The sequence below is a fragment of the Haemaphysalis longicornis genome, unplaced genomic scaffold (assembly GCF_048455015.1).
Source record: "Haemaphysalis longicornis isolate Haplotype H1 unplaced genomic scaffold, Haemaphysalis longicornis Haplotype H1 scaffold_3, whole genome shotgun sequence".
In the NCBI taxonomy this organism is placed as follows: Eukaryota; Metazoa; Arthropoda; class Arachnida; order Ixodida; family Ixodidae; genus Haemaphysalis; species Haemaphysalis longicornis.
In genome coordinates this window covers 74,225,209-74,296,772 of record NW_027526335.1, presented here as the reverse complement: position 1 = coordinate 74,296,772, position 71,564 = coordinate 74,225,209, and the positions used below count along the sequence as shown (strand labels likewise).

Below are 71,564 nucleotides of genomic sequence, written 5' to 3'. Positions count from 1 at the left end.
GGCGCCGGAACTAGAATAATTAACTTCCCCGAGTGCTTATTACGAACCATCCTTTCGAGTTGCACTCTGGTGCTATACAATCCCCCATGTTTCACAACGTCCGTGGAGTGGCCCAAGAAGCGGTAATGATCACCGTCGTTCACTATCATGCACCATCACATTGCCTGGAGCGGTTCCCCTGGCTTTCCCTACCACATTACGCTTTCTCCTCCATTCCGCATGGTAGTCTTACGAATACTGAAAATGTGCACAAAGGTTGTGGCCTGCTGGAGAGGCCGGCGATGAATAATTCTCGTAATATGAGTTTGATACGGAAATTCCACAGACAAAAAAGGTGGATTCGGCTGACGGAGGATGGGAGCGGTCGAAAGCCTATGGATGTGGCCTTTGGCTCAAAATGGGGACGAACTGGCTAATAATAATTAGGACGGCTGCTATGATGATGATGATGATGAGGATGATGAAGAGCAACGCGTGCAGTGGAAATGACGGTTGAAAGAGGGAAAGCCGCATAGACTTTGCGCCTAGCTTAATCGCGCAAAACGACGGTTTTGAGTGCGGTGATCGCGATCACGGGCGGCGCTGCGAAGCGCGTCTCCGTGACGTTGGCTTTGGGGTACTCACATTTGTCGTCTGCTTAACTCGGGCTCGCTCTCCCTGCTGTTTTTTTTTTTTTTGAGCTCGGTTGACTGATGTTTGTCTGCACCAGATTTTGTCTGTGCGTACCAATATAACAAACTTAAAACTGCATACGCTATCTCAGGGCGTGATTTCAAGTATATTTTTTGATACCACTCCGGAAGAAATATTGCCGGCGTCACCCCACTCCTTGCGAAGCCGGTAATATACGGTGCGCCAAGAGTCGGAGCTATGCGTCAGCTCCTGTATCCAGCAATCTTCCGAACAAAGGGAACAGTCAGCTGCTAATAACCGACAACAGCGAAAATGCAAGACGAAAACAAATTCCCAAGCCTTCGGGGCTGTCGGCTTTGGCAGAAGGCAGTACGATTCCCGGTAATCGTATACATAGATGGTAAAACAGTTTTTGCAACCTTGCCGAACGCTCGAAAGTATTGCATCACATAACTTTACGTGGTCGGGGCATGAAGGTATGCTGACATGCACTATGTGGTGCAAAAAATGCAGGTTGAGTTTCAAATAGCATACTATGGCTATAGGCGCGTACTGGTTCTATAACGGGTTTCTAACCAGTACTCAGTACGAAGCCTTATTGAGCAAAACGAGTCACGTGTACGGTAAAAATACAGTAACACAATGGTTGTTCAGACCTAGAGGCATAGTTCGGTACATTTCTCACAGCCATATCTTTACATATTCAGATTTGCGTTACAGTAGAAATGCACACAAGCGGGGGAGTAGAAGAAGGAGAAAACTTTATTGAACAGTGAAATCGAGCTGGTTAGTGGGCGAGGTCCTGAGTACAGGATAAAAGAGTAAGAGTAATTTTCTTCAATTTACAGAACGCCACCCGGGTAGGCGATTATTTGTTTTTACGCCCAAAAGGATTGAACAACAATAAATAGCTGCTTGTACACATTCATCGGTTTCGATTCTTGTTGTACTGGAAAGCGGCAGGTAAAGTTTTTATTGCGTTCGTTCGCGAGTATATCAAGCGTTCAACACCATTATCATGTAATAGCTGTGCAGGCTGAGAGTAAGTTCGTTATGATAACGATGGCTACGAGAGAAATTCGGTGCACAAAAGCCACCTTCGAGTGCTGTGAACAACGTCGTCTGCGCCGTTTCGCAGTGGCGTAGAAGAAACCGTTTCTTTGCATTAGCATGTGTATAAACAGCCCACGCTGCCGATATGCACCTACTTGCAGGCAGCTATAACGAAAGCCAATTTCTTTTTTTTTTTATTGCGATAGTATGCCCGTTGGCACAAATACAACGTCACAAGTATAGATTAACTCCCGTTTTGCGAAGAAACGCAAAGAGGGAGCGATGAGGGGTTCCCCAAATCCACCGATGAAGGTCAGGTGGTCTGCCAGGGTGGAAGCCTGTGCCTCGAAGGTGTCTTGTTCTCGCCGCTTCCAATGAAGGGCAAGTCCACAGCAAATATTCAGGGTCCACATCTTCGGCAGGAGCCGTGAAAAAGGGGCAGTTCTCTGCGAACGGGGCATGGCAACATGGTGGCCGCTCCCGGGTTACAGCGGTAGGGAGAGCTACACCAACACGAAGTCTTCGTACCAAGACCTCATCCCAGCGAGCGAGACTGCTAGGGAGGTCCGTTCCACACGGTGGAATTAGAGCTCGTGTGGCGCGACGAAGATCTTTTTTCATTTGGAGAAACTGTTCTGGGGTGTCTAGTGTCACCAAAGGCAATGGTCGTGGAACAAAGCCAATTTCTGAAGAAGAATGCCTTACCGCCGGAAGGAAACATGCACTTTGTGTCCTCTCAAAGACTGTCAAACTTCCTAGTAGGACGTTTGTTACGGTGCAGAAAAATTAATGCGGTGGCACAGAAAAAAAAAAAACATTCATGTGATACAAGTCAACAACAAGAAAAGAAATAGAAGACAGCCGTTTTATTTCCCGCTGTGCGATGAGCGTGTAAGGGCCCGCTGCTTCGTGCGTAGCATTAGACTGTTCAATCTTCATAAAGGCATCTCAAAAATACTTTTGGAAAGCCAATGCGTTTAAATACTTATCGAGGAGCTCTGAGTACTGAACCTTGCAAATAAGCTAGAAAGGACAAGTTAGATGCGATCATATGAATAAAGTTGTACTCTCTTTCCTTGTGTGTTGGGAACTTGTGCGGGGTACCGCTTGAAATTATTCAGAGGTGTCATAAGCTGGCAAAATAACTTAATTACTAAAAATACGCCTTGTAATGCACTAAAGCATCAAAGTTGGCGATTCCTAAGGCATGCACTGCTGCTTCTCACAAGCGGAGTGCAACAGACGACAGCGGCGCGAGTCCCTAAGCCGACGCCCGAGCCAGAGGGCGCCACTCAAACATCTCACTGTAAATATCTGGATATATCTTTTCAGGCAGCTTTCCATGTAGCCATAACTTTATTAATCGAAAGGGTGCAGAAACGCCCTGGGTTCGGTGGGGTGAAATGAAGGGTGCAGGGGAAGGTAGAACACCCCATACATTCACAAGTCCACATAAGTCCACATAAGTGCACAAGTTCACATGTTCAAGTTCACTCAGCTCTGGCAGGTTTCGCGTGGCTTCTTGTAGATGAGATGCAGCAATCATGAGCGAGGTCGGTTCAGATCATCATTACTCAAGTTTGTATAGGTCGTTGGTTAATAAGGCCTATTGGGTATCTGTTCAAGAAATCAAGGTTTTGTTCTTGAGCGTAGACCTTGCAGCTGTGTACGTGAGTCACTAAACATACGTTCACGGCACGCGCGTTGCCAGGGCGATGTGGTCGGTGGAGCACGGCCTGCTCGAGAGCTACGTGCGGGAGGTCCTGTCGGGAGGCGAGGACTGCTTTCTGCGCATGAGCGACAAGTCGGACATGGAGCATCGCACGCTGGTCTTCGAGGACCTGCGGCCTATGTTCCTGTTGGCGTTGCTTCTCCTGCAGCTCGCTACCATTGTATTCATCGCTGAGATCCTCATTGGCACCCTGACGCAGATGCCCCGCCGACACCGCCGTTACCTCTAGGCTACCGCAGGGTGGCCCAGCTCCGACCCAGAGGCAGATTTAGATGAAGCTACGCTCCTGACCTCATGGCTTGTAGTTCGCACACGGCCTGATCTCAGCCGATTCGTCGCTCGGCGTAACCTCTCCACATTTGCGCAATGTAGTTCAATAAAAAGGATGTACCATTCATTGTAGCGGAGCTGTTGAGGCGAAAAAAGGTGGGTTTATTTTGCATTTCACTAACTCGGTGGAACGCTGCTGCAGCTGCGAGCTACGCACAAAGACAACGTATGCTGAAAACGCCGTATCCTTCGCACTTTTACAGGAATTTTCCACTTAGGTAAGTGTCCTGAACGGATGCATCCAAAATAAAACTGGGCGTTTCTCCGAGAAAATGGCAGAATGCATGAAATCCGAAAATGAACGTTTCGACTGAGCAAGCAAACGAGTAAGCAGATGAGCAACGAGCCAGAAAGAGAACGGGGGATCTAGTGCATGTTCGAGGGTGCGCTTAAAGTTTCCCTGAAACACCCTTTTCAACGTTTTTCGAAACATTAAATGCATGCATAATGTAGTAAACCAACACATCCAGGACTTAGATTAGGGGGTCGCAGAGTACTTCAGCAAAAATTATTTCTCCATGCCCACCAGACACCTTACAAACTCGCTCATAAGATTTGTCTTTCTTTCCCGGTCTTGGCGTTCTTCGACCCCCGCAGTTACGTCATTACAGCGGTGTAGCGGCTATTAGCCGGCTCTTCTGCAGTTGAAGTAGTGAACGCATTCGATTGGAACTTTAAAAAATTGGCTCCAATCCACGTTGTGAAGCTGGTTGTACTGCAAAGCTTTAAGTGACACCGACAACAATTGCCCAAGTGACGTCATTTGAATTCACAGACATAGCTCTACAAAAGTGAAACCAGAGATTCCGCCAGCCGTTACCTGAAATTCGCGGGGTTGGCGTGCCGAACGCCGCAGCAGCGTCGGCCACGGCCGGGCTAGAGGGGTGGACGCCGCCGCTGTAGACCGGCCATGAGTCTGGAGAGAAAACGGAGAGGAGCGTCTTTCGAAGGGGGAGACAGCGGAACCTAGCCAGCCTGATGCGCTAGCTCGGGGCTACACCACCGCGCGACACAAGCGCAGACAGCGAAACAATTTGGCATGTGAGCTTAGTGATTCCCATTTATACCGATTTAAAGTAGTTAGTACAGTAAGGTTGAGAATTGCGAGAAAGTTGAGGGAACTTTTATAACCGCTTTTTATCAGATCCAGTTGTTCCTTCCGTCAACGTAATACATCTTAAAAGAGAACCAAGTTAACATTCATCAATTTAGAAAACGGAGTCCCGTTCGTGGCAAGCAGTGCGTAAAAAATCAAAACATCCCCCTCGCGAGGGGCACGATCAAATGCAGAGCATTTCCGCGGGGGACGTGCCTGCAAGTCTTATGGATTACGTATTGGTTGTTGTTGTTGTAATTGTTGTCTCCAGCGTAGACATTGTCGATGAAGTCGATGGTGAAACGTGCCGTGAACCCCCTGCCGCGGCTATTACGCAACGTGGAGAGGCTACGACGCAACGTGGCGCGGCTATGACGCAACACAATCCAACACAATCCACTTTAATCCAAGCCAAGCCAAGCCAATCCAATCCAATCCAATCCAATCCAATGCCCTTCGCGAGAGAGTGTTATAGCGCCGAAATCGCGCCACCACATGAACGCGAACCGAACGCGGCGAGAGAGGGTGTTGCGAGCGGAGAGAAGGCGAGGAGGACGCGGGGGAGAGGGCACACCTGTGGCCGACGGTTGAATGAGTCAAGGATATAAGGCGCGTGCGTAACCTACCATTCTGTGTCGGCTCCGTGGAGCAGTCGGTAAAGTGCCGTGTACCTTGCGTTCCGCCCGCAGAGTCGTGGGATCGAAACCTGGCGCCAGAAGGTATTATTTCTTTATATAGTGTAGGGTGCGGACTACGTAGTGATGCGGACTACGGACGCCAACGCGGGTGACATCGTGAGTTACTAAAATGCTCTGCATTTAAAACGTAGCGTTTCTCTAGCGGCCAGATGTCTGTATGTGGTCTTAACGTTTTGTTTTCTAGCCCTGCAAACTAATCCTTAACTTATATTTGCCGCACGCTCACTTAATCCCGTCGGGTTCGGGTTACCCAGCAGGTGCTGTCGAAGAAGTTAATCAAGCCGTGTGAAGAAAGCGCACAATGGACGCGAAGCAGCACCAAAACAAGCCCAAAATCACTGTCGCTAAAGCAGACGACAAAGTCGTCTCGCCGACCCACCCGCAGGTGCGGCGAGTCGCCTGAGTGAAAAGCGCCCTCCCATCCTCAGCCACGTTGAGAGTTTCTTGTCCCGCACGCCACGAAATAACCGCTGGCAGATAGAGTTAGAAAGCTTTGCTTTAAAACAAAGTCATGAAAGCAAAGCAGAAATGGAAGGTGAATCTGTGGCGACGAGCAAATTACGCAGTGCCGCTCCATGGTGGCTGTAACTAAACATTTCACAATGCTTCCAGATACGCGAAAGAAAGAGTGAAACCGTTTATCGAAAGAGTTGCACAGCCCCGTTTGCAACGATGGGATGCAAGGGAGAAGCAACCAAGCTGTCACAAGCAGGCTGTTTTGTGACGGTCTGTTCGAACATGAGCTTTTATGACACCAACGAAATAAGGGAGAGTCGTGAGGCTTGTCAGCGAACCCCTCCAGTTTGAGCCGCGTGCGGCGCAAGCGAAGTTCGTACGCTGCTTCAGCTCCATTCACGTTATGATGTGCTTTTATTTTCGTTCATTTAAATAAGAAATGACAGATTTCTCAAGAAGATTTCAGAGTTAGGCATGAAGTGCCTTCAGCAGCACCCAAAAAAGTTTTAATTCGCTGTCTGTTGAAGCCTGGGAAGGCACACAACAAATTTGACCAATAACACACACACACTAAGAAAAAAGGGTGTGGTAGTTTCTCCCTTAAGGGTGGAACAGGAATGTATCATATATTTCTCCCTAAGAGGTAGATAGATTCTCCCTTTAAGAGGGAGGAGCGCGTTTCTACCCCTAGGAGTGGAGGAAGATTTCCCCCTTTCGTGAGCTAATGGAGGAGTGTTCCTCCCCTGGCAGCGTCACCCAAGCAAGACTTGTCATGCGAGAAAGGCCTAGCGAGCTGATCGGTTTGAGGATCGAGGAAGTACAAATACGTAGGTTACCGTGGTTGTGTGCGCTTAAAATGCGCTAAAATAACAAAGAAATTACCTACCGAGCACCAGAACTGCGGTTAGCAAGCGATGTCGCCAATCGTATATGCGCGACTTCTTCCATTCGTCTCGCTGCGCGCCCCGCCTACGCGTTCAGAGCGAACGCGCCGCCGTAAACAAAGCAGAAGTCACACCGATTGCTTCCAAAATGCCGCCTTTATTTCTGAAAGGCTCGTAACCCCGCGGTTCACCGCACTCGAGATCACAAGCATCCAGTGCGGCCGTTTGAGAACAACCAGTTGTTGTTAGTCGTCTTACCTTGCTACAACCAATGCATCAAAACGCGGATAGTCTGCAACACGACCGTGGTCTGCAATCTCAGCGCAAAGGCAATGCAGGCAACACGAAAAAAAAATTCACAGCATATCCACGGGGTGAATGATGATGAGTGGGCGAAGCTCCTGAGGGGAAATCATCGGTAAAACCGTGACTCTTCAGTGAAAGTTCGCCCACTACATCTGTGTCCGAACGTAACGTCTAGAAAGTCTCGCTTAAACCGCGCGTCGGCACCTTGGGGCTGAGCTCGCCTGATGCGTTTTGCAGACGCCTCACGAGCTCTCACTGCATCGGGGTCTGCCTGCCGATACGCGCGCTTTCTCGCCGCTTCCCGTTCTCTGACGTTTTGGAAATCCTCTTCGCGCCGCAGCCGTGCCGCTTCGCGTACGGCAGGGTCCTCGCGCCGTTGCCGTGACGCTTGGGCCTCTCGTTCTCGAACGCTGGGATCTTGGCGGCGTCGTCGCGCAGCCAGACGACACGCTTCGGCCTCCCGCTCTCGTACGGCAGGATCTTGGAGGCGGCGTCGCGCAGCTTCACGGAGCGCTTCTGCCTCGCGGGCTCGCACATCTGCAGCCTTATCCATCGGGCGACTCCGAGCGCGCGCCAACAGCGAACGGATTTTATTACAACGCTCCCCGCCATCTAGTAAACAATCCAAGATATAAACTACAGGTAGCCACGCCATCTAGTAAACAATCCAAGCGCATATTTTCATCATATACAAGTACCGCCATCTAGTAAACAATCCAAGAACTAAACTAGAGGTAGCCACGCCATCTAGTAAACAATCCAAGAACTAAACTAGAGGTGGCTACATACATACGTCAAGGATGGACAGACCCACGCCCTAAGGAGCTTCGCCCCTAAAACGTAACCGTCACTGTCGCAACCATCGCAACCGTCCGAGCGAGGAGATGACAATGCTCGCCCCTTGGCGTGCTCGAAGTAAAGCAACCGTAAACGTTTTAAAATGACCGATAGATGACGCAAAAAAAACGTAGGGGTGGGGAGGGGCAGCTACTAAGCATCACCATCAGTGGGCACTTACATCAAGGTGTTTCCTTCGTTTCCTTTATGGATAACATATATTATTATACGCCTCGAGCGCGGCCTGTAGGGGCGCCACTGAAATCCCCCTAGCGGCCCGTTTCGAAAGCAGGCGCGAGAGTCCGCGCTGCGCTCCCCAGTGCCGCCGCTGCTTTTGCGGCACGTTCACGACTGAGATTTACCGTTTGTGGGCGTTTGAAATTCGTGTTTGTGTGGAGTAGTCACTCTGTTCGCAAATGGAGTGTGTTTACGAGAGTGTAAATGTTTCCGACGCGATCTTAGTGTGGTATTTTCGGTCTGTATAAGCGCCAGGTGTGTGTCACAGACCAGCGTCGCGGAACCGGCGTATGATGGGGCCGATTGTAGTTACACTGACCTGAATTTACTAGCCGTGTCTCCGTAACCACCGGTTCCCCAGATGTTCATGCTACGGCTATACACTACGATTTAAATCGGTTTTGTACGCTTACATAATCAGCGGAGCACTCATACCTGACAGCACACCAGTTACGTTTGCCAATATTATACCTCAGATATTGATCACCATCATTTAGAAGCCAGTCTGTGTTAATTTTGGGAATATTCAACAAAAGTACGATGGACAATGCATAATTATACTCGGGGATCAGCACACGACAGAGTCGTCTTGTCGTGAGGTGCGCGCCCGCAGACCTTCATTTGCTACATATATCCTCTGCGAGCAGCGCGGAGACGGGCTTACAATATAATCCGCGTCCGCGACTAAATGCTTCTTCGAAATATCGTCATATATATGGCACAGGGAGCCTGCAGAATAAACCAGAAACTGAAATCAGAGGGCCTTATCACATACCACACTCTTCCAACAACACATTTCATCGCTTGTTGAACAGCCTACCCTGTATACTTCCAAAAATGCGTCCGCCGTACGATCAGCTCTTCGTTGAAGTAGAAAAACAAAAGGAAAGTGAACGTGAGATTTATGTGTGGGGTTATTAAAACGTTCATTGCTTGATTCCGCTCCGCATTTGTACACGGCGTCCCCCTCCACCCCCCACCCCCCCCCCCCCCCTTAACGATTTCTCGCGAAATAGCAGTGCATTCGCGTATAGTTGGTCTAGTGAAACCTACCTGGCTTAAGTTTAGACGAACGTCTTTAGCATGCCAGAAGCTGCACTGTTTTTTTTTATTTCCGTTAGAGCTATTATGTTTCTAAATTCCGCATTGGCACAGCATTTATTTTTCTGTGGTTTCATTTCCTTGGTTCTTGCTATATGGCGTGTGTGGGCACACATTTAAAGGGACACTGAAGTGATTTGTAAACATTGCGGGATTACTAGCGCAAATTGTAGTTCGGAGTCCGTAGGCATTGTTTCGACCGCTCTGGCCGCGTTTACGCGAATTTATTTAGTAGAAAAATCATTTCGAAAATGCTGTCCTCCTCTCTTTACGCTCGCCCATTTTCTGTGGCGTTTTCGTGTGACGTCAGCAGGAGATGAGCTGGAAAATGGCTGCGCTACTGCACGGTTCGCCGACCAGCCGACCTACCGATCGAGTCAGTCGGCCCAGCGTTTCGTCCGCCGGCCGCCGACGGGTCGTCGGTATTCGCTCGCTCAATTGAAACTAAGCCACAACACCTTTGTGAATCAAAGAATGTGCCTTTCCTTACTTTGTTAGTTTGTACACTGTGTCAAACTCAGAGTCAGGGTCGCTCCACACAAGCGCTGCACAAGTGCACATGCGACGCTTCGCTGACTTTACGCTAGTAGGAAAATCTAAGGCCAGTTGAAGGCGGGAGAAGAGTCAGCGAAGTCAATATAGGTACTAAGAAAATAAAATCAACTGAAACTTTTACCGTACAGCGCAAAACTAGGGAGCAGGAAGCACTTTTTGCGCTGGGTAAACAAGCACAGCGGTCAGCAGCACGACCGCACATCTGCGAACGCTTTTCCGTCAAAGAAATGCAATTGCTAGACGTGAGATATTGTGGAAGTTTGGGGGACACTTACTGCAGGAGTGATATACAACAAATAGTCACATAAAGTACTTAAAATGCTTAAAATAAATAAAAGTGTAAACTGGTCATACATTATAAACCTTATATATCCAAACCGGCCAGTGCCGGCTCGTGGCCTAGCGGTCTGAGGCGCTGGAATTTCTGTTTTGAAAGTCGCAAGTTCGAATCCCCGAGGGTACATCTATTTTGTTTTTGTAAGTTGATTTTTTCGTATGCGGCCGATGTTTTCTGAACTGAGTTCACCATTTTTGGGCCGTAACGTTCACTGCTCCACGAGCGAGATCGCAGAACGCGCGCATACTGACAATGACGCGCTAGCGAGTTCTCGTTGGCGTGCTGTTGCCACAAGCACCGACTGCTTGCGGGCAGTGGGCCCAGGCCTGAATCAGCACACCCTTGGCCTGGTGCGAACTAGCTTTTTACGAACAGACATGAGTGAGGCAAGCTCCGAATATGCGGGAAAAGCGCATGGCATTTGAGAGTCTGCGGTGACGCGGAGGGCGTTCATCCACTGCGTAGGCCTCGTCTAGTGATTTCTACGATTCCAAGCCGCCCTGGGAGGTTTATCTTAGACATTTGACAGCCGACAACATGGCAGAAGCGCGGTACGGCGATAACTGAGATATCGAGAATGCCCATCCAACAACGCCATCAGATGTCAAGCATATTGTTTTACAGAACCGAAACCGAAACGTGTTTGATTGCTAACCTTGGGCATCGTCCAATCACGGTGCCCCCCCTCCTGACGTCGCAGCCTTTAGTTGGTGCGGCCGCCGCAAACCGCGCATAGTAGTTTTTCTTCTTTCGCGCTTTGTAAAATAATTACCGATTTGTTAACCGGATAAACGATGAATAGTGTGTTAATTTGAGCCAGTCTACACAGTGCAAGCAAAAACGGGAGCTTGACAAAGTCACTTCAGTGTCCCTTTAACGACGCACAGGCTTGGAATATACTTAACATTTTCGCATGGTTTATATTCTTATAAAAGGCATAAGTTATTGTCCGGGATTGGGTAATCACATCCCCGAAACATATTTTTCTGCGGCGTATATATGCGAAACGAAGCCGCATTCGTTGTCCACACTGCAAAATGAAGCCAACCACCTCTCATTGTGCCAGTATCAGGTCTAAACGAGGCGTCAGTAGAATTCATTTGTGCCTGATGTTTTGGAGGTGACATGGGTGATATGTTGCTGCCGTCGCCGACGCCCGGAAGAGCGGCGACGAAGCGCGCAGAACCGCGTCCCCGGGTAGCTCTTGCAGGCGATCGCGTACTCTACGAAGACGCAGCTGCTTTTTAAGTGACCTAAACGTGCTCTTTGCCTATATTCGTCACCATAACAAGTTTTTTTAGGGCGCGGAAAGGCGAAAAAAAGCGAAATAGAACCAAAACACTGCACGAGCCCCTATCAGTCACGTAGCGCAAATCCCGTCAACGTCGCGGAGAAGCGGCGGCAGGCGGCGCAGCGATCGCGAAGCTCGAGGCGTATAGCCAACATCACAGAGGCCGCATGTGGGCGGGCACACATTGGGAAGAAACATAGCACAACACAGCGACATACACTTCCTTAATGGCACCACGGCCGCTGGATGAGAGCGCACGCAAGGTGCGGCCTGCCGCGTCGCCCGGATTTCAACGGGCGAGGGCGTGAGTGGCGGTGTTTACGTTTGCCGCCGCTTGACTCCCTCGTGGCGCTAGCGTTCGGGGACTGGTTTCGGGACGGAGCGGGGCGGTCCCCGTAGGCGAGCGCTTGCGCCGACTGACAGACAGCCAGCGCACGGGTTTTAAAGATGCTGTCAGCCCTGGGCTACTCAACCGCGAAAACTGTCTGTCCGTATGTATGTATGTCTGCCACTCTGTCGCTCGTTCCAACCGCCCGGCCATGACTGAAGCAGCCAGAAGTTAAAATAATTCTTCAATGAGATATAGGCAATACATTTGCAATCTAACAAATCTAAAAAGATGTCCCATATCCGACAACATTGTTAAAAAAGATAATATTCAACAAAAAGATGATAACCACCGATTAGCTTTGTCTGAAAAAGTCTCACACACAGCACGTAAACCGCGTTGCACAGTTTAAAGCCGCAAGTTGATTAGTTACAGTTTAAGCGGCAGGTATTTGGGACTTTATTCGTCCGAAATTTAAAAAATGTCACCTTTTCTCGGGAAACGCGGTGTCGACACACGGGAGAGCGATGAATATTTGCCGGCGACGGATTAAAGCTTGCCTTAAAGATACTTCTTTGCAAAAACATGTTGGCCGGGCGGAATGCGCACCTCGTAAAACGAGGACACGCGATAGGATGGTTCAAAACGGATTTGAAAAGACTAGACATTTTGCTATGCGTGCATAGGCGTGCGCAGAGTTCTAGATTAGGGGGGGCAAAGTCTTACCGCTGCGCCCCCCCCCAACTACAGCAACTCCCGAACTCTTCCGACTGAAGGCCTAGCGGTCCGAACGCAGTGCAAAGAGGGATGGTTATAAGGTTTTTATTTCAATGCGATGGAATTGCAACACATACAAAATGTTTCTGAGCAGACATTTTTACTTTAATGTGTTACATTGGCAAAATATGGGCCAATTCGGCGCCCCCCTTCAGATGATTAGGGGGGGCGGCCGCCCCCCCTGCCCCCCCTGTGCGCACGCCTATGTATGCGTGTCTTTTGATACTTTTATACTGGCTCGATCATGTCTTGCCGCGCATAGAGATATGTGTTGTTTCATTTTCGCAGGCACGACAATGCCTTTAAACGCGCTACTGAAAACTTGATTACAGATGTTGTATAGAAAGAAAAATAAATGCACCGTGCTGTGTTCAAGAGACAGTGCGTATACGGTCCACTCTCCTAGCTGCTAAGCATTTTTCAAACCTTGCGATGAGAACTAGCGCTAGGTACAGTTCCTCCGTTATTTCATCACCGATTCAAACCCATATGCATTTTTCCCTGAAGTTAACGGCCGGGCTCTTGGAGCAGCACCAGTATGTTGTCAAATTAGCGCGCTCTAAAGACGTTGCGGTAGTTTTGCTCTGTGAACATACTGCGCTTCAATTCGAAATAATTTTCGTGGCGTAGGAAAATTTTTACATACGTTATCACGTCAGCTTTCTTTTTTGAGTACCCAAGCATAATCTCTACATAATGCAAGATGTGTAATGCCCTGTATCTGCAGAAAAAATGCGTAATTCACGCAGTTAGAATTGCTAATAATTATGATATTCAAGATGTAGACTGTTGGTTTAAAATAGCAAAGAAAGGAAGAAAATGTGAAATGGAAAAGCGGTGTTTTAATGCTTACGAGCCATGAAGAGAAAATCCAAGTTGGTTTTATTCGAAAGATTTCGTGTTTTATAGTGCCCCCAGCGCTTGTCCGGATACAAACGGTGCTTTATTCACTGAGAAATTAAACAATTTAGGTTAAAATTTTGATTTTCCCGCTCGATCGTGCGTTTTCGTGGTCCCAAGTGACATCACTGGAACCGACCGCTCTGCAGCCTAGAGTACCTTCATTCACGCATCCGCCGTACAGGGTAGAGACACGTATACGCTGGCGCCGCCATTTTCGGTTGCAAGCTCGCCGCCGAAGCAAGTGATTGTGTCAAAACCGCGCTAAAATTATCGCCGCAACGCGGTTTACTGAAGAAGTTTGAATCATATTGTCTGTTTCGCGTTGCTAGGTCTCGTGGGAAACGAAAAGAATGACGCGTTGAGCCCGTTGGCCCAATTGCGGCGGCACGGGACCGTTCAAAGGTTGTCTCCACCCTGTACAGCGGTGTTGGTTTGTTCCCGCGTTTCTTTACGTTCCGTAACCTAGATGGCGCCACCATACCGTGGCAAGCGTTTGGTTTGTTTTTGCCCGCATTTAAACCTGGCTTGTTTTTGTTCTGGGAGAAAATATTCGTTCCCTGAAACAGTGCTCGCTCGACAAATGGGGTCACGTAAGACACCGTTGCTTGCGTCAATCGTCCAGTGTCGTCTGAGACAACCCCAAACCCCGTAGTGCTGTGCAGCAAAACACCAAGCATGCTGTGCGCAGTACGAACAGCAGAACGCATCAGTACTTCTATGTTTACATGTGCTTTCGTAACTGCCACTGTTTGTCCCATCATTCTTATTGCTTTGTAAAGAATGTGCCCTAAATTTAAGCGCAAATCGCTCGTTCGTCTCGTTTGTAAGTTCTACCTAATTTGCGTCTGCTTCTGGCAGCCTCCGCCAATCGCAGAGCTTAGCTCATGTGACGACATAGGTTCTGTTGCGGGAAATGAGCTGGTGGGTCGCATGTCCATTCCCGTTTTTCCTAATTATGTAGCTGATTTGAGCGAAGTTTACGTTAAAAGGGGTGTCAGTATGATTCTAACGAGGCAATCTTTTGAATGAACCAAACTTGTGTTTTCTCTTCATGGCTCCTTTAAATGCTATTGTTACTACACCAGACTGTGAACTCAGTAACTGCTGCTTGTTTGATACACACTGATAGTAACAAAATTCTATGAATTCTTGAAATAACAACTACAGCCCTTTTCTCACTCCAAATTACGATTAGAAAGTTTTGGAAAATCTACATGTTGACTTGTGTATGTTCACATTAACATGTATAATTCCTAAACTATCCCTAAAATATTTCATTTTTGCGACAAGCCCATTGACTGTATCAGGGGACTTTCCGCTGCTTCTATAAAGTCAAGAAGGTTAGATGTGTTTCTAAGGTAACTAAGTAATAATCACTTTCTTCGTGCATCCCGTTGGTTCCCTTGCCCAATTTATTTGTGGTATAAGTGTGATACGTGCGTGTTGAATATGTCTATGTCGTGCGCGCGCTCAGGTGATCACATGTCACGTTTTTACTATGTTATGCATGGTATTTTTGTTGAGTGTTCACGATTCTCTCAACTATCTTTGGGAAGGATTGGCAAAGTTTTTATGGGACAGAAGGCCAGCTCTCTGTGGTTGACTCGCGGCGTGTCGTTTGCCGTCGCAGGTGGTGCAGTGCCTGTACGTAGTGGCCGCCAATGTGACATTGTTCGTGCTCGAGCCGATCCCGTACCAGAGCTCGTGCATGCTGCCGCTCGTCCTTTTCCCCGAGGCGACCCTGCTGACCGCCAAGAAGCTCTTCGGCACCTATATGAACGTGAGTACGTGACCGAGGACCTCCATCCCCGAAGGACCGGTTGCTCACAGGGCCATTGCGACGCTTAAATCTGTTTCGGACGCAAAATTCCGAATTGCCTATTTTAAAAGAACTACTAAAGGTTCTGAGAAGCAAAGATTCGCCCATTCCAAATGAAATATGTTGATAGAGCGTTCCGAAGTACAAGCACGCTCCGCCGACTTCGAAAAAACTCTGAACGTTTTTTTTTTTCCGCACACAGCTGTCGACGGACATGAGGTACGTACAATTACACGCCATAAAAAATTGACATGCAGACGTTTTGTGACGGCTGTTCAATCTTTCTTTCCGTGTCCAATCGCCCATAACACATCTTCCGGGGGAAATAAAATCGCTGTCCCACAGCGCAAGATTTCTCCGCTAGCAAAGTCCGCCACGTTGAAGGAGGTGGGTGGGGAATTGGCTAGCCTCGGACCAGCTCTCGGACCAGTTGGCGTTGGTGAACCTGGCCCGGGACATTCTCGACGCTTAATGTTGCGTTTGAATAAAGTTTTTTCCTCCTCCTCCTTCTCCGCTATTTTCCCCGCACGTACAAAATTTTTTTTGTTCTAAAATACGCTGATAAAGTCAGGTGCGGGTTGAACCTACATATGCCTAAAATACAGTTTTATAAGCCTATATATGACTAACGACACTTTTAGCGCTTAATATTGGCGCCTAAAACATCGATTTTTCGCGCCTACAGTTCCGGTCTCAAGCTATAGCCGGTATTCATTGAAAAGTCTAGCTGTCAATTTCTCCATTTGGCAACACTAAAATGGCCACGGCCATGGCCGAAGCGCCACAAACATGGCGCGGCTTATGCCACTGCGGCCGGAAGCCGAATTGAACAAAAATAACACCGGCGTGCGTCGTCTGCTCCGTTTGAACCCGATTCTCGATGGTGGTGCCAATCCTCGGTATTCAATTGCGTGGAATGCATGCAGGCAACTAAGTGTACGCCGCCATATCTGTGGCCAAGCGTCTGTTGCTAGGCGACGTTGTGCGCACGGCCCGCAGATCAGGCACCCCTCTTCTCCTCCATGCAACCGTGTGAGTGCGCCAGAGTGCGCCGTCACTCGTTACGTCGGGCTTCGCGGGATGGCGGCACTTGTCCAGCTAAGCACGACTGTGAAACACACGACTGTGTTTCACGTTACGAACTCTTCGCCGAACACAAAAAATTGCGTCGAGTTCACTGTGAGTGCGATTAATAACATCTCTGTTGGCGCCACTGTTTAGAATCGGATTGGAACGGAGCAGATGACGCACACCGGTGTCTTTTTTCTTCGGCGTGCGGCCGCAGTGGCGTGTCGGCCGTGTCCGTGGCGCATCGGCGATGTCTGTGGCCATTTCCAGTGTTGCCAAGCGAAGAAATTGAACGCTAAACTTTTCAACGAATACCGTCTATAGAGTTGTTATTTATCGCACTCAAATTTGAGTCGAGGCATTAATTTGCGTTCGGCGGGCTAGAGGTTGGAATATCCAACCCATATCATGCGCTTAGCACGGACACGGACAAGTACCGCCATCTCGCGGAGCCCGACGTAACCAGTGACGGCGCATTCACATGGTTGCCTGCATGCGCGCCTCGCTATTGAATACCGGCCATAGCCGTGAGTGGAGCCTGTAGAAACACCACTCCAATGCTACGTTCGGAAAATAGTCACGCGTAGCTCCGGCCGTATACCTAAAGCTGCTGCCACAGTTTCCGAAGCAATCAGCTCAAAGTTTCTATTCGTACGTGAAGTTATTTCAGCGATTACATATGGCGATAGCGAAGGACGGGTGTATATACAAATGGGCGATCACCAACGACGCATTGCAAGTCGGAAAATACGTCCTGTATGCTCGAGGCGGTTTCTTAGTGACCAGCGGCGCGAAGACAAAGCAGCATTGGAAGCGCAGCTCTAAAATATTGTAATTCCTCATTTGCGAAAATTTTATCACCTTGGGACAGCGAGGCACCGTGATTTAATTTTTTTTGTGGTGCTTAATTTATCAAGAGCATGCATGCTGCTTCACTGCGAAATACAAGATGGGCAGACAAAAATCGCTAAGCGAACTTCGCCGGTGTGCAACGGTACGCAGATAAGGTTATCATATCTAAACGAAGCGACAATACGCGGTACCTGCGCGCGACGATCTGCTGTTGCAGCCGCGCTTGTGTGATCGGCAGAGAAACATAACAGTGTCGCAGGGCAGAGCTTCTAGCTTTTGAGCATCGCACGGGACTGCAATTTGTGTACTATAGTTGATGACAGGGTAAGAGTGCAGCAGGAGCTCCGCCCACAAGCGTTGTTTGGCCGCTACCTGACTCTCCGCGGTTAGAAAAAATAGTTCGTTATATTCCAGCTGTTTATACCTATTATTACTAATATGAGCGGCTGACAGTATAACCATCTGATTATGATGTCGTCCATATATGTTTCATCCCGAAGAATGAATGATTTTCACAGGAAAAAGAAAAAGTCGTCCTCATTAAAAACTGGCTCAGTAGAAAAAAAAATACTCACTAAAACAAGGGTTATTCTTGGTAGAAACTACTCCCGGTGTATTTTATACTTAAATCAAAGCTATCTGTGATTTTTTTACTGTTAGACAACAGAAATAAACATAAACAACGCGCACATGATTTTTGGGTCTGAATAGTTCGAATTTTGACCGCTGCACGTCGCTTAGCCGTCGTCTGCTTGGAGAAACATAATCAACATAATGGTCGTCGTTATATTTTGTCGGGCTCGTCGCAGTTCGACTATTTCTTCACTTCGTGTGTGCAATCATTGTCAAGAAATGTAGTCGGTACAATATCTTCCACAGCCATCATCACCGCTAAATCAAGCGTCGTAAACGCAGGGTGGAAGAAAGGGGCGGTTCGTCGCTGCAATGGCTGGTTGCAGTGCACGCACTGTGTAAGCCCAGGGTGAAAAGGGAACCAGCGGCGAAAATTCATCGGTTTCTTTCAGAAATATGCCGCGATATCAACGGGCCACGCATTGTTCTATGCGACTGTTTCGAACGTAGTGACGCACTGCAAACACCTATCGCGGCGACGCACGCAACCGTGGAGGTCGCGATGCCGCATAAGGTGTCCTGCCTTGCGAAATCAGGTGTAGGTGTGAAGAAACAAGCGTTATTTTATTCAGCTTAAACGAGACAACACCGTATGGCGCGAGCAGAGAACTGCGGGATGTGAAACGTTACAAGACTAATCATTTCTACTTCACGAGACACGCGAGTGGCAAGGCGCTCTACGTCAGTTGGTTAGATTGACAGTATACAGTGTCATGCTTTCAATCCAGGCGACGATTTCCGAGGTGTTTCCCGGCGATGTAATAGAAGAGCTGCCGCCGTTTCTTTAGTGTCATATCACCACCACGCAGTTTACAGTGGAATGATAAGGCAGAGAACCCCGACTGACTGTGAAAATTGATAGAAAAACACCCTAGAAGCAACAGTGCGCTAGAAGCAACAGTGCGCTCAAAAAGCAGCGACATGACACTCTGGAGGCCTGAAGTTGAACCATTTGGATATGCCACATCACTGCTTTCTATTATTCTTGCAGCTGTATAAACAGAAGCGACAGTGCATGCTTGAAAAGTATGAACATAGCATTCTGAAGGGGTGACATACCCAATTTCGACCTGATACACAAGTGTTAGCAATTATTACTGCAGCTCTTCAACCTGAACCACCTTCAGTCACTGTTTGAAGGCTCTCCACAGTTGCTGGAACAATAAAAACATCTAAAAGTGGGAAGCGGTGTTGAATCTAAATTAAAGTATGCTCCATGAAAAGACGCTCAAACATGTCCTTCACTCTGTATAATAACAGGCTATCATGACAGAGACACTGGAAATCTGAATGTCTGCCAATACACTGTAACCCCTTTGTTGAAACTTAAACTGCACAAGCACCAGAATGCAATCATTAAACTACAGCCATCACTATGAAACACAGCTGCATTAAACAAATTTTTATAACTCATAAAGCCCATCACACAAACTTCATGAAGATAAAGAGAAGATAAACTATTGGTTCATTCCTACTAAACGCATTCAGCTATTTCAAAACAACTTTACAGCTCACGACACTTATGAGAAATTCTACACTGCACACAAAATACACAGCCTCAGTACATGCATAGTCAGTTTCTCTGATGCCACTTAGTGTAGCTATGGGAACATACGCACCATAAGCTTAGCAGGCATAATAAAAAGCTGCACGCGTGTGTATTTTTCGCAATGTATAAAAAAACTACATGGTCATGTTGCGGGTCCACACACTTCCGGCTCTCTTCAACGGCGTGATTAAAGATACATTAATCATGCAGTTTCGATGTTTATTTAGCCATCTTTATATCCCCCTCCCCACCGCCCTGGGTTGTATGCAGGTGAGCCCCCAGTTGGGCTCAATAATATCCCCAGTGCACTTCCTTTTCCTTTTCACATGAACCACCTAAGAAGAAGAAGTTTATTTAGCCCTCTTGTACGTTTCAAAAATGCTACTGATGATTACGACCAACCAATGACAGTCAAGAAACTAAACGCCATCACATTTGATTACCTCAACAATACTCGCACTCGTTCATACTTTTGTATGCTCGATAATGTGCCCATTGGCACAAACAGAACGCCATAGGCACCCGTCTCTCGCAGGAAGGCAGGTTCATACCGATTTTTTTAAAGCTACCCAACCCAGTCTCGGATAATCGTGCACGAACGTTTACTTCTTCGCGAGTCTCTGCAATAATGGTTTAATCATACCTGTTTACGCCAGGGGGAGGAGGAGGAATGCCTTTATTATCAGAGGGGGCATGAATGCCCTGTTGGGGAAGGAAAGGGAGGGGGAAAAAACGCCACACCGCTGCTCCGTTTGTACCCCGGCAAGCTAAAGCAATGCGCGAATCGGCAAGGAAAGATACCTTACATTGTAAGATTTGGCAATCGTCTTAATAACGTGTTTGGCTGTACGAGCGGCCGTATCCGGTCAAAAAAACACGCCGCACACGTTTGCACGATCCGCGTCGGGCCAGACGGACACCACGTAGGCCTGCGCTCAACATGGGGCGCAGCCTACGCTCACAGCAACAAACGAAAACGCTTGCAACTTGTCACTGCTACTGCCGTAGACGAAAGCAAATCGCATTATTTCTTCGCAAAGGTTGCGTTACACCGACACAATTTTCACAATCACACCAGCAACAGATGCAGCTTCGACGCTTTGCCGTTCTCAGATCGAGTTCGTTGACGACGTTCCGCGTACGTAAAACAGCCCACCAGTGCAACCACGATTTCCTCACGTACGTACAAACCACGACGCGGCAAGACACACACGGGACAGGTGACGATAAGCGGCTTCTTGATGCACTACAGCACAATCGTAACACAAATCGCATACAGAGGTGTTGGTTCCTGGCAACCTCGTTGTCGCTCGACAGCGCAGCAGCGGTGGGCAAGCGAGCGCGGCCATATTGGAAGTAGTTCTCCTTTCAAACGTACGTCGCAGGCGTCACACAAACGGTGAGACTATGGTCCCTAGAAATGAGACGCCATTGGTTGCGGATGAACACAAAATCCCTTTGATCTTGAAAAGCCGCTGCAGAGTTACGATGGTTAAGCTGTCACCAACTATATATCCGGAACCTGTCCTTTCGTTGCATGCAAAAAAGTAAGCGATGGGTACGACAGCCATGACGGCAGCCACCAGAGCGGGCGCAGAGGCGTAAAAATCCGCCACTAGTGCGCGTGGCTATGAAACATGACGGAAAGGGCGAAACCGGCCAGTTAAGATAAAAATCGCGTGTTTATTTGCAGAATTGAGTACACTAGTCAGAATGAATGTGTAACTGCGCTCAAAAAATTAAAATGTCGTGCACAGAATTGAGCACGCGTTGAAATGTCGCCTCGCCTTACGATCGATTGCAGCGCGCATCGCTTGCAATGACAGAAGTCAACGCCCGGAAACAGTCCGTGGGCCGAGCGCCGCTCAGCAGGCATTCGTCGTACAAGCGACAGAGCCGTATGCGGAATAGGCGCTCACAGCGGAGCGCCAGAACCCGGCAAAGTCCTGGCGTTGTAGGTTCGTTCGACGCCCTGGGAGTGAGCTCGAACAGTGCGTCCGCTTGAGTGGAGGTAGGCGGAGAGCTAACAGATGTTGGAGCACCTGTTGGATCACTGGTAGATGCAACGGATGTGTCGAAAGTGACGGCAGTCCAGGGATCGGTAGTGGCCGTTGTTGGCGAAGGTGTGAGCGTGGTCTCTGCGAGAACGCGGGGTTGGGGAGTGCCGACCGTGCTCGTGGAGACTTGGGCTGTGGAGGCAGATGTAGTGGTCGCTTCACGGCCTTCACCGGACGTCGTTGTAGTTGCAACCACGGTGGTAACGGTTCGGCTAGGAGAGCCTGCAGGAACAGGGTGCACAGGACGGGCTTGGCCGGGCACTCCGTATGCGTTGCCCACGTGCTGCTGTTGCACGGACAGCGCGAGACCGACCAGGAGGAACACCGAAATGGGCGTCATGCTGAAGCAGCAAGTTTGGGCCTGGAAAAGGGTATACATTCGGAGCAGGGTTAGCACATCACACTACCAAACAAGAATAGCAGTGCCAAACGGAAAGCATCTATACTGTTCAGCATCAACAGCAACAACGTACCTGATAAACGCTGTGGTCTTTCCAGGAATGGTGTATTTGCGGGGCCGTTATTCGTTTTATAGCTGTCGGCCGGGCGTGTTGTGGGCTCTAATTGGTTGTCTGCTCGGGCAGCGCCGGCAAGGGTGACGGAGCGTTGTCTCGCAAGTGCCTTGTAAACTGCAAAGCTCACTGTCTTCCCCTCTCTCAAATATTTTGTGAAGCCTTTATCTGAGGCGCCTGATTTTGGTCATTTTCCTGGAGCATCATGGTCAACCTTGAGTGAGGGGACTTGTGATGCTGAAGCAGGGGCCGGACACTTCGGCTAGTTTCGGTATCGCAAAATAAAGTGCCGCCATGACGCTGGTAGCCAAGCGAAAATTGAGCAATTTTTGCATATGTGGCTTTATCTTTCCAACATACAGAGCAATAAGTAAAGTGATTCTATTATGTGTAGAAATAAAACGTGTTCTTGGCTGTTTCATTTTTTGGCAGCCAATTCATTTATTTAGCCGCTTCATTCGTTGCGCCGACGGGCGGTGCTTTCGCTCTTATCTCTTTTGCTGCCATCCTGTCCGTCTGCTCCTGCCGCTTTCACTGTGTGCACGTGTAGAAGTTTTGTAGTATGCTTTGAAGGTGCAAATTTTGGTGTCTCCGAGTGCGAACGGGCTCAAAATGTCAGAGAAACAGAAAAAGGAAACAACGCGTGCTTCGATGATGTGCGGTGCGACAACTGGGGCCTTAAGGAATAGCCCAGCGAAACGTTCCCGCTTCTCGGCGGACGGCAGGTCAGCACACTTTTTATTCAGTCAGTTATGAAGAGGCAGGCGCTATCCTTATCATAAAAGCTACAGGGTGGACCGAAACATCTGCTGTTGCTTTACAGGGAATTGCTTTTTGTTTGGTACAACGCATTTGTCAGTAATGTTGTAAGCGTATGAAGCTACTTGTCGACTGTTTATCATGAGCCGATTGATGCCAGCGGACACGCAGACGGAAATTTCGCTTCGGTATCGGTCTGGTGAGTGGTTGCTCTGCATTTTCTTTCCACCAGAGAAAAGCTTGGAAATTATGTTCGCCTAATGTGCTTAAATGCTTCTTCGACGAACTGGTTCGGCTTTAGAGCGTTCCGACGATCAGTTTCTTATAGTGACATTACCACCTTTGGATGCTTATCAACACGAAAGAAGCCCCAAAAATTATTTGTGTGGGATCGAGCTCGCCGCTTGCATTCCGTGTTACGAGAAGTTCGAGCTACCTGCGCGACGGCCGAGCGGCGCTTCGCTTTTCAACACATTTTTTGTACCTTGTTTGCGCTCTGAAAATTTGTTTCGCTTTTACGTGTTGTTTATTGATATCCCTGGTGGCATTTATTCCATTACTAGGTGTGATGTGTGGCGAAATGACGCAGAAAATTCGCTAGCTGTGAAAGGTTCTTGGGCTAGCAAGTTTACGAGGATAAGAATATGGAGCGGTTGTAATTGGTGGCGAAATGAGCTGGTCATCTCACTTAATAATCGTTTTATTATTCACAAATGCGTGTTTTTATGAAACACCGTTTCTTTGAGTTGTATTGTCTACAGCAAATGAACGTAGTGACCTCTGCAGCAATTTTCTGTACATGACGAATTGTACGAAGATGTCTCTTATGTTTGTGTAACCGACACCGCATGCGGACATTTGTACTTGCTTTACGAGATACACAGATCTGTGCTATTGTGGCATGTATTGAACTTTGCTTGCCATACGTTGCTAATAAAATCACCGAATAAACTACATTTCCCTCCTACTACGTTTTCTGCCCCAAACAAAATTCTCACGCTTCAGGGCGTACTGGCTCGCGCGTATTCAACTAAGAAAGATTCAAACAAATGTTTTGTGCACGTGCTGAGAGTTGAAGCAAATTAGTAACTGAAAGCAGTCCAAAACAAAATGTTCAGCAGAATACAACCTAAAAAGCATAATGAAACCGGTGTTTGTTCCCGCTTGCGGCACACAAAGACAGTCGCGCTCGTTCAGCCCATAGCAGACGATAAGCGGCACGGCGTTTCCTCCTCGCGCATCAACGAAAGCGTTGCCATAGAAGCATCAGTTATTTTTTTTTCTTTGGCTATTTGGCCTAGCAAGCACCAGGGCACAAATTGGCGCTAGTGGCGCAATTATCGGTTACCTCGGGGGTATACCAGCTGACCTAGCCGTGGCTGAAGCTTTAGGCGTGCGTGCGTTTTAAGTGCAGAGCACTTTATGCGCTCGCTTTGTCGTCTTAGCTCGCTAACGGTCGATGTCAAGCGACTGCCGGTATCAGTCGGCGCAGCGAGATAACGGACCCAAGTAGAGCCTGGTGTACCGTCTTCAGGGGGTCGCGGTGAGGCTTCGAAAATCACGTGGTTTAAATAGCCATAACCATCCGAACCTCATGAGCCACTGACGCTTGTCATACATCTCACCGTTGTTTAGCGCAAAGAAAACTGCAGATACGTTTCAGTCAAAATCTGTGTATATAATCGGCAGCCCCGCGTTCATTTAGTTAGGAACGCTCGTTGGGTTGGTTTTTACGATAGCAAGCGGAAAATGCGGCAGATCAAGGGAAAAAAAAAATGGCGCGTTCGAAATGTCGCGAAAGGCTCCAGCCGCGGAAGAAAAAAATGGTGTGTTCGAAATACCACCGAAAGCCTCCAGCCGCGTAAGAAAAAAAAAAATGGCGTGTTCTAAATGCCGCACAAAGCCTCCAGCTGCGCAAGAAAAAAATGGCGCATTCGAAAAGACGCAAAACAGCTGCAGCATACGAAATTAAAGCAAGCACAAAAAGAACCGAACTCCCGCTGGCGCAGTTTCAGGCAGGGGGCGCGCGAGCAGTGCGAAGGGGTCAAATCTGAAGTGCATTGTGTAATAGCAGTGATCGGATAACGGCGCTGCGGCCAATCATTATGGCGAATCACTGCTCTGCACTTCCGACAACTTTCCCGTTGAGTGGAACGGCTTTAATTTTTTTATTCATTCGGATATTGTGCCACGGTCACCCTGATCAAGCGCACGCTAGTGATTCTGCCCTGCGTTGGCTGTGTTGAAGTTGCGGGACGCTACGTGATGCAGTTTTCCTGCTGTCAGCTGCGTCCGTTCAATGCACTAGAATGGTCGCGTATCTACAGTGTCCCCGGAGTTTCTTTACTGTGTACTCCTGCTGTCCCCTTCCTTTTTTGCCTTCCAGGGACTTCGACGTCCCTTCCACCAGCCTAAGCATGCCCATGTGGCTGGCCATGCACGTGCTACTGTGCTTGACCATCATGATCATCGCCTCCGGCAGCATCAACTTTGTGCACACCAGGAATTTGTAAGCGGCGTAGCTTGATCAGCCACGTCTGAAACGAGAAACCTGCATGCGTGCTCGTTGATTGATTGATTGATAATTGATTGTGGGGTTTAACGCGCCGACGCAGCGCGGGCAATGAGGCGCGCCGTAGTGGAAGGCTCCGGATTAATTTTGACCACCTGGGGTTCTTTAACGTGCGGCGAAATCTCGAACACACGGGCGTTTTTGCTTTTCGCCTACATCAGAAAAGCGGCCGCCGCGGCCGGGAATCGAACCCGCGACCTTGTGATGCGTACTCGTAATGGGGCCACCAGTGTTATGGTGGAAGTAGGTGAAAATATATCGGCCACGTCCACTCTTTTTTCGTTACCACCGGTTCTATCCCATCTTTCCATCCACTGTCTTATCCTTGGTTAACCCGCTACGTTTCAGCTCTTGATTTTTAAGGACGATTGTCTTTCTTGGCCTACGTAAACGCGAAAATTTTGTCTGTCTGTCTGTCTGTCTGTCTGTCTGTCTGTCTGTCTGTCTGTCTGTCTGTCTGTCTGTCTGTCTGTCTGTCTGTCCGTCCGTCCGTCTGTCTGTCCGTCCGTCCGTTCGTCGATTCAGCCACCCTGCCAAAAGTTGAGAGAACCCTTAAACGAGACATTTATATCGGTTAAAATGTCTACAAACTACTAAATAATGCGGCAACGTCAATACTTCGCAGCGGTGTTGAGGAAACAGAAAACATTCGGCAGAGTTGAGGCAAAACTTCTGTGCACGGGTGATATTTGCAGGGTTCCCTTAATTAGAAATAGATGGCTGCTTGATTTTTTCGGTGAAAAGAAATAAGCTTTGGAAAAAATTTTGCCGCCCAAAATAGATGGATAGATAGACAGATAGAGATAAACAAAGAGAGGAAGTGAAAGAGAGAAAGTGAGTGAGATCGAAAGCTTCAAGTTTGCTGCTGATGCCTGCTTGATTTGGTCAGCTTTTCGCCTTATTTGCTGGTTTCTCAGTGTAGGTAAATAAAATATCTATAGCCTGGTAATGGGTTATCTCCGGTGATGATGGACGACGACAGGTGTGGCGACGACAAGGAAATCTCTCACACCGCACAGGTTAGCCTGGAGGAATGCAATTTACGGATCAGGTTCAGTGGGCCGTGACACAGGCAGGTGAGAGAGATGGAGTGCGCGTCGCTGTAGAGTCCGCCGGATAACTTGTCGGTCGGCTCTAGCGCGTACGCCCAATACATCGGTGCTAGAAAAGCAACAGGGGAAAAGGGTACTGGTTTTCGTTTATCCTGTCTTGCGATGGCGAGTTGGCAAAAAGAAATAGGAGCCTGTAATGGAATGCTCAGCGCCACGAAATCATTTTCAGCGTCACGTCGTTAGATGCAGCTTGGGCTCCGAAAGTCGTAGCGTTTTCACCTGGAGATAAAAGTTCAATTACGGTTGCTTGATCATTGTAGGAATATGTAGATATTGATAGGTTGAGCGCTGGTTCTTCTGGAGGAAGCGAAGACTGTTCGTAATCTGTTGAGGTTACGATACTATTGGCTGCTTTAATAAGAAACTGTTCTGTATCGTGCAAGTACGCAGATGAAAATTCCAGCCGTCGTGCCAGGGAGTGCAGTGTTAGAACGAATTAGAAAGCGTTAGAAATCTCAGCGCTAGAAAGAGCTAGATGCTACGTGGGTTACACGGCATACCCGAAACGTGACTAATAAAAGGGCAGACTGGAAGTGATAGGCAAGTCGCGCCAGTCACACCACAGTTTTCGCACTGATCTATTGAGGTGCCCTATTAAAAAAAGGGGAACCTTTCTAAAGTTTGAATGAAAGCCCTTTTACAGTCTAACCACTAGACGGTTAAGACGCGAAAAATGTAAAAATAATAAAAGGTTTACCGTCGTTATTTCCCGCCGTTCCTTGTTTAAGTGTTGTGACTAGCAAGATGTGACAAGTTAGACCCACGGAGACTGAAATGAGGTACGCAAATGGCACTGAATGCGCGGTTCCACCGAAAAATAGCAAGAAGAAATGTGCTACTACTAAGAAAAGAAAAAAAAAAGCGATCTTCTTATCACCTCACCGTGTTCTAATCTTATTCGTTTTTTTTATTAGCTAACTCTCCTTCCGCACATCTCAGTATTCCATTCCTCTCTCCCATGTCCCTTCTCCTCTTTGATTTCCACTCACACCCACTTCCCTTCGCCACCGCCCATCGGCCTTCCTCTTGTTTCTACACACGGCCTCCTCGTCACAATTGTTCCTTAGGCATTCCCACTCACCCACCACCACGTCACCATGAATTCGCCCTTCCTCTCTCTCCCCTTTCCGACCCCGCACCCATCCTCAACGTTCTCTCAGTCCCTTTACCTCGTCTATTCCCTTTTTTATTATCTCAGTGTTTTCCATTTCTTGTCTTTTCTATGCTCAATATCAACTGTTCTCATCTTAACTCCAATCACACTCCCCCTCCCATTTCATTCCCTTGACAATATTTCTATCCACCCTACCACAAGTCCCACTGAAACCCTCTCCCGCTACTCTTTTCCATCCTCTTGTTCCTCCTCTCTTCGCGTCTCTCATTTTATCCAAAACCGCCTTGTCTAGTCGGTGTTGCTCGTTTCCACTGTACTTCATACATTTTTAGATGCGGAGCATCCCATGCTCGGGGCTGTGTCCCCCCTCCCTTGTCCGCCGTCCGCACTCTACAGCGCATTCGCGTCTCTCCGGCCTCGTCAGCGTTTGGGCTGACGTCAGTGCAGTCTACTATAAAAAGAAATAGTTAGGCGCCGCCCGGTTTCGATCTCACGACTCTCTGGCCGCAACGGGAGGTACGTGGCGCTCTTCCCACTGCGTTACAAACCGAGACGGGAGCATGTGCTACGAACGCGCCTTATGTCCTTCACTGATTCAAACTACCTGTAAAAGCGACTGATACAACGAAAGCACGCCAAGCTGAATGTCAACGGAAACGATGAACTGAAAACTAATGGGAACTTCAGTCGACTCCATGGCTCCTTCGCATATTACTCAGGGTTCCCCTACGCGAAGATGGTGTAATTTTTAGTTCTGCTCCACTCCTCGTCCACATTCTCTGCTCTAAGCTCGCCACCATTACCGGCCGATTCCCCTTCGCCTCCACTGCCCTTTCGCCTTCTAGTTATCACAACGCACGCATCCCCTTCCAGCTTTTCTTTCCGATTCTTCCCTCATCGCTCCCTCTTCCCTGCACTTTCTTTGGAACCCTCTTCTACGCCTATCTCTGCGACTCTCGCTGCTCTATCTCGCACTTTGGCTCCTCCCCTTTCCACTACTACGCTCCTCTTTCCATCACTAGTCCCATACTAATTGCCAGTGGGTCACTAAGCCACTAGAGAGCGGACTCGCCAGATACATTTCTGAATGATTCGAGTAACACACCAAAGGACAGACAGACGGACAGACGGACGAATAGGCAGACAGACCGAGAGATGTTCGCGTGTAGCTTGCTCAAGAAAGACTCGTCTTTAAAAAGGTCTAAGGGGACGTCAGGTCATGTCTTCCAAAGGACATGTCCAAAGAGCCCTATACAGCTTTATCCACCCCTTTATCTACTACCTAATGGAACCATGACCCCAGTCTGTGCATGCCAAACACCGCAGGACCGTTCGGCGTCTTTTCGTGACCAGTTTCAGTTATTTGAAACAAATGTATTACCTTGGGTGGAATGATACAAGATATGTTGAAAGCGAGGATTTTATTTCGGGCAAAATAATACCACTGACATAGTTCTTATGTACCCAGCAGTTCTTCCACTACAGGAGCAGTAAGTCAATGAAATGCGTCGAGGGCACCCGATCACCGTTAAGCGCGGCAACGATTGATGCGAGTACTCTTATCGCGAACAATCTATTTGCGCTTCAAGAGAACGACATCTTTTAACAGGAGCTGGCGAATGTTCTTCGAGTATCAAACGATGGTCCACTAGAGACGTGCGCGAAATGCAAAATCTGTCTACCTCCTCCTTACACGTTTGTTCCAATTTCCGTCCGTGTTCAGTGTCCCTTGTGTAGAACTGAACAGTGTCCCTTGTGTAGAACCGCGCTTGCGTAGAACTGAACAAGCAGCCCTGGGCCGCCCAGTGCCACGGGTGCCTGAAACTGAAGCAGCAACCATGGCGAGTTTCTTTACTTCTTCTGACGTGGCGCACACAAGTGCTTATAGAACGCTTGTTCTATGCGGAACTTGATTTACTGATTATGTGTTTTAACTCGCCGACGCTGCACAGGCGATGAGGCTGGCCGTAGTGGAGGGCTCCAGAATAATTGTGAACACCTGCAGGGGATCTTTAGCGCATGGGTAACTTAAGATGCTGCAGTAGAAATAGGAGGTGTACTTGTTAGAGGTTTCTAATAAGGGCTTCCATGTCCACAATGACGAGTGGCATATTGGCCCGTGTCCTCGTTCGACTCCTCAAGAAAATCAATATGGTATTCAAAGAAAACTCATCACCCACTCCCGAAGGATGGCATTGCTTGATCGTGCTAGGCATAATGCAAAAACCTGCCAATGTAGTTTGCTTAAATTCCGAAGAAAACTGCTTAATGGCTTTCCCTTCTTTCGGAATAGCGTTTGAGAACGCGGTTGCGTTTATATAGACATGGAATGAAAATGTTAATTAACGAACGATGACACATGAATTATTTTTCAATGCAATGACGGGAGTGGAGGCTTGCGAGAAACACCTTTTTTTTTGCATTCTGACAAAGCGAAAATCAGCGCAAATGGGTGTAGTCTCAGAGCGCCGTTGCAACGGCTGTTAAGAACGAAGATGAAATGATCAGCACATTAATGGCATATATCAAACTCGGGATTACTGAGATGAAAATGACGTCCCCCGATTCTAGGGCATGCATGGCATATGTCGCAGAAATTGCAATGCTTTGCACGTACAATAGTAAGAAAATTGCGATTTTTTTCGAGGTTTCTTGTATTGTAAACACTTGAAACATACATAAGGTTGAGTTAAGCAATGAATGTAAATTTTAAAATTCTGCGGTGGTTTAAACAACGTGATGGTAGCAAGCCGGAAATCTTAAATGCTACGGTTGGTGCTCACATTGGTCATTCCGTGCGTTCGCACGAGTTGCAGCCGGTGCCCGCCGCCAATCACTTCTTTTGTGGAGGCTGACAGATGTCATGGGTGACGAGAAGACAAAATACGTTGCATATTTCCCTCTTATTCATTGTAAATAAGATAATGAAGGCGCTAAAGGTAGCCCAACAGCATGGGACACTTTGCTTCCCTCCTCCAGTACTACAATCGCTTGCACTGCATTAAGAACTAAATGAGGAGTCTACACAAGAGCCATCCTCTCAAGTACATAGTATACCGTAGATTGTGGTAAGGAACAAAGAATTCTCCTCATTTAGTTTTTAATACAGCTCAAGATGCAGCTGCACGCTTTGTCTCTGAAATCCGTCATCAGACGGACGAGCTCGCTTGTTTTCTGAATGACCGCTCTTGGCGACGGGTGGTATGTGCACCTTCGCTGTTTGTTTGTCGATGCGAAATTAACGGCGCCAAAGCTGCAACGTATACGTTCTGATACGAGATGGCAGGTAACTTATTTGGAACGGGGCATCCTCCGCTCACCAAGGCTAACGCTCCCCCCCCCCCCCCCCCCCTCTCGCGTGAAGCGGCGGCCACTAGATCCTTAGTGCTTCATGTAGTTGACACTCAGCGAACATTTTAGCGCGACTGGGCTAGCTGTCCACTCATAACAAAACCCGCCCTATCTGCCAATCCCGAGTGAAAGAATGCAAATCAAGGAAGAAACAGAAGCGGGCGTCTGTATTGCTAGGCAACGCTTGGGAATAAACAGAACGGCTCGCATGCTGCTGAGCGAAAGAGTGCGGAGCCAGCAAGATCGAGAAGCGAGTACGTTTCTTGCTGGCAGAAACGTGCCTAGTGCTGCGCTGTTTCGCGTCGTTGGCCGTCTCTGCTAATTCGAGGATGTGTAATGGATGTATGCAATGCTTGTGATGAAGCAGGGCCATCAATGGATCGTTCGGCTGAACGCCGCTGGAAACTCTGGTCTAAATTGTTTCATTGTTTCATGCCATTTAAGTACCTACTTTTAAAGTTAACGTACTTCCGCATGATTATGGCCATTTTATTCTAAAAGTCAGACCATGAGAAGTGTGTGTAATGAATCTGTTTATTTTAACGTAGGGCACATTGTGGGCTGTGTGAACGTGTTTGCTAACTCGTATATATAGTAATGAAACTGTAACCATGCTAAACCAAGGTTAGTGATAACCAAGAATCACCAGAAAGTTAACACACCGCTGTTGTGCTCAACTCGAATTCATCGCGCCAGGCGACACCAGTTTTCTTCTACCTGATGATCTTCAGCATGCAGCACACTCGGAAGTATGAACACCCATGCGCCCCCTTTCCTCATGCTTCACCAGAAACCGTGAAGTGGCATTAGCAATTGATCCGATATTTCGCCTTTAAATAAAATTTAACGGAGCCTTACAATTCACGATTTTTTTCTATGACTGAGACGCTATGTGCTTAATCAATAAGGCTATAGTATACGGTTTTTTGTCTTAGCAAACACGTTGCAACACTAACAACCGGCCAGTTGAACAATTTTGAACAACCGCATCAAGGTAAGTAAAGCCAGGTCTCAAGCTTGGTCCTGCTACCTCGAAAGCAGTGCCAAGGCTCGAACGTATCGATAAGAGTAAATTTGATCAGACTAAGGCGCATCGAAAAGACCAATAAGGCAAATCAGAAAGACTAAGGCAGCAATTGTTCGTATCGGTGAAGAGCCTTGTACGAGGCAAAATGTAATACGGTACCTGTATTCTGTCCGGAAGACCTCCACCCGATCAGAGCAGCCCTTTACTCACACAACTGTCTTAGTTTTCAGCCAAGTACCTCTTAACCCTGTTTTTTTTTCTGCAACGAATTGCAGCCGAATACATGGCATCTCTACCGGAGGCTTTATGAAAACTACACTCTACGCTTCACATCAACGCCGGTAAGGCATTCATGTTCTTTGATAAAGAGCACTTCAATTTTATTTTACCGTCGTTCGTACGCCCGCATGAAAAATGTTAAAGACAAAGAATATGACAGCCTCTTGCAACAGCTATCTCAATTCGTCCGCTGGCTACACGGGCTTGTGCATTTGTGGGGAACGCAACGCGACATCTCAAGCCGACGTATTTTTCTTTTCACCCATTGAGCGGATTTGCCGGACTGGTCCGCGACCACCACAAATTATGACAAAGGAATGCATAGGAAGTGGGCGGTCTTGCACATTGAATTCTTGTGATGTAAGATCCAATTAAAGCTCCTCCAAAAACCGACTATAAAAAATGTAAACTTTTATAAGTTACGAATTTATTAAAACATTAGAAATTGAAAACTCGAGTGCAAGAAACTTTGGTTAAAACTTCCGAAGTATTTGTGAGGATAGTGCTGATTCCTTTTGACGCGGGTACAGGATTGGGGACTTTAGAAGTAATTGAAGACCATTAGATAGTTTTTGGAACTAACAGAAAGCCTGCCTAAAGTGGCTACACTCCCCTTTCCCCACCCTCCTTGAATGCAAGCCTGGATACAGTACTACTGGCTTGAATGGCACGTAGGGGAACAGCGGTTTCCAGTACATGGGGGGACCGGTGCTTTTGTTACCCTTTTGGAGCAAGCCTGGCTACAATACCGCTGGCATGTATGGCACGTTGGGGATCGGCGAGTTCCAGTACTGTGGTGGACAGCTGCTTTTGTTACCCTTTTGGAGCGACTCACGCACCAGAGCTGTGGAAATAGGGGGCAATGATGTAACGGGCGCCGGACACTTTGCCCCCCGTCCGAAGATAAGTCTGGAGTTATGATGACCATGAAAGCGGCGTTTTACTTCCACCTGGATATTTTTAACGTCGTAGTTGCTGTGTGCAGTGGTCGCCGTACGTGGTGTACGTCAAAGATGAACGAGGTCTCGACCGGCTGTGGGGCGTCTCGGGATCCCTCATGGGCAACATAACCGAGTCTATGGGGCTCAGGTAAGCGACGACGACGTGTTTACTATGACAACGCACATGAGATCGCAATGCAGCCTATTATTGCGTGTGCGATAGATGGGGTATGTCAGCAACAAAAATTTCGCCGTCGATCCGTGGACAAAGTGACAAATGATCAGAGAACAAAGAAGCACGTGCGGAGATGGGTGACCTCAGCCCAGCTGTGGCGCTGCGTTGGCATGGCTGCCTAGTTCAGGCTGCCTAGGTCAGACGTCAGGATGAAGCCGTGCCGGCTCCTCCCCTCTGCCCGCGCGACGCTCCCGCCTCACCGCGCCCCGACTTGACCCGCCACCGCTTGTGCGCATTCTACACTAAATTGTTTAGCGAGTTCATGGCCGAGTACGTGGCCAGAGAGGGTGAAATGGGGATGATGGCGATAAAATTCATATATTCGTGGGCAACAACAGGAGTGACCGGCAGCCAGTAGCACTGCTAAAGCGAGCAAGCGTGACCTCTGAGAGTACCAGGACGCAAAACAAAGTTGGCGCAGTATGTGGAAGAGGGCGAGAAACGTAGCTGGGTGTTATTTAAAGCCATAGCAAGGCGTGGCCATCGAGATGAGATACGACTGAGATGCTCATGCGCTCCTAAATGTCTGGCAATGGATCTTCCATTGACATTATCAGCGCAGTGGTTTGGGGGCTCAAAACTCCCGGCCATGATGCCCGTTACGCCATTCTTAGCTACCCCGCTGGGCGGACAGATGGCGCCACCGACTCTATGGTCGTCGATGCGCGATTTCGACACTCAGCGCAGGTCCTCTGACCCCCGCGGGTGATGAGCTTCGAGTGCATAGCGCGGGAGCATGTCACACGCGCGTACGTTCATACCGCGCACGTACCGCGGCGTTCATACCGCATTTTGCATAGATACCGCGGCGAGTGGCTTTGTGAGCCACCGCCGCCTCCGCGGGAAGCGGCCGCCCGTGTGCCGAAATTGCCAAATAGCACTGCCATGGTAAAATGAAAGAGTGCTGTACAAGGTAAGTATTCCTTCGGACGTACGCGCCACCGCCGGCTCGTCACCTTCGGACACTTACCGCGGACCCAGAAGTGCTCCGAGCACTATGCGACAGCCGTCCATTGCCCGAACTCCGCTCGTGCGCCGGGACACACGGCTCAGTACCACCCCACATGTTTGCACCGATAAACTACCAGACCTCCGTGCGTCAGCTTCGAGTACGTACATACCACATCGAGTGGCGTTGTAATTTGTAAACGACCCCTACCTCTCCTTCAGGGGGCCACCAGCAGCTGTGCTGTTTCAACAGAGTTCACAGGCGTACAAGTGGCTTGAATTTTTTTCTACCTGATGCTGGTTTTTATGGCATTTTTTGTGGATGTCTGTGGGATGGGACTAGGCTGCAGTGTCTAAGCTCTGAAGTTAAGCGGCCGTCTCCTCGGCCAGTTTCAGATATCGCGGTACCACGTGCTGCTGCTCAGCCAAAACTAAACGCAGCCAAGCACACCGAGAGAAAGAGAGAGAGGGACAAGTTTATTACACAATAATGTGAGCACATGGGCTCAGTACAGGAGCCTATGTGATGTCCAGGCTGCAATAACCCTGGTCACAAGCAGGAGCTGGTCCTCAGGTCGACAGCTGGACAGCCGTCTCTCCCACTGCTCAGGGGAAAAGGACGGGCTCAAGGGCGGAAGGTCAGAGTTTTTGTTTTTCAGTCGAATATTATGCGTCTTAGAGTTCCGGGTTTCTCGCAAAATTTACACTTATCTGAGTATTGTGTAGAAAAGAGCATACAGATTGGGAAGGGGGGGGGGGGGGAGTGCTTCCTGGAATCTGTCTGAATGTTTGGAGCTAATACTTTATTAGCAGACGTATATTCTGGGAGACGCAAGCCTGCAAGGGCCGCAGAAAGGCAGTGTGCCCATACCAATAGGCCTGCGGGCCCAGCCTGGGTCCCAATATTCATAGCTATTCACCACAGACTACACCAGTGCTGCACTACGCAGTCCGTTGGGCAGCCCTCATTATAGTCCTGAGGTCGTCGTCATCGGGCGGGGATGTTCCAGTGTAGTCAGATGGGAGCTGGCGCCATAGAGCTGCTGCTCGGGGCAGCCAAGATGAGCCATGGCGTTGCGTGCGCGTAAGGAGCGGCTGAAGACGGCCTGTTCGTTGGCTCAGGCGCGGATCGTATGGCAATTCTTGGTGGCCAGGGGACATAACTCGGCACATCAGTCGTACTGTTGAGGCCCGTGCTCTTGAATCAAGGGTTGCCAGGAGGCATGCCGGAGCAGGTTGGTGGAGGAAATTCCAGCTGTGTCGGCCCAGGCGTCGCTTCTACTAGATGTGCTAAAAGAAGGGCTGATGCCGGGTATTCGTGAACGCTTGAGTGTTTTTGGAAACACTGCAGTTAACAGAAACACTCTAGGTTCTAAACTGCAGAACCTAGTGGCGATAAAAGCGTACATTCGCTGTACGCGCTTGCGCTGGCAGTTACACAAGGGGAAAAACTCTATGGGTTGCAGTAACTTAACGATGAATATTGCTTTCAGTGGTCCCATGTTTCTCGTGTTTGTTGTCATGTTCTTGACACCCACTATTACCGCCGAATCTTCCGGTAGTTTCGCACTGTTGCATTGTATGGACGGTATTTTTTTGCTTGCTTTTTCGCGCAGGGACGCGAGTATTTCCTACTAGTTTACTGTTGGTTCTCTTTAAGGTACGCTGCCAAAGTACCGCAGGACATGCAATGGGGCTACAGGACACTGAACGGCTCGTGGACTGGCATGCTTGGAGACATCCACAGAAACGTAAGTGAAACTGGGTGCGCTAAGGGGATGGATGACTGTGTACGGAGTAGTAGTCATTTAATTGCGAGTTACAGCTGTAAGAATGTTTTAAAGAATCGAACGCGGTATATTAGAAATGCTTAGTCAGCAACATATTTTCCAGGGCCAAAATATTATTGGTCCTCGAATGACGCGACGACACGCTGCCACATTCGTAGTGGATTCGCCTTCACATCCTGTCAGTGTGCGTAGTTGGAGCGCTAATCGACCGTTAACTTTGAAGTATTAGGTTTGAATGGATGGGAATATTACCTAAAAAGCCGTGTTCGAGCTGCCTCTGGCGCCTGAGTGCTCCCACAGGGAACAAAACGCTTCGAGACAGCGTGCTCGTCATCGGGCTCCACTCTCTGTGGAGGGCTAGAGTAGACGCAGTGGAGTGCGCTAGGGGCCCTGCCTGGCGGCACTTTACGGCAAAGTTTTAATGGACCGTGAGCGCAATGGGGGAACCAGATGAAGACACAGAGCTCCACTACTCACTGCAGAAGGGTTGCCAAGCCCTGCAGAACTTCAACGAAAAAGGAATGCATCGCTGGCAACAGCTGGGACTCGCGGGTGGTCTTACCATTACGTTTCAATAACGCTGTCCTCGTATGACCAGGCATCCTTCACATCAACCAGGAGTATAACAAGGTACTTTCTCAGCAACCTCTGTTCATTCCTTTTGATTTCTGTTTCGCAGGGTCCTATTTGTTTGTCCTTTTTGTTACACCTAGTCTTATAAGTTGTGCATTTTGTGATTAGCCGAAGACTCACTGGAAGGTAACCGAAGGTTACGTCGCGACAGTATTTTTGTGGGCTGCAGTCAACGCCTCATGCGTGTTAGTGTATCGTGTATATCGGCACATTTGTGTAAATAAATGTTGTATAACGAAAGAAAAACCCTGTAGCGCTGTGTTTTTGTACTTGGCTCTAAATGAGAAGGCGCAGGTTCCAGTCCAACATTGCGATGTTTTTTTTAACTTTGGGAATTTTTCGGTCATTGTGATTTTATTAATGCTTTTTCACTCTGGTTTTTACTATATTATGAAATCGACGCACAGGAATTCCAGAATGGGTGGAATTACATTTAATATAGGTTGTGTTCTGTGTCACTGGGCTGGGTTAGATTACGTTTGTTGCAGTTTGGCTCGCTTTGGGTAGGTTATGACGCGTTCAGTTAGACTACATTAGGTTCGGCGAGGTTATGCTAAGTTAGGTTACGTCGGGACATAATATTCAGGAAATTTTAGCCCAGGCAGCTTTTATGGAAACTGCCGTGAGAATTTCCCGCAGGTGATTCTCACCTCTGGAGTAAAATTAGACGCAGCCTAATAAAAAAAGAAAGGTCCTCGGCGGGGTCGAAAGGAAAATGTTTGGTATCGGTTTCATAAAAACACGCCAGTTTTAGGTGAACTGATGTGATTACTTCGCCTAACCTCGTCGCATTTTTGTGAAGCAGTTTAAGACCTGACAATTTTGTAAATATTTTAGGAAGACCTGGAAAAAAGATATGGCAACGGCGGTCGGGTGGTAAGGGGTTGATTCTAGTGACAGAGAGAGAGAGAGAGAGAGAGAGAGAGAGAGAGAGAGAGAGAGAGAGAGAGAGAGAGAGAGAGAGAGAGAGAGAGAGAGAGAGAGAGAGAGAGAGAGAGAGAGAGAGAGAGAGAGAGGCAGGCAGGCAGGCAGGCAGGCAGGCAGGCAGGCAGGGCAGGGCAGGGCAGGGCAGGGCAGGGCAGGGCAGGGCAGGGCAGGGCAGACGGACGGACGGACGGACGGACGGACGGACGGACGGACGGACGGACGGACGGACGGACGGACGGACGGACGGACGGACAGACAGACAGACAGACAGACAGACAGACAGACAGACAGACAGACAGACAGAAAAATCTTTTTGCGTTTACGTATCCCAGGAACCACTTTTGAAAAACAAATATTTCTTTCTTTAAGCGTGGGGTACCCCTACAATGCAGGTCTCCTGTCTATCCACTGATCGCGACATTCACAACGCGATCAGTATTCGCGGTGGAGCGATCCCTCTCAGTACTCCTCCTGCCCTTTTTGGTCTCTTGCAGGAGAGCGAGGTTGCTGTGGGACCCTTCGTGATCACAGCAATGACGGCCGCCTTTTTCCCACCTGGCTACATCTATACTTTCGACACGTTTCAATTTTTGGCTGGGATTGAGCAGCCCTTTGCAACAGAAATTTTCACCAAGATCTCGGCATTTGACATTCAGGCAAGTATAAAAAGGCGCAAAACGTAGTAAATTCAGTTCAGATTTCACGGTGTGACCCATGCAAGCAACAACGGGGTTTTGTCGACGAGACGTGAGATAAGGGAAAGCACTCAACTGATTATGATGACAAGAATTCTCCCCACCCGTTAAAATCTCGCACATTAGAGTGGCTCTGGATATACCTTTTGGTACCTCGCACCGGTGGGCAGCGTGTCTCAAGGCTGTGTCTTTCCAGCCCTGCTCTTTAAATCAAAATGATGCTGCCATTTCAGGTAATTATTTTCGCATTGGTTCGATTATAACCATAAATAGGTTCTTGACAAAGATAAGTCTGAAGTTAAGTCTAAAGTTTTAGCACGATCCACTCAAAGATTGCACTAGTGCCCGCAGGGAAAGGACTTCTCCACATCATCTGTCCAGGGTCACCAAGTGATTTCATGCCATGAAACGGGAAGTCAAAGGCAACATAGGTTGAGAAGCGAGTCTACGCGTACTTCTTTGATGCAAGGCTGGTATTCCCTCTGCGCAGATGTGGCTCCTCATGTTCGTGTACCTGGTTCTGCTGACGTCCATCAGCCTCCGCCTGCTTTCGGTTGGCGGGGTGCGACATCGGAAACTCGGTTGTTTGGAAAAGCTTAATCGGTGGAACGACATGTTCTTCCTATATTTTTCCGGTTTAATGCAAAGAGGTAACGCACATCCTACCTTTTCTTTACTCTTGTGTGTTGACAGCGTATCATTAGTAGAAATCGCTTTATTAGAGTACAGGGTTGGGTTAACCAGAACCTTCAGGAACGTTGCCTGTGTACCTACAAGGGGGTCCCCCCAAAGTTGCTACGTGGGACCGCTGCTATTTCTGACGTTTATAAAGGAAAAATACAGCGTTAAAGGGACACTGAAGTCAGGCTGCTCTAGATCGATAGATTAGTTCACAGAGAACAGCAATATACCAATCTTACGTGTAGATTGTTTTAAAGTGAGGTAGAGATTAGTTAGAACGTGAATATAGGTGTCGCCGCCACTGGCTATACCACGCAACTTCCACTGGAAGTGGTCAAATCCTCTCAAGTGCGAACGTCTTTCCTGGCTGCCGCTGGATGGCCGAACTCGTTCGTACACTTCGGGCGGCGGTACCGCTTTTCGAGTAAGCGTGCGAGCTACGCGCGGGCGGTTAGTTCGACGCCAACTTTCGCGGGTCTCCAAAAGGACAACAAAGCCTCAATAGTAATCACGAGTCCCCTAAAGGAGAATTTTGCGTAGTGGTCCTGGGCTGGATAGACGTGGGAGTTTGGGAAAGCACGACTAATATGACCGAAACTGACCTAACCACTCGGTACAGGAAGCCTTGTTTCGGTTGCTTCTACACCATACATAACCGCTTCCTCGCTTGCTTCCGGTTTGTCGTGCCGTAAACAGCGACTGTAACCGCTGTTTGCGTTACGTTTGATCAGCCCTTTATAGGCAATTTCTCAGCAATTAATGTATCTTTCGGCACCGAATCAACGCTAAAATGGCTGTGGGAAGGTAAGACTTTCGTTTGAAACCAACTTTCTGGTTGCCTTCAGAGTCCCTTCAATTACTCGAGTGCGTGTTTGCATACGCGTGCGCAGCGTCGTCGCACCGCACCCATGCGAACAACGTGGCCTTCCGCGTCCTGCTGTGCATGTGGCTGGTGTGCGCCTTCTTCGTGATGAACTTCTTCACGGCCAACATGAGCGCCAGCATGATGGTGAAGACCGAGGCGCCCCGCATACGCACCGCTGCCGACGTGCTGCGCACACCCAACAAGCGCATACTGCTGTTCGCCGACAGCGGCTTTACAGACCTGCTCATGGTGCGTGGATACAGCAAACAGCAAACTGCTTGGCCCAGCGTTTGTGTCGCATCGTTTTTGATGTACTGGAGCAGATTCGAATGACTTGGTCTGTCTGAGACCTGGTTACTTGAAAGGTTACTGGAGGGCATTTTTGAAACTTTTGTTTATGACTGCATTTCTTATTGTTCAACACACACAATTCTTTCTTTTGCCATTTAGAGTGTACATGGAACCCTCGTTTATGCAGTAAAGCTCGGAGGAACAGAAAACACGGGGCATGCTCTGCGGTCACACGAAGGACATGATAACGTTTTGCTGATTTGCACTATAGAATCCGTTTACCTCGGTTTTAAAACGTTTAGATTTGACCTACATTATGGTTAACACAGATTTCTACTTCTTAAACTGTATACACCTTACACGTGTTAAATATATACGCAATCTTTAAAATTCCCCTTGAGGTCTTGTGAGTCTGTCGCCCCAACTGACACAATAAAATTCGCGATGAGCACGATATGGGATAAATGGGGGGCTTGAAATGACATCTCTAACAGCGAAAGGAAATCCGAACATAGCAGCATCTGGTGTTTTAGCCTCATAAAGGAAATTACCCGATTCTAACGCGCACCTTTTTTGCGGAAAAATAGGTCGAAAAATTGCATGCGCGTTAGAATCGGATACGAAACCGAAACTACCGAAACAACGGAAATTTCGTCTCGCCCATCGCCATCTCAAGATGGCGCCAAAGCTTTTAGCAACAATTTTTCGGACGCAGGAAGCATAGGCGCCCAGGCTTTGCTATCGGCGTTTACACAAATCGTCAAATCATTCCACTTGCGCACTTGATAACAGCAATGGCAGCAGCGGCTCTCGCGCGTTCAAAACGAGTGGTCGGCTGAAGCGTGCGCCTCTGGAGAAGTTCGCAAGATGGGCGTGCGAGGCGTGGGCCACAATTCCATCGATCATGGTTGAACGTTCGTTATGAAGTGTGGCATCGCGAACGCGCTTGACGGCATCGAGGACGAGATGTTGTGGTCAGCGGAGAGCGATGAGGAGGGAGATGGGTGAGATTACTTCGAGAAATAAATCGCCAATTTATCCCGCATTCGTTTTTCTTGCTCACAAAGTTCCGTGCGCGTTACAATCGGAAGTGCAAGTTTTTTTAGTTTTTTTTTGCCAGGAAAATAGGGTGCGCGTTAGAATCGGGGGCGCGTTAGAATCGGGTAATTAGGGTATATCATGGGAAGGGCACTTGCAATCTGGTACTTTTTTATTCGACACATTGCTCAACGTCGTTTCGGTACTTAGTCGTTTTTCACGCGTATATACGTGTAACCTACTTCCAGCCTATCAGTCGCGTTCTCCAGTAAACCCTGACGAGTCCTGAGGCGATGAAGCGGCCTCGTGCCAGCGCCTTATCATCGTCGTTGAGCAGGTCTCTGCCATCCACAGGAATTGAAGGCAACAGAGCTAGGCGCACAGCGGTTTTTACGGCAGCATCAGGGAAAATAGTATGGCTATATATATAATTTCTCCCACGGCGTAGTGTAAAAAGAACCGGCACCAGAGCCACGCTTACAATTCGTAAATTACGATTATGTTCGAAGCACTGACCCATTTTGCCGCACAAGATTGTATGAGATATGGGCCTATAATCCTCGGGTTGCGTTTGGTCGTACTGTGGCGCTCGCAGCACTCCGAGCTGGAGTCTTACCGTGCCGTCTACGGCCAGATCATGCGCACGGGGGGCGAGGTGTTCCGGGAGGACGTTTTCAAGGAGAGGAACATGCGTCGCCTGCTGAAAGAGGACGCCGTGATCCTGCAAGAGGGGCTCACCTTGCGTGACCAGGTGGGCCACCAGTGCCGAAATCTAGCCGGCCATGGTGTCTTCTACCTGAGCGAGGAGTCGCTGGCTACCCTGTTCATCAGCTGGTACACCCGACCTGACTTTGACCCGGTTCTGAGCCACGAGTTTCATGTGAGGTAATAAGCCACACGCGGGATATTTAAATTAGCACTGGCACCAATTTTCGGCGCTAATATTATTGCACAGTTCACTTCCTTCGCTCAACAGAATACCCTGGCTGAAATATGAGCGGCCTGCGACGGGAAGAACACAGTTCAATTTTATCTCATTTATCGCGCCGACGGAGCAGCGCGCGGAGCGGCACTCAGCAAACGAACATCAGCGTGACATCATCCCGTGAAAGCCAAAAGAAGTGACGCGACAGCGCTAGTAAAAAACTCGTGAAGTCACTTCACGCGCGCGGCCTCACGAGCGGCGAGCGGGCGCAACACCCTCTCAAGCGGGCGCCGGTGACGTCCGCCAAAGCGGTGAGGTCAGGCCGAGATTCTGTCATATACGCCGTTCGGGATGAAAGCGCGGGAATTTGAAACAAACGATTTTCAGGCCGTTCAGTGTAATGAACTATCGCGCGCTGAAGTATTTGAAGTACTGTTTCAGGTTCGCCAGACCATTAAGCATCGATAAAAGCAATAAAAGTGTAACTTAAAATTTTCGTGTCAGTGCTCCTTTAAGGCCCGCTGTTACAAAAAGCGGAAAACCACAGACTAACCTTACAGGTGTTGCAAAATCACGTAGGAAACAACGTAACCAAAGGCATTCTCTGGCTACAAAGAGGTCCGTCAGAAACGAATTGACCGAAAATGGGACATTAATTCTCCAAACTGCAATTATAATGGAAGGGCAATATGGACAGTGATGGCTGTGAAGAAATGGTTCGCACTCAAGCACAGGGTAAGCCGAGACACCAGACAGGTTCACGTCAGGCGGCATAAACAGCGCACGGAGAAGGCACCAACAGGTCTGCACAGACCTGTTCCCACATGTCTGACTAAAAAGGCTTCAAGAGCCTCCGCTATTTGGTGCGTGAACTGTATAATTTTCTGACTGCCATTACCATTCACAAATAAAATAAATTTGCACATTCTCAGACTTTTTTGCATCTTGAGGGGCGAGATCACACGCGAAGTGGTCCCCGACAACTCAGCAACGGTCCCGCTTGCGTTTTATCGATGCTACGCATAGTGGATACTGCCTTGGCCCTGTGCCCCTACTACAGCTTTCATTAGCTCGGGAACTTCATCACAGGTGCCGAGGAACTTGCAAGGCACTTAGGATATTGGCGGTGGACATGGTAGACCTCAAATGAGCTTTCGACACCACGCAGACGCCCCTGGTGATCGAGCGACGAGGAGAGGCTGGTGCCATAACTAGCGTAATTAACTTCCTCGAGTTCTTACTAGGAACCATTCTTTCGAGTTGCACTCTGGTTCCATGCAATCCCCCTATTACACAACGTCTGTGGAGTAGCCCAAGGAGCGATAATCATCACCGTCGCTCACTATCATGCACTGTACTGTTGCCTGGAGCGATTCCCCCAGCTTTCTCTACCACATTACGCTTTCTCCTCCATTCCGCTTGGCATTTTTACGTCCTCAAACTGTGGAGAAAGGTTGTGGCCTGTTGAAGCGGCCGCGGATGAATAATTCTTGTAATATGAATTTGAGTCGGAAATTCGCCAGCCAAAAAAGGGGGATCGGATGACGGAGGATGCGAGCTGTTCAAAGTATATATGGTTGAAGCCTTTGTCTTAAAATAGACATAAACAGGCTAATAATAATTACGACGATGACGACTGTCATGATTATGATTATGATGATGATGATGATTATGATGAGCGACGCGTACAAGTGTAATTTACGGGTGAAAGAGGGAAAGCCGCAGAAACTTTGCGCCTAGCCTAATCGCGCGGAACGATGGTTCCGATAGGTGTGTATATATCTGAATATATCTTTTCGCGCAGCTTTCAATGTTGCAATCGCTTTATAAATGGAAAGGGTGCACAAACGGCCTAGGTGCGGTGGGGTAAAATTAAGGGGGCTGGGGAAGGCAAAACACCCCAGACATTCACAAGTTCCCATAAAAAGGACATTGTTCATGTTCAAGTTCACTCAGCCCTGGCATGTTTCACGTGGCTTCTTGTAAAGGAGCTGCAGCAATCCTGAGGGAAGTCGGTTCAGATCATCATTACACGAGTTTGTATAGGCCGTTGGCTAAAAAGGCTTATTGGTTTACCTGTTCAAAAAATTAGGGCTCTGTTCTTGAGCGTAGACCTTGCAGTTGTGTACGCGAGTCACTCAGAAAACGTCCACGCAACGCGCGTTGCCAGGTCGATGTGGTCGGTGGAGACCGGCCTGCTGGAGAACTACCTGCGCGAGATCTCGCCGGAAGGCGAGGACTGCTTTCTGCGCATGAGCGACAAGTCGGACCTGGAGCATCGCACACTGCTCTTCGAGGATCTTCGGCCGCTGTTCCTGTTGGCGCTGCTGCTCCTGCAGCTCGCTACCATCGTGTTCGTCGTCGAGCTCCTCATTGGCGCCCTGACACAGAGGCCCCGCCGACGCCGCCGTTGCCTCTAGGCTACCGCAGGGTCGGCCAGGGCCGACCCAGGGGCGGATTTAGATGAAACTATGCTGCTGAACCTATGGCTTGTAGTACGCACACGGCCTTACCTCAACCACTTCGTCACTCGGCGTGACCTCTCCACTCTTGCGCAATGTAGTTCAATGAAAGGATGTACTATTCCTTGTAGCGGAGCTGTTGAGGCGAAAAAAGATGTTTTTTTCTTCGTTTTACTAACTAGGTGGAACGCTGCTGCAGCTGCGAGCTACGCACAAAGTCAACGTATGCTGAAAACACCGTATCCTTGTCACTTTTACTAGAATTTCCCACTTAGTTATGGGTCCGGAACGGAAGCATTCAAAATGCAACTGGACGTTCCTCCGAGAAGAGGGAAGAATGCATGAATTCCGGAAATGAACGTTCCGACTGAGCAAGCAAACGAGTAAGCAGATAACCAACGTGCCAGCAAACAAGTGGGGGAGCTAGTGCATGTTCGAAGGTGCACAGTTAAAGGGCCCCCAAAACACCTATCACAACCTTTTTCGAAACATTAACTGCTTGCAGAACGTAGTAAACCAACACATCCAGCACCTAGATTAGGGGGTCACAGAATAGCTCTGCAAAAATACGAAAAAGAAGTGGGAGACCGTGATGCTTATCCAGGACATCCGCAAGGGGCCAAGACATCCTGGCCGTCGTCTGAAGCACAACGGCCATAACTATGCCTTTCTTCTGGACAAAATAAAGTTACTTCCTCATCCTATGCCCGTCACAGATAATTTAGAAACTTGCTCAAAATATTTGCCTTTCTCGGTCTCGACGTTATTCAACTCCCAAAATTACGGCATTACAGCAGTTTAGCTTTCCTTCGGTTGCAGCGATGAACGCATTCGATAGCAACTCTAAAATTCACGCATCTCCACGAAGTGAATCCTGACGAGTGGGCGAAGCACTGGGGATCTTTCTTACCGTAAATCACCCGTGACATTGCCCACGCGCGCATGTAAATGAGTGACAAAGCGTGGGTACAGTATACACGCCGGGGTAGTTTGTTGTCGGCGTTGCCGTTGAGCCGCTGCTTCCCGAGCACTCAACTCCGGGTCCGCTTGGCGTTTTTGCCGTTCTGCCGCCGCTTCCCAAGCTCTCGCCTCCGGGGTAGCTTGTTGTCTGCATAGACGTTGAGCCGCTGCATGCCGCTCCTTACGAATGTTTTCATCCATGGCTGAAAGAGAATGTGTGGTCTGGAACGCGCGTATTTACGCTTTTGCAACGCAACGATCTCTCTCCCTCCCCCTCTCTCTTTCTCTAACCTTTTGTGAACCTTTTATTTTTGTTCACAGATGTTTCGATTTACACGATGCTGTGCGTATCTCTCTTTCCCCTCTCTCCCGTTTTAACATTTTGTGAACCTTTCATTTTGTTCTTGTTAACTTTTGTGAACCTTTTGTTCACAGATGTTTCAATTTAAACGGTGCTGTGCCGTGAGCACGGACGCCGGACGCACGCCAGGCGGACAAGCCTCGGCCCCTAAGGTGCTTCGTCCCTAAAACGAAGCCACGAAAGTAAAGCAGAAACGGAAGGCGTATCTGCTGCGACGAGCAAAGTACGCAGCGGCGCTTCGTGCTAGCGATAACTACAGCTTGCACAATGCTCCCAGACGCGAAGGAAAGAGTGATAGCGTTTATCAGAAGAGTTGCAGGGTCCCTTTAACACCCTTGAGATGCGAGGGAACAAGCCACCAAGCAGTTACCAGCAGGCTGTTATGCGAGGGTCTGTTGGAACATTAGCTTTTATGAAACCAACGAAATATGTGATAGTCGTGAGGCTTGCTAGGAGGCTCGTCCTGTTTGAGCCGCGCGTGCCGCAAGCGAGGTAAGTACGCTGTTCATGTAATGATGTGTCTGTTATTCTTGTTAGTTTTTTTTAAATATGGCAGCTTTCTAAAGAAGATATCAGAATTAGACAGGAAGGCCTTCAGCAGCACACAACAAAGTTTTAATTCGTTGTCCCTTGGAGCCTGGGAAGGTGTACAACCAATTTGAGCAATTAAACACTTAGTTCAGTACTGGGGAAAAGGAACCCAGCCCTCACGGGGTCTAAAGCGGCTACCATATTCACTGAACGACAACTGCTTTACCGATAAGGTAAACTTGCAGGTGGTTGCTACTAGGCCTAAATTTAATTTAAGGTGTTAAATTTTTTAAGCAGAATTTTGTTTTTAAGCAAAAGTACATTTCGTTATAGGTCGTACATTTCGCCTCAATTAGAGGAGGATGAATACATGTTAAAGGCGATAGTCTTCTTCGGCTATGTAACCCCAAACATTTTGTCCAATTTGTCTGTTTGCACCTCGACTCAGCCGCCCTACCAAAAGTTTCGTAATTCTTGAAAGAGACCTTTATATGGGCAAAGCATTTCCGAAATACTCGATCTGGTAGCATACTTTATGCTTGTCAACGTTGTGCAGCAAAGAGAAAAGAATGGGAATATTTTAAGCAAAATAAAATGCCTAACTCATACTGGCAGTGTTTTTTAATTAATGTAGACGTGGCTGTAATTTTTGCCATATGAAACATAAAAACAAACAACATTTTAACCACCAAACACAAAAAGGGCTCAAGCTCGAGCATCGAGCTCTTTGCTCAAGCGCCAATCCAAACAGGAACAAAAAGTCTTAGCAGATGGCGGCCCAGGAGTGCGAACGCGGGAAAATTGAATTGAATTCATCAAAGCTTCATTGTGTTGGTCATGGGAGGACAGAGACAAGTGGGGAACAGCGTGAGATGTGAGCGAGAGAGAGGAGAGGCAGTTACGTGGCAGGGGCGGCAAAAGACTATTTAATCTTTAGACTACATTTGCAGTGAAGCGAGCTGGTACGCGTCCATTTTTTTCCTTTCAGCTTCTGTGGAGGCGTCCCTTATTAGGTAACCTTGCAATCGATAGCCGCCGTCGGAGCCCGTGTTGTCAGGTGTCGTGGATCACGGAGCTGCAGCGCAGAGTTGGTCAGGCTGCTCTCTCACTGGTCGGGTTGTCGCGATGAGCTGTCTGAGTTGGTGGGTTTTGTAACTCCCCTAGTATGTGGTACATTGTGGCCGTTGTTGTGCCGAGTGCGCGAGTAGCGGTAAGCTTTGAGGCCTGAGGAGGCGAAGGAGTGCGTGATGTGGCAAAGTGTTTGTTTGGAGCCGACACCGTCTCACTTGGTCTTGTTTCGGAAGCAGAAAGAGGGGAGGGGGAGCGGGAGAGATTGTCAAGCAAGGCAATATGGAGGTAAGATGTGTCTATAGGTTTATGGTATGGGTGGCTGCTCCAGCTCTGAGCCTTCTTCCAGGAGTGCCCAGGGTATCCGCGTATGATGGTAAAAGCTAAGTCGGAAAATTTTTCCTGTTTGATGTTGAAAGCATGTGAAATAACAGGCAGAGTCGTTAAGTTACAATTACTCTTAATTACAAGAAAAAAAATAGTATAGAGTAGTTTGCCGCAAAGCTTCACAACAGGCCTGCAACAAACTGTAATTTCACGGGAGGATTAAAAACATTTCGAAAGAAACCTGAAGACACTTGAAGCGCGTAATAGAGACTACGCGAACAATTTTTTTTTATTGCGGAAGCGATTAATGACCTAATTGGTCGAAAGGGCCACCGTTCGGCGTATGCAGCGAAGAAACGGCTCCTAAACCTTCCACTGGCGGCAGCGCGCGCTGCGCATACCCGCTAAGGTGTAATGGCCAATGCTTGCGAAAACGTTAAATGTCTGAAGCTAAAACTCCGGCGCCCAGCGTCTGTAGCAGCAGAACGGTGCCTAAGCCTCCCATTGGCTACAGCGAGTTTCATAGCGCGTTTTGCGCCGCAGTATGTATGACACTCCAAGACAATCCCGTTGACCAATTTCCCCATAACACACGGTAGTTGACCAATCCACGTAGGCAATCCAAGGATAGAACCGGTGGTACCGAAGAATAGAGTGGGCGATATATTTCACCTACTTCCACCAGAACAGTAGTGACCCCTTTACGAGTACGTATGTACGCTTCTGGTTTCAGACGTGGCTGATCAAGCAACGTACGTCGCTTACTAATTCCAGGTGTGCACAAAGTTGATGATGCCGGAGACGATGATCATGATGGTACAGCACAGTCGGACGTGCATGGCTAGCCACACGGGCATGCTTAGGCTGGTGGAAGGGACGTCGAAGTCCCTGGAAGGCAAAAAAGGAAGGGGAGAGCAGGCGTCCACAGTAAAGAAACTCCGGCGTCATTGTGGATACGCGACCACTCCAGTGCATTGAATGAACGCAGCTAAAAGCAGCGAAACTCCATCACGTAGTATCCCGCAACTTAAACGCAAGCAACGCTTGGCAGAATCACAAGCGTGCGCTTGATCAGGTGGACCGTGGCACAATATTCGAATGGATAAAAAAAATTAAAGCCGTTCCACTCAACGTGAATGCTGTCGGAAGTGCAGACCAGTTATTAGGCATAATGGGCTGCAGCGCCGTTATCCGCTCACTGCGACCACGGAATCAAATTTCACGCCCTCGCAGAGCTCGCGCGCCCCCTGCCTGAAACTCCACCACCAGCAGAAGTTCTGTTCTTTTTGTGCTTGCTTCAATGTCGTATGCTGGAGCTGTTATGCATCATTTCGAACTCGCAATTTTTTTCTTGCGCGGCTGGACCTTTCTGCGTCATTTTGAACAGGCCATTTTTTTCTTCGGCGTCCGCGTTTTTCGCTTACTCTCGTAAAAACCAACCCAACAAGCCTTCCTAACGTAATGAACGCGGGGGTACCGATTATATTCACGGATTTTGCCTGAAATGTACCTGCAATTATCTTTGATGTAAACAACGGGGAGATGTGTGACAACCGCCAGCGGTTTACGAGGTTAGAACGGTTATACCTATTTAAACGGAGTGGTTTTTGAAGCCTCAGCGCGACTCCCTGACGACGGTACACCAGGCTCTACTTGGGTCCGTTATCTCGATGCGCCGCCTGATTCCGGCAGTCGCTTGACATCGACCGTTAGCGAGCTAGGACGACAAGACGAGCGCCTAAAGTGATCAGGGCCGTATTCGCGACTGCACAAATTCCCAGGGAACTGAAATTGCCGGAAGTATTTTCTGATTGGGTTTCGATTTCGGTCACGTCCTTCCGGTTGACAAAGCGGTTGTGTGTGCTTTCGTCATTTTGACGTTTCATGACGTTTGCTGTCAGCAGTTGTAAAATTTGCTTTATTTCCCTCTACGTGAAGTGCACAATTCTTCGCCGGCAAGGAAAAACTAGACGAAATTCAGCGGATATGACAACGTAGGCCTGTCTTTGCCATTCAACAACATTATGGCGTGCAGGCCACACCTTCTTTGTGATTGGCAGAAAGGATGTGACATAACGTAAACAGTTGAATAGGATGTATACGTCACACATTGGCAACTTTAGGCTGCGTACAAATGACGTGGTAATACGTAACAGCTTGCAAATGGTGGATGCTTCTGCCGCGAAATAGACCAAAAAAATTCACCGACCTGCACTTTGAAAACCCGGTGAATTGTCAGCAGGCGCAGTTTTGCATGACCCGTGGTTTAAAACATGTTTTTTACCGAAATAAATATTAGTTTCGACTGTTTGCAAGTCAGCGATCACGGGGTTATACAAATAACGTGCAGTATTTTGCTTTTATGTGTGGCAATAAAATAAAAATTGTTTGTTTGGCGTAACCGCAACGTAACAGGGCAGTACAAGTCTCTCCATGACAAAGAGAACCCAATGCATGGTATTTGTCCACGCACCAGCTAGTAAGCTGCTGGGTCACATGATCGAACTCAAGATAAAAATAACAAAGAAAAGTGACTCTTTTGTTCATTACAGAGCAGATTGAAGTTGAGCTTGGCGAATGCGTGAATCGGTGACACCGGCACGCTCCGCAGTTATCAGCGTAGCGCCTCCATGCTCATATGCGGCATACAAGCGATGGTCGCGGCCGTCTTTTTATATGATCAGGCCAAAAACTTATAACATAGGAGCAGACGATAGCGTGGTGGCGGTGGCGGCCGGGAAGGTGATAACGCAACAAGATTGAATTAAAGCAGAGCGCCCAGCCACGGCCGCTCGATGGAAACTGGCCCAGCTATGTTACTAAAAGCGATTGAAATAAATAAATAGATACGGTAAAAAAATTCTGTGATGTTCTTTAGCTCTACATCCACCTTTCGCTCACTTTGTTGACGCCAATTTTGACCTGCAGAATTGTGTTTCTCTTGCAAGCCTTAGCTACCGTCTTAATTTGTATAGTACATGCCAAGTGTTTTTATATCTTCCATGCGAAATATTTGATACCTTGGTTGTGATCGTTATGAGTGAAGCGTCAAATTACAGTGCATATCATGACAGCTATAGGTACATCCCGTCACTGATTGCTTACGTCGTGCTTACGCAAAAAAAGCAAAAAAAAACATGGCTAATTGCCTGCGAATTTGTGCAGTCCAGAATAGTGCCCTTGCCCTTAAAACGCACGCACGCTTAAAGTTTCAGCATCACAAGTCCCCTCACTCAAGGTTGACCGTGATGCCCCAGGAAAATGACCAAAATCAGGCGCCTCAGATAAAGGCTTCACAAAATAATCGAAAGAGGGGAAGACAGTAAGGCACTTGCGAGACAACGCTCCGTCACCCTTGCCGGCGCTGCCCGAGCAGACAACCAATAGGAGCCCACAACACACCCGGCCGACATCTATAAAGCGACCAACGGCCCCGCAAACACACCATTCCTGGAAAGAGAACAGCGTTGCTCAGGTACGTTGTTGCTCTTTATGTTGAATAGTATAGATGCTTTCCGTTTGGCATTGCTATTCTTGTTTGCTAGTGTGATGTCCTAACCCTGCTCCGAATGTCTACCCTTTTCCAGGCCCACCCTTGCTGATTCAACATGACGCCCGTTTCGGTGTTCCTCCTGGTCGGCCTCGCGCTGTCCGTGCAACATCTGCACGTGGGCAACGCATACGGAGTGCCCGGCCAAGCACGCCCTGTGCACCCTGTTCCTGAAGGCTCTCCTGGCCGAACCGTAACCACCGTGGTTGCAACTACAGCGACGTCCGGTGAAGGCCGTGAAGCGACCACTACATCTGCCTCCACAGCCCAGGTCTTCACGAGCACGGTCGGCACTCCCCAACCACGCGTTCTCACAGAGACCACGCTCACGCCTTCGCCGACCCCAGACACTACCGATCCCTGGACTGCTGTCACTTTCGACACATCTGTTGCATCTACCAGTGATACCACAGACGCTCCAACCTCTGTTAGTTCTCCGCCTAGCTCCACTCAAGCGGACGCACTGTTCGAGCTCACTCCGAGGGCGTCGAACGCACCTACAACGCCAGGACTTTGCCGGGTTCTGGCGCGCCGCTGTGAGCGCCAATTCCGCATACGGCTCTGTCGCTTGTACGACGAATGCCTGCTGAGCGGCGCTCGGCCCACGGACTGTTTCCGGGCGTTGACGTCTGTCATTGCAAGCGACGGGCGCTGCAATCGATCGTAAGGGGAGGCGAAATTTCAACGCGTGCTCAGTTTCGTGCACGACATTTTAATTTTGAGCGCAGTTGCACATGCCTTCTGACCAGTGTACTGAATTCTGCGAAATAAACACGGGATTTTTATCTTAACTGGTCGGTTTCGCCCTTTCCGTCCTGTTTCATATCCACGCGCACTAGTGGCGGATTTTTACACCTCTGTGCCCGCTTTGGTGGCTGCCGTACCCGTAGCTTACTTTTTTTGCATGCAACGAGAGGAAAGGTTTTGGACATGGTAAACAAAATGAAGTTCCGTGCTATGCTCAGTAGACAGCAGCACTACTCTGCGACGCTGTTGCAATGTTTTTTCGGCCGGCCACACAAGCGCGGCAGCAGCAGCAGATTGTCGCGGCGCGCAGGTTACGATAATGATCGCTTCGTTTAGATATAACCTGATCTGCGGGCCGCTATAAACCAGCGGGGTTCGCTTACTGTAGGCGCGTAGCCAGGAATTTTTTTGGGGGTGGGGCCCGCGGTCGACCAAATGATTGGACGGCGACATATGTAGGCAAGACTTCTTCCGCGTTGTTTTACTAACGAAACTTGAAATAATTGACTTTAACATGCGATTTGTCTAGGATGAACGCTAACAGTAAAGCGCACCTTAAGGAGCTTTGGTAATGATGACCTAAATTCCCGTTCGCCGGTTTATGAATAGGCCACGGATGATTCGTTCGTCCGTAAAGCAGGCGGTTCTGCGGACACCCGCTCGTGAGTGAGCTCGTGAGTGCCGCGCGGTCCCCGAAGTCCGTCAGGCGGAAGTGGAGGCTAACACTGGGTGTTTACTATCAAGATTCGCGTGTTTTAGATTCTGCTTTAGGAAAGGGACTAATAAGTTTTCTTATCGGATATGAAGTACAGTCGAGCACAATTTGAAGGTTATCGCGCCAGCAACGAGCGGCACACGCGTGCCACCGTCCTATATATGGTTTTGTTCCGGAACCATGAAAATCAAGATTTCCCACTCTTCTCTCCCTTGTTGGCTGTTCCATGCTACAACAATGGCCCGCACGACTGACTTGCCACCCTTTGGGTTTCAAGCTTTACATTCGTTGTTATCAAGCACAGACTTGGTTGCATTTTACCTACGCCGACGATAACGAAACTGGCATGGAAGATTTGCTAAAGCTGGTGTTCTGTCTGCTTCATTTGAAAGAGTAGCTTTCCCGCGATAACCTTCGAATTCGTATATTATGGCGGTGAAGCTATCAAACATGCGCCTTCATGATTAGGTAATCGCCTTTTTGTTATTTTTTGTGCTAGTAACGGAATAGTTAACTTACGCTTAGCAGAACACCGTATTGCACTGCTGTTGAATGTTGAGATTGTGTCACGTTTCTTTAATTTCATTCTATTTCTATCCGTTAAATCGAACTGACATGGCTTCAGTAAAATTCCGGTTCAGCAAATACAGAATGCTGATTATAGCCAAGAGAGAGGTCAAGGTAACAATGGAATATAGTGCCAAAAAGACAAACCTCCGAAATAAAGAGAATTGTACAGCTTTGTTGGTATGTTCGATTCCCGGCCGCGGCGGCCGGTTTTCTGATGGATACGAAACGTAAAAACGCCCGTGTGTATGAGATTTCGGCGCACGTTAAAGATGCCCAGGAGGTCAAAATTAGTACGCAGCCCTTCACTATATGTATACGGCGCGCCTCATTGCCGGCGTTGGGCCGGCGCATTAAACCCTACAATTAATCAATCAGTTTTGTTGATGTGGGGGAAATACAAGATGGGAGGAGCAATGCTTTTCATAGAGCAGAAATTATGGAACTGCAATAGTCAATGAAATGCGATGTCGGTAGAAAAATAAACATATCAAGGATTGATAGCTGACTGAACAAAATACAGTGACATGCTCTGCCATGTGATTATACTTTGTACCAGTGTTAAAACAAGGAATGACGGGCTGAAGTCCAGACCACATTTTTGCCCATATGAGTATTTTTTCCTGCTGTTCCGCCATTTTCCCGGCCGTGCTGCTCCGCCAGCGAAACAGCGGGACTGCCTCGATCGGCTCGCGGAAGTTCCCGGCGCTGCTCGGTGTATCCAGCGCGAAATGCAGCCGGGCTGTATATGTTGACATGTACAGCATCTGGATCGGGCACAGGGATCAGATATTGACGTATCCATTGTTTTCAGCTTTATATGAGCAATAATGTCCTCAAAGCTGCAGGTTCTGCGCCTGCAGGCGACTTCAAGCGGTAAACCCCACCCCAGCCTGGCACGAAATATTTCGGGGAAGGGGGGGGGGGGGGGGGGGGAGAGGGCACGGGCCCGGTTTATAATCTGCCCATCTTGCCTTGCGCAGTGAGGCATCATATATGCTCTAGATTAATTAAGCCCCACAAAAAATTAAATCATGGCGTCTCGCTGCCCCAAGGAGTGAAAAATGTTTGCAAATGAAGAATTACAATATTTTACAGCTGCAGTTCCAATGCTGCTTTGTCATCGCCCCGCTGGTCACTAGGAACCCTTCATGCATACAGAACGTATTTTCCGTCACGCAATGCGTCGTTGGTGATCGCCTACTTGTATATACGCCCGTCCTTCGCGATCGCCATATATAATCGGTGAAATAACATCACGAACGAATAGGAATTGCTTCGGAAACTGTAGTAGCAGCTTTAGGTATACGGCCGGAGCCACGCGTGACTATTTTCAGAACGTAGGGGGATTTGAGTGGCGCTTGTACAGGCTCCGCTCACGGCTATAGCTAGAGACCGGATCTTTAGGCATACAAAATCGAGGTTTTAGGCGCCTATATTAGGCACTAAAAAGTGTAATTTATTCATATATACGCGTATAAAACTGTATTTTAGGCATTTGTTGGTTCAATCCGCACAGAACTTCATCAGAGTATTTTATAACAAATTTTTTACTTGCGGTAAAAATAGCGGAGAAACCTTGTGCTGTGGTACAGTAATTTTATTTCCCCATGAGAATAGGTCACTGATGTGTTATGGGCGATTAGACGCTGAAAGATTTAACAGCCGTCACAAACCTTCTACATGTCAATGTTTTGTGGCTTGTAGTTGTACCTCATGTCCGTCGATAGCTGTGTGCGAAAAAAATTAGCAGTGGCTTAGCTCGGCTATGCCAGGATATACATGGCGTGAGCTAAGGTACAGCTGGTTATTCTAAGCTTTCCTGGATGTCTAGGATAGGAGTAGCTGATTATCATGCTTACTGCAGCTAAAACGATTTCCAATCCAATCCAAACCAATCCACTTTAGTCCAGTCCAGTCCAGTCCAGTCCAGTCCACTCCAGTCCTGTCCAGTCCAGTCCAGTCCAGTTCAGTCCAATTCAAACGAGTTCTGTCCGGTCCAGTCCAGTCCAGTCACTGCTCCTCTCGAATGCGCAGCACGGCTCTCCAGGAGCCACGCGAAACGGCTATCAAGCGCCTCCCGCTCAGCGTCAGATTTGGCTACTGCGCAACGGAGGCGCAGAGCTGGGCACAAGCCGGCGCCAGTGCGTCTGCCGCGGCTCTGACGTCACTGCACTGGAATGCGCAGACTGGCGAATGTGCAGACCCAATTCTCTACACACCCGCACTCCAATTGGATTGGATTTCCAATCCACTCCAATACACCCAAATTAACTCAATCCAATTCAATCCAAATCCAATCCAATCCAATTCAGTCTAATCCAAGGCTCCTCTCACTTGCACACCATGGCCCGTCAAACTACACGCGAAACTGCTGAACCTCGGCCAGTGTAGCTTACGCTACAAAAAAAAAAAAAAAAAGTTTAGAGTTTTTCCGAAGTCGGCGGAGCGTGGTTGTACTTCGGAACGCTCTATGAACTTATTCCATTTCGAATGGGCGAATGTTTGCTTCTCAGAACATTTCGTAGTTCTTTTAAAACGGGCAATTAGGACTTTTGCGTCCGAAACAGATTTAAGCTTCGCAATGACCCTGTAAGCAACTGGTCCTTCGGGGAAGGAGGACCTCTCCAGGACCTTCAAAATGAGCCCAGTATTCTGAGTCAGAGTGGCGCATAGGTTCTTAGCCGCTGAATGCTTTCTTCTAAGAATAGAAAATGAGCTTTACCGTGATCCAAGTCACGTTACGTGTAGCACCGTGTAGAATAGTTTGGGCTGCGACGCTTGTGTTGAATGCAAAGCTGTTTATACCACCGAAGTGTTTGTTGTAGTTTAATGAATGAATGAATTTATTGTAAACAAGAAAAGGAAAGACCACCAGCAGGCGTAGTTTGTCTCACCTAAGGGTGGACACCGGAACGCCGGCTGGTGTGGGGGGTGTGGGGAATGGGAAAACAGTTATACAGGGAAGGGAGGATATATAGAGAAAAGGAGAGGTTACATATATACAAATATAAAGGTCTAACAGGACATATATGTACAATATATACAAGGTAAACACTAAAACACGAAGACAAAAAAACATAAGAAAGAAAAAACGAAGCACCCACACGCACACCGTTTAGTTTATGTGGGGAGAAAGCGGAGAGCCGGTAGGAGTCCCGAGGCATCCAGGTAGGACCCCAGGGCCTCATGGACTCCGTCCCGCTCTCTGGCACTGCCTGGCGGCCACAGAAATTCTTCGAGGGGCCGAGCCCCTCCCCCGAAGGCGGCCAACAGTTTTGTCCTCCCGGCCACAAACTGGGGGCACTCCAGGACCAGATGTGGCAGGGTCTGGACAGCCGCCCGGCAGTGCTGGCACGACGGGTTATCGATGAGTGCTAGGCGGTGTTTTCGCTCGGCTGTCCACACGCACCCCACGCGTAGGCGCAGGACAGCCGAGCGTTGATGTCTGGGCATCCGTGTGGCCCGGAAAGGTGGTGGGGCCTCTCCAGCGGCCAACCTCAGGTCCGGGTGCTGGGCCCGTACATGTCGCTGCATCAGCAGGCGGGCGTCATCCGCAGCTGCGTGGGCTGCCGTGGGCGAAGGGGGCAGCTCGTTGGCGTCGGCGGCCAGTTCGTCTGCCCTCTCATTGCCCTCCAGCCCAATGAGGCCCGGCACCCACTGCAGCCGCAGGCGAGTCCCCCGCTGGGCCAGCCGTGCCACCTTGTCCCGCACGGCCCGCACCAGGAGGGAGCGCGGGGCGCCCTCCTGGATCCGGAGTAGGGCCACTCGAGAATCACACAGCAGGGCGCATGGCTCGGGGGGCGGCTCCAGCTACAGTAGAAGGTCCAGCCCAAGGCTTACGCCCACCATTTCGGCCGTGGCGGATGATGCGGCGTAGTGCAGCCGGGCATGCCTGGTGGCCTCCCCCAGCACTGCCGCCACCCTGGCCGAACCCTGCTGCTGCCGCACGGAACCATCCGTGTATACCAGGGTGTGGTCCTCCAGGTCACCCCACAGGACGCCCCGTGCCAGCTGCAGCTGCCCGCAGTGCGACGTCCGCCGCTTGCTACGCAGGCCCGGGATGTCCGTGTGCACTTCGGCCTCCGGTGCAGGGGGGCGGCTGGAGGGAGGGCCTGCTTCCATGGGGGCCACCACCTCCTCGTACAGGGCCAACATGCGCCCCATGCGCGAGTGGCGGTGTGTGCGCAGCCGCTGCAGCAGGGGGCTGCCTCCCTCAGCCCGCCGCAGCCGATCAATTAGGCCCAGGGCGCGCTGGTCCGCCGTCATTTGGAGCGTCCAGGCTCCCGCCTCAGCCAGCACCTTCGCACACTGGTAGTGTCAAGGCAGGCCAAGGCAGGTGCGGACGCCCCTGCGGTGGTCGCCCTCCAGCTGCTGCCAGCTGGACTTGCGCAGGGTGACCAATGGTAGTCTGTACATGAGCAGACCCACAGCCGCAGCATTGTAGAGTCGTAGGGCCGTTCGCTGCGAGCAGCCGCGGTCCCGGGCAGCGGGCAGTTTACCCCCTTCAGAGGATTTCCCCAACGGGAAACAGCGGGCTCTGGCAGAGTTCGGATAAAATAAGAGACAATGACAGAAGACAGCTGGATGAGCGCTTGTTCCCCTCATATTTCTTCTGTCGTTGTCTCACTCGCACTCTAATTTATAGTCATCATTATGCACCAAATTGACCAACAACGTGTTGTACTCAGGCTCTGGTAGAAGAGCCAGTATCGGTAACTGATCCTTGAAGGCACGAACGCGCCTCGAAATAAGCTACCTTGACTGCTGCTATTTATTCGTTGACAGGACAGAACGACATCCTGAGCTCTTTACATCACAGCTGAATCCCGTTGATAGTAGAGTGAATTGCAATAATTCCAGGTAAATTACTGAGTCCTCCTGTCCTGCAGCAGTGGATCGCGCAGGAATCTGCTGAGGATTACGCTATTCAGCACTATGCACTATATACAGATTAAACAACCTAAATGCGCTAACCCTTAAAGCAAGGTTGCGAACGCCCTTGAAAGTTACCGGCACGACCGATGACGGCTGTCGGGACCATACTACTCGATAAGTGCGGAGTCGCTCTTACGGTAACCTCCACTCCTCAGTCCTTCTTTGTGCTACACGTGCTGCATCTTGCCGACTGGCAGTGTACCCATGATCAACGGCTGCTTGTGCACGCGTTCGTTACGTCACCTTGAAACTTTGTGTGTCAGATGTTTATGTGGTTATGTGGTTAAATACGTATATGTTTATGTGGTTGATTACGTATATTTTGCCTCAAATGTACCTACAGTTTTCTTTGCGCTAAACAAGGGGGAGATGTATGACAAGCGCCAGCAGTTCACGAGTTTCGAACGCTTATGACTATATAAACCGATTGGCTTTCGAAGCCTCTGGGTTACGCCGTGATGACGAAACTCCGTGTGTCTATACTTGGGTCCAGCGAGTGAGATACGACAAGGCGAGCCCCTAAAGTTCTCTGCACTTAATGCAGTACTACGAATAAGAGTTTTGTCTGTAACCCCCCTTTGCCGGTACAGGTGTCGACGCATGCGGCAGGGAGCAGCGCGTTGGATGGGACAAACGAGACCGCCGGAAGCACACGCAGGTGGGATGTGATCAGCTATACGTGCCCGTCTGTCTCCGCTGTCGTGGCAGCATTGTTTAACGCTGGGTGCCTTCTATTCCGTAACGCCTCACTTGCGTAGGGTGAACAGAATGGTTCTCCCTGTCTTGTATATGAATCGCCATAGTTGTTGTGTCTTTTGAAGATTTTTTTCTTTTCAAACTCCCCGACCGCTTCCATGAGATTTGCTGTAGATCCCCTCTTGTGTTTCCGGTTCTCATCTATAGCCTTGGAAAAGGATCATTCACCAAGCAGCCGGTCCAGCAAGCATAATATCTAGTTAGTGAATGGGGCCTAGGTTGGCAGTGTTGCGAGGTTTAAGCGGCAGCGGGGCACGAGCCAGACGGAACTCTATGGATAACCGCAAATCTTGAACTAAATTACCACACACTGTGTTCGGAAACCCCTTTGAACCACCCGCTTTACAACGTCTTATACTTTGTATCCATAGCTAGCGCTAGTACGGCTGTTTAAAATGATAGTCACAAAATTGACTACTAAAGGGGAGACCAGGAAAACACCTTCTTGCTGTTGTACCGCGCGTATAGTTTCTCCAACATTGATGTATTTGTATATTAGTTAGGCTGATCTGCTCTAGGCAATGCTTTTCGGGCTGGGACCGTTACTGTCAGAGAGGAGATAGCCGGCCTATTTTGTCACTGACATCCGCATGGAGGTGTATGGGTTTCAACTTCGTTCCCACGATCTGCTCAGGCCAGCCGCATCGTTGCGAAAGCGTTTTTCGTTCTTTAGATGCGGAGGCACTTACAGTTCTGCCACCTGCTTCCTAAAGTAGAGGTTGGCATTCGAGGCCCCGTCGGCTGCCATTGCGTCAAAACATGCTCCGTAACTCAACGCCAGCAGTACGGCCGTCCTGAGGTCCTTGGCTTTCCTGCGGTAATCATTGGGAAGCAAAAGAAAAGGGAAGCAGTGTTCTTTTGCTCCCTCGTAGCTCGTAAGATGTGAGCACGAGGGCAGTTATTGCAGGTCGATGTTTTTGCAGTAGAATAGCTCTCACATGCCCCGCCAAGGACACATCGCGCCACCGTGGTTATGCACGCGTCGAGAAAGAACGGGAACTTTCTTGAGCGCGCCAGAACCATGACGGCGAAAGAAACAAAGAAATGGGCAGAGAAGGCGTGACAATCCAATTTAATACAATCAAATCCAAGCGAAGCCTAGCCAATTCAATCCAAATCCAATCCAATCCAATCTCATGCTTTTCGCGCTTGCGCAGTACGGCCCTTCACGGTCCACGCGAAACTGCTCAACCTCAGCCGGTGTAGCTTACGCTGCAATAACAAAGAAAAGTAATTCTTTTGTACATTACAGCGCTGATTGAAGTTGAGCTTGAGGAATGAGTGAATCGGTGACATAGGCACGCTTCGCAGTTATCAGGCGTATCGCCTCGCTGCTCCTATGTGGCATACAAGCGATGGTCGTGGCCGTCTTTTTATGTGATCACCCATAAACTTGTAAAAGCAGCAGACGATAGCGTGGCGGCGGTGGCGCCCGGGAAGGTGATAAAGCAACAATATTGCTTTGAAGCAAAGAGCCCAGCTATGTAACCGAAAGCGATTGAAAGAAATAAATAGAAACAGTAAAAATTGTGTGATGTTCTTTAGCTCTACATCCGCCTTTCGCTCGCTATTTTGATCAACGTTACTCAATCGTCTTGTGATGTTGACGCCAATTCTGACCTGGAGAAATGTTTTTCTCTTGCCAGGCTTAGCTACCCTCTTAATTTTTATAGTATCTGCCAAGTGTTTTTACATCTTTTATGCGGAATGTTTGATACCTTGGTAGTGATATTTATGAGTGAAGCGTCAAATTACAGTGCATGTCGTCATAGCTATAGGTACATCATGTAACTGATTGCTTACGTCGTGCTTACCCGAAAAACATGGCTAATTACCTGCGGATTTGTGCAGTCGAGAATAGTGCCCCTGCCCTTTAAATGCACGCACGCGTAAAACTTCAGACTCACAAGTCCCCTCACTCAAGGTTGACCGTGATGCCCCATGAAAATGACCATTTTTCTACATCTGCCTCCACAGCCCAGGTCTTCACGAGCACGGTGGGCACTCCCCAACCACGCGTTCTCACAGAGACCACGCTCACGCCTTCGCCGACCCCAGACACTACTGATCCCTGGACTGCTGTCACTTTCGACACATCTGTTGCATCTACCAGTGATGCCACAGTCGCTCCAACCTCTGTTAGTTCTCCGCCTAGCTCCACTCAAGCGGACGCACTGTTCGAGCTCACTCCCAGGGCGTCGAACGCACCTACAACGCCAGGACTTTGCCGGGTTCTGGCGCGCCGCTGTGAGCGCCAATTCCGCATACGGCTCTGTCGCTTGTACGACGAATGCCTGCTGAGCGGCGCTCGGCCCACGGACTGTTTCCGGGCGTTGACGTCTGTCATTGCAAGCGACGGGCGGTGCAATCGATTGTAACGGGAGGCGAAATTTCAACGCGTGCTCAGTTTCGTGCACGACATTTTAATTTTGAGCGCAGTTGCACATGCCTTCTGACCAGTGTACTCAATACTGCGAAATAAACACGGCCTTTTTATCTTAACTGTTCGGTTTCGCCCTTTCCGTCCTGTTTCATATCCACGCGCACTAGTGGCGGATTTTTACACCTCTGTGCCCGCTTTGGTGGCTGCCGTACCCGTAGCTTACTTTTTTGCATGCAACGAGAGGAAAGGTTTTGGACATGGTAAACAAAATGAAGTTCCGTGCTATGCTCAGTAGACAGCAGCACTACTCTGCGACGCTGTTGCAATGTTTTTTCGGCCGGCCACACAAGCGCGGCAGCAGCAGCAGATTGTCGCGGCGCGCAGGTTACTATAATGATCGCTTCGTTTAGATAGAACCTGATATGCGTACCACCGTAGACAAGCGGTGGTTGCTTACCGATTATAGTCTGCCTATCTTGCCTTGCATGGTGAGGCATCATGTGTGTTCTAGATTAATTAAACCCCACAAAAAATAATAAATCACGGCGTCTCGCTGCCCCAAGGATTTAAAAGTTTTCGCAAATGAAGAATTGCAATATTTTACAGCTGCAGTTTCAATGCCGATTTGCCATCGCCCCGCTGGTCACTAGGAACCATTTCGTGCATGCAGAACGTATTTTCCGTCATGCAATGCGTCGGTGGTGATCGCCACTTGTATATACGCCCGTCCTTCGCTATCGCCATATATAATCGCTAAAATAACTTCCCGTACGAATAGAAATTTTGAGCCGATTGCTCCAGAATCTGTGGCAGCAGCTTTAGATATACAAGCGGAATCACGCGTGACTATTTTTCCGAACGTAGAATTGTAGTGGTGTTTCTACAGGCTCCGCTCACGGCTATAGCTTGGGACCGGAACTTTAGGCAGTAAAAATCGATGTTTTAGGCGCCAATATTAGGCGCTAAAAGTGTCGTTAGTCATATATAGGCGTATAAAACTATTTTAGGCATATGTAGGTTCAATCCGCACCTGATTTTATCAGCGTATTTTAGAACAATTTTTTTTTTTACGTCTGGGAAAAATAGCAGAGAAATCTTGCGCCGTGGAACAGTAATTTTAGATTCCCCAGGACGATACGCCAGTCATGTGTTATCGGCGATTAGACACTGAAAGAAAGATTGAACAGCCGTCACAAAACGTCTACATGTCAATGTTTTATGGCGTGTAGTTGTACCTCATGTCCGTCGACAGCTGTGTGCGAAAAAAAATAGTTCGGCGTTTTTTCGAAGTCGGCGGCGCGTGCTTGTACTTCGGAACGCTCTGTGAACCTATTCCATTTGTAATGGGCGAATCTTTGCCTCTCAGAACCTTTAGTAGTTCTTTCGAAATAGGCAATTGGGAATTTTACGTCCGAGACGGACTTAATTTAAAGGGCACTGACACAAAAATTTTGCATCTTGTTTTTTTTGTTGCGATAAGTAGCTAGTGACCTACTTATAACCTGTAGAAACCTCATTTGCTTCAGTGTGCGACGGTTGTTTAATTAGAGGCATTTTAAATGCGGCCAGTCGCAGTTTCGGTTTCAGCGAGTGCCGCGAAACGATGGATTTTGTGGATTTTGTGTGAACAAAGCTGACCACGTGACCTTCGGAGGGATATCACAGAGCAGAGCCGCCGTAGCACTGTCGAATCCACATCGACGGCAGTTTCTGCGAATGCCCCCACGTACTGATCTCGTGAGGCACTTAATTAAAAAGCGACCGTGGATGTGACGCAGGCGCTGCGAGTGCAAATGCTACCGCGGCTAAAGAACGACGCACGACGCTCGAGACGGTGGGTGGCAAGACGCGCGCTGGGAGCAGCCGGCCGGTCTGCCTACACGTCCGCCTACAGATGTGTTCGGCTTAGCACTGCGGCGGATATTCGAGTGCCGCTCTCGTAAGCGGTGCAGATGACAATTTTTAATGCAACCCGCCATCGCATAATTAACTCCTTTCTCATGTAAGCCACCATGGTCGGGACTTGGGGACAATTTCATGCAGCGGTAACAAGCTATCACTCGAGCTACCTGCGCCGGCCTGGGCCACTTCGCGGCCGTGGCCGCCGCCTGCACAGCGACCGTGCGGCTAGCTCAGTGGGGTTTTCGTGCCTCCGGCGCGTTTTCGCATCCAATGGTAATAAACAGTAATAGAAACAGAGTGCCTGGAATCGCTCTAGAACTTTGGTCGCGGCCAGCTGCCCCATGAGCTGACGAAACCACGGCGCGTCCGCCGCCCACGATCGGGTCGTTCGTTCTCGAGAGCAGAAGCACGGCCGCTGGATGAGAGCAGTGCGCTTCTCATCCAGCGGCCGTGGCAGAAGCTCCGTTCTCCGGCCCTCCGACTGGAGCGGCGAGCCGGGCGAGCCGGCGAAAAACGCCGGCAGTGCGGAAGCGGCAAACACAAACTCGTGACGTGTTTGGATGTTGTTTATTTACACAATATCATCGGGATGTCGATTGCGCGTGGTCCTCTGCTGGCTGCTCGGTTGCGTTTCGCACAGTTTGAAATTGATTTTAAATATGTTCTAGGCTGTATTCGCCGCTGATATTTTGAAGATGATGTATATGTGTTCCCACCAATCTATCTCCGAAGTTATCTCGCCTTCAAAATTTTGTGTCAGTGCCCCTTTAAGCTTCGCAATGGCCCTGTATGCAACCGGTCCTTCAGGGATGGAGGACCTCTCCAGGACCTTCAAAATGAACCCAGTATTCGGAGTCACAGTGGCGCGTAGGTTCTTAGCCGCTGAAGGCTTTCTGCTAAGAATCTAAAATATGCTTATCCGTGATCCAAGTTACGTTACTTGTAGAACCGTGTAGAAAAGTTTGCGTTGGGAGGCTTGTGTTGAATGCAAAGCTGTTCATACCACCGAAGTGTTTGTTGTCGTTTTCCCCCTTCAGAGGATTTCCCCAACGGGAAACAACAGGCTCTGGCAGAGTTCGGATAAAATCAGAGACAAAATAACAGAAGAAAGACAGCTGGACGATCGCTTGTACCCTCGTTTTTCTTCTGTCGTTTTCTTCTAACTTCTTATCATCATTATGCACCAACTTGAGCAACAACAAGGCGTTTTACTCAGGCTCTGGTAAAACAGGAACTATCGGTAACTGATCCTTGAAGACCCGAACGCGCCTCGAAATACGCTACCTTGACTGCTGCTATTGACAGCAGACAGGACAGAACGACGTCCTGAGCTCTTACCAACACAGCTGAATACCGTTGATAGCAGAGTGAATTGCAATAATTCCAGATAAATTACTGAGTCCTCCTGTCCTGCAGATGTGGATGGCTCACGAACCTGCTGAGGATTACGCTATTCAGTATTGCGCACTATGTACACATTAAACAACCTCAATGCGCTATTAAAGCAAGGTTGCGAACGCCCTTGAAAGTTACTGGCACGGCAGATGACGGCTGTCGGGACCATACTACTCGATGAGTGCCCAGACGCTCTTTCTGTAACCTCCATTCCTCATTCCATCTTTGTGCTACCCGTGCTGCATCTTGCCGAGCGGCGGTGTACCCATGATCAACGGCTGCTTGTGCACGCGTTCGTGACGCCAGCTTGAAACTTTGTGTGTCAGATGTTTACGTTGTTATGAGGTTAATTACGTATATGTTTGTGTGGTTAATGTTTATGTGGTTAATTACGTATATTTTGCCTCAAATGTACCTACAGTTTTCTTTGCGCTCAACAACGGGGATATGTATGCCAAGCGCCAGCGGTTTACGAGTTCCTAACGCGTATATGACTATATAAACCGCTTCGCTTTCGAAGCCTCTCGGTCACGCCGCGGAGAGGGAATGCCGTGTGGCTCTACTTCGCTCCAGCGATTGAGCTATGACGACAAGGCGAGCCCCTAAAGTGCTCTGCACTTAATACAGTACTCCGAATAAGAGCTTTGGCTGTAACCCCACTTTGCCGGTACAGGTGGAGACGCTATGCGGCAGGCGGCAGCGCGCTCGATGGGACGAACGAGACACCCGTAAGTGCACGCGGGTGGTCGCCGCTCTCGTGGCAGCATTGCTTAACGCTGAGTGCCTTCTATTCCGTAACACCTCACTAGGGTAGGGTGGATAGAATGGGTCTCCCTGTATTGTATTCATTCATTCGTTCATTCATGTTTTATTGCGTGTCCAATACACCATAGAGGCTCTTACATTGGTACACAAGTCAGATAGTAAAATGTGATAAAGTGAAAATTAAAAACAATTGCTCCAATCCACCCTGTGAATGGGGTTGGAAAGCAAAGCAGTAAACGACACCCACAAAGATTACCCAAGCGGCGTCCCTAAATTCAGTCAAGTCGCTCTACAAATAGTGAAACCAGGGAGACGTCAAATGCACATAACCGCACCCTTTATTACTTCAAAGAGATATTCTTGGTAAGGTTAAATCAATGATGATGCATAAACGGTGGTTGGTTGAGTTATATTGGTGCAGCACATGAGTGGAAACATTTTATATAAAATTAAAGGAAGCTAAAACCCGGTGTTAGCTGATATCTCACTTCTCCATCTCTGCCGCCGCGGACAGAGGCGACAAGATCGGCGGCTGAGACGGTGGAGGAGGACGAGCGAAGAAGGAGTAGGAGGAGGAGAAAGAGGAGGAAGTACTTCTATTCTGATTTCTGATCGGCCAAGAGTGTAGCCAAGGGGTGTGGTTCTTTCTTCACTGGAGCCCATATGCAATCCGCGCCGCCTCTGCTCTGTCTACCAGCTGAAGCTGGGGAAGCACAGAGGGGCTGGACAGCAACATGTCCCATTTCTCTTGTTGGGTGGTTGACGGAAAGACAGGAGGGTGCTCAGGGCTAAAGTCGCGCACCCCGATTATCTGGCGGAGTGTTCCTACTTCTGAGCAAAATTTACATTCAGCGTCGTACCGATTCGGGTTGTTACGAATCGACAAGCGCCGCCGTACTTTCCCGCATCACTCCTAGGTTGTGCGGCGAAGCCATTGCGTGCGTCTTTCAGCCGTGAGGCGCCACCATGTCGGTGACTCATCATTCAAGTTTCGACAAGCTGAGCCAGACGCCTCGCTTTCAACGCGCTTCAAACTCCGGCGGTTGCCAGAGGCGCGCCGAGACTTGTTCAAGGACACAGAGGCCCCGCGATCTCAGCGGAGTCCTCCTCTCTCCCTTCTCTCGGGCTCAACGTGCGCCGAGGCTACCGACTACTTACGAACTCTGGAAAAAGCGTTGTGTGCGCCTGTGATTCTCGTGGCGTGCGCAAAATGTAGAGGGAACGCTGTCTTGACCGTTACTGCTTTTGGGTATAAAAAGACCCCCGCAAGCGCTGTAACCCATTCCTGTTAGAGCAGCGAATCCATGCTGTCACTCTGCTCGGGTCCTGTATTGTAACCTCGCCCGTCGGGGCATTGTTTTTTTGGCTTCGGCTCACCTCTCGCTATGAAGTAAACAGTTACGTTAGCTTACGGTGTCTGGACTTCTTCACGGCTGCAACAGCGGCTGGCCGCTCGCATCATACGCGCTGCCACTCGTATGTCGGAGGCCACGGAGCTCGGATCGGGTGCCCCCACTCGGTCGCAACAACTGGTGTCCGCGCTAGGATGACATGGTTGCAACAGGGTGCATTAAGTGAAAACGCGTCGGGTGTGGGAAGGAGCCGGATTCTATGAGTCGTAGGGTAGTTTGTTGTTCTCTGGAAAGGTCAGGACAAGACGAAGGTAGGGTCTATCTCTGAAGGCGATAATTCTAGGTTATGTCCCTGAACGAGACAAGCGGGTGACTGTCCTCGTGCAGCTCCATAGGACGGGGGGAAAAACCCCAGGCTTGTTGGTGGGCGTATTCGTTGCCCTCCATGGAAGCGTGAACGGGTGTCCAGATTAGCTGAATGGAACCGTTTGGGGAGGGGGTGTTAGCACACGCAGTGTACGTCGGGACACTTAACCCGATTGATAGTTCCGGTAGGCTTGTTGGGAATCGGTTAGTACCTTCCGAACCCCTGGTTGAGTGAGAACCAAGGTGATGGCTGCCTCTTCTACTCCCATTATGTCTTGGGTCTTCAGTGAGGCACAAGCAAGGAGGTTGGTTCTGGAGGAAGCCACGATGATGGCGTACTTCTGCCCTCGAAGTTGGGAGGCGCTAGTGTAGATAACTGCATGATCCACAAAGAGGGTGTTGTTGAGCGCTTGAGCGCGTGCTTGTCGGCAACCCTCGTCGTGTGAGGAGTTCATATTTCTAAGCAAAAGGGCATCTTTAATTTTGTCGCCAAGAGTGCGGGAGTACATCAAGCGGAGTGACATGCTGTGCTGCCCAGCCAATTTGGTGAACGATGCATCGACCCACCGCAGTTTTGTTCATTCGGAGCTTCTGGTTAGAAAGATAGCACTCTATCAGCTCTTACACCGTGTTGTGGAGCCCCGTGCTAAGCAGCCCCTCTGTAGACTCACTCAGGGGAAGACCAGTCGCCTGCTCAACCGCCTTTTCAATCATTATATAAAGCACCTTTATGTCTTCCTTGCCGACAAGAAGACAGGGGGTTGACGTAAGTGATCTTGAGAGGACAAAAGCTTGAACTAATCGAAAGGTATCGGATTCCTTGCGGCCTCGCTTATTGGCGGCAACTTGTCTGATCGTGTATATGATTTGATTGATGCTGTGTTTGAGGCGCTGCAACGATACGTCACTCGTGGTGTTGGCCTGGAGATGTAGGCCCAGGATCTTGATGCTGTGGCTTGAATTGATGCCTGGCAACCAAGGAGTATTTGAATGTGTTCCTTAAAGTGTCCTTTGGCGTGAGGGCGGATGGCAAGAAGAAGTGATTTTTTACGCGAACACTGGAGGCCACAGGCTTTAGCACCTTGGCGTACTAGAAGTGCGATGGCAGTCGTTGGTGGGAGCTTCCTTTAATATTTGTAATTTTTAGCACACGCGCAAGGCGCGCACAGGGCCGCTAGACATGCCGTGGATGGAGCGCACAACGGCGCGTGAGGTCGCGTGAGGCTATCACGGGCCACTTAGAGAGAACACAGGGGGTAAACCTGTAGATGTGCTTGGTGAGTCCACCACCTGTCTTGCCGTCTCCGCGGGGGCTCGTAGTTACATCGGTAAGACAACGGGTTCTCGCTTTGTAATGCTATTAGTTCTAGTTTCGATTCTTGGCGGTGCCAGTAAATTCTTTTATTTGTTCTCTGGAGTTTTCTGTTGACACGAACGATCACGAAAGAACCCTTGGGGGGTAGAGGTATAAAGCTCTGCTTTAATAAAAACATCACCAATTTAATATAGCTACAAGCACATGCCGATATCGCGAGCACAGATTTATCAATGAAATAACCGTGCATGGAAGGCAGAACCGCAAGTCATGGCATTAGAAACAGATTTGTTAATGTACGATTAAAAACACTTTGGGGCATGAAGAAATCAATATCTGTTGAGATACAATTGCACAGAATTTGCAGGCGTTCAGCAGGTGTTTTGCTATGTGGCATACTGGGGGCAAACAATGTACAATGGCGCGTGAATCGCTTAGGACATGTAAATTGAGGCTGTGCAGTAAATCGGGAGCGTCAAAATGACCATTTAGTATCTTATAGAAAAACACGGCGTCACGATAACATCGGCGACTTTCTAGGTCGGTGATGCCTATTATATTTAAAAGAGAATGGTATTCATAATAAACCTTAAGTTCGAAATATCTATCATAGATGATTCGAAGCAGGCGCTTCTGGACTGACTCTATTTGGTGGGAATACGTTTTTGGGAGCTGGTTCCAAACAACAGAACCAGATTCCAAACGCGATCTCACCAAAGAAAAAAAAAGAAGTGGATGATGGTATCCTGGCATTTTAAATTGCGTGGGAGGCGCGAAATTACACCCAGTAGTTTAAAACCGTTGTTACGAAGGGATGCAACATGCCGTTTGAAATTAATATGTCCATCAATACGTACTCCTAAATCGTTGATAACGTTTACGCGAAAAATAGCTTCGTTGCCCACCTTGTAAGAAAACAACACTTGCGCCTTCTGCCTCGATAGAGTAATGATTTTGGTTTTAGACGTGTTTAGAGATAAACAATTTTTCATACACCACTGCGAAATGGTACAAATATCCTCCTGCAGGTTTACACAGTCCTCTGTTGACTGAATTTTTGAAAACAGCTTCATATAATCCGCGAGCAGAAGTACTTTTCCAAAATTTACACAATTGACAACATCATTTATAAAAAAAAAGAAACCACAGTGGGCCCAATACTGACCCTTGTGGCACTCCGGAGTTCGGAACAAAGGGTATGGACAAAATATCACGAACAAGGACAGAATTTTGGCGCGTTGATAAATAACTGAGCATCCATTTACAGAGTGCGGGACAGAAGCCATAGCCTTTTAGCTTTCGTATGAGTAATTCATGATGGACTCTGTCGAATGCCTTTGATAGATCAACTTCAACTTCAACTTCAAATGCAGTCCACCTGACCTCTGTTTGAGACCACAGGGGATACGTGGGTCAGGAAGGAACAGAGGTTAGTTTCTACAGATCGACCTCTCACAAAGCCGTGCTGTTCAGTTTGTTATCAGCTTGGACAGATGAGCAGAAGCAGAGAAGTGCCTGCACACAATTCTTTCAAAAACCTTCGAAAAGCCACAAAGCAAAGAAATCGGGCGGTAGTTGGACGGGTTACAGGCATCACCTGTTCTTAAAAATTGGGCGACTGTGCCTTTTTTCCAGAGTTCTAGAAAGACACCAGTGTTGAGCGAAAGATTAAAAACATAGGCCAGTGCAGGGGCGATAAGCGAGCAACATCCTTTGATGATGAACAGCGGGATTTCATCAGCTCCCACAGACCGTTTAGGTCTGAGCTTGTTTATCGCCGCTATGACGTCAGAGACGGTAATAGTGAAAAGGGAGCAGGTATCAGTACTGGCGTTTTGATCTGTATCTCCTGCACGCAAATCAGGGCAACCTCGTGCGCTAAGTGGCAAATAACAGTCGCTAAAAAAGGACGAAAATGTGTCCGCGACTTCCTTCGGTGAGGACAGATGACGGGTTCCAGAATCAGTGCGCACGCGCAAAGAGATGTCGTGGGAAGATTGGCGCGTGTGGTCGTGCACATATTTCCAAAAAACTTTGGATCGGAGCGCAAGCTATGCTCCGCTCGTCTTTCGTTCCTAGCTTTATCATGTTGCATTATCTTTTTTACCAGAGAACGAAACCCCCTGAACTTTGTGTACCAAACAGTCAACCCAGTTTTTTTGAAACGACGGTGAAACATGTCCTTATTGCGCAATGCTGTTTTTAATTCTTTAGAGAACCATGTGGGAAAATGGCCGGAAATAAATTGCCTTTTCTTGACGTGCTGATCAATTACCTCCTTAATAAGCGTGGAGAGTTCGATCACTGCTTTGTCTGCATCGTTTGTAGCATAAACGTCAGACCAAGTGTACGACTCAACGTGTTTGTAGAGATTAAAATAATTGCCTTTTGTGTAATAATAGACAAGCTTGGAGGTTAGTACACGTTGATAAAAAGTTGCGTTAAAGGTGACCACGAAAGGCGGGTGAAAGGAATCAATGTTGACAAGAGATTCCGTTACAGCCTCCAAACTGCCGATACAAAAATTTGATATCATTATGTCAAGGGTGTTACCAGCCACATTTTTATATTATTGCATTGAATCAAGCCAGTAAAATTGATAAAAGTCAAGAACCAAGAGGCCTTGCTGGCCGTCACACGATCACAGTCATCTGTAGTACCAAGCAACCAGTCAACCTTGGGAAGGTTTAAATCACCATAGCACCATTTAAATGGCACATGATGTTTACTGAAGTCAACTTTATCAGATAGTTTGCTAAAATGTGTAATAAAAGATGAGCTGTCGAATTTGGGGGAAAAATAATAGTTACCTATAAGGTAACTGCACCGGTTAGCCTGGATCTCGACCCAAACACACTCATAATAGGTTTCAAGATC

General features: G+C 48.7%; 2 protein-coding genes and 2 long non-coding RNA genes across 4 annotated transcripts in view; all 4 read left to right on the top strand.

The window, feature by feature from the left end:
* The window catches only part of LOC144175272 (uncharacterized), a 9,078-nt gene extending 5,310 nt beyond the window's left edge, over positions 1-3,768 (top strand). Inside the window, exon 6 of the mRNA XM_077704364.1 lies at positions 3,398-3,768. Within this exon, the coding sequence (XP_077560490.1) occupies positions 3,398-3,647 (250 nt within the window). The 3' untranslated portion in view covers positions 3,648-3,768. The remainder of the gene's footprint in view (positions 1-3,397) is intronic.
* Positions 3,769-22,006: 18,238 nt separating this feature from the next.
* Positions 22,007-25,316, top strand: LOC144175271 (uncharacterized). Its single transcript, XR_013323631.1, has 2 exons — positions 22,007-22,769; positions 25,190-25,316. It is a non-coding gene; the product is annotated as an uncharacterized LOC144175271 (long non-coding RNA).
* Positions 25,317-29,370: 4,054 nt separating this feature from the next.
* LOC144174637 (glutamate receptor ionotropic, delta-2-like) lies at positions 29,371-45,551 on the top strand. The gene is made up of 9 exons (XM_077703423.1): positions 29,371-29,442; positions 32,255-32,320; positions 33,244-33,347; positions 36,043-36,133; positions 38,227-38,388; positions 38,918-39,077; positions 39,999-40,222; positions 41,898-42,187; positions 44,398-45,551. The coding sequence occupies exons 1-9, from the start codon at positions 29,440-29,442 to the stop codon at positions 44,645-44,647; spliced, it is 1,350 nt and encodes a 449-aa protein (XP_077559549.1). The 5' UTR covers positions 29,371-29,439; the 3' UTR covers positions 44,648-45,551.
* Positions 45,552-51,278: 5,727 nt separating this feature from the next.
* LOC144173298 (uncharacterized) lies at positions 51,279-52,277 on the top strand. Its single transcript, XR_013323219.1, has 2 exons — positions 51,279-51,411; positions 51,524-52,277. It is a non-coding gene; the product is annotated as an uncharacterized LOC144173298 (long non-coding RNA).
* Positions 52,278-71,564: the final 19,287 nt, after the last annotated feature.

Coding starts and splice junctions, on each gene's coding strand:
- LOC144174637 (XM_077703423.1), top strand. Junction 32,321..33,243: donor TACGCTTCACATCAACGCCG/GTAAGGCATTCA, acceptor TGCTGTGTGCAG/TGGTCGCCGTACGTGGTGTA. Junction 42,188..44,397: donor AGCCACGAGTTTCATGTGAG/GTAATAAGCCAC, acceptor GCGCGTTGCCAG/GTCGATGTGGTCGGTGGAGA.